The sequence below is a fragment of the Cervus elaphus genome, chromosome 1, assembly GCF_910594005.1.
Source record: "Cervus elaphus chromosome 1, mCerEla1.1, whole genome shotgun sequence".
Taxonomy (NCBI): domain Eukaryota; kingdom Metazoa; phylum Chordata; class Mammalia; order Artiodactyla; family Cervidae; genus Cervus; species Cervus elaphus.
In genome coordinates, this window is record NC_057815.1 from 91399425 (window position 1) to 91462456 (window position 63032).

The 63032-nt window shown below is 36.4% G+C and overlaps 3 protein-coding genes and 2 pseudogenes across 4 annotated transcripts; 1 reads left to right on the forward strand and 4 right to left on the reverse strand.

The window, feature by feature from the left end:
- Positions 1–3688: 3688 nt before the first annotated feature.
- LOC122673428 lies at positions 3689–4645 on the reverse strand (annotated as a pseudogene).
- A 3968-nt stretch (positions 4646–8613) lies between these two features.
- Positions 8614–25149, reverse strand: LOC122673554 (olfactory receptor 10AG1-like). Of its 2 annotated transcripts, none has more exons than XM_043871475.1 (2): positions 25096–25149; positions 8614–10459 (listed from the first exon to the last, which is right to left on the reverse strand). In XM_043871475.1, the coding sequence occupies exon 2, from the start codon at positions 10457–10459 to the stop codon at positions 9497–9499; it is 963 nt and encodes a 320-aa protein (XP_043727410.1). In that variant the 5' UTR covers positions 25096–25149; the 3' UTR covers positions 8614–9496. The 2 variants fall into 2 exon arrangements, with proteins under 2 accessions (XP_043727410.1, XP_043727478.1); XM_043871543.1 differs by lacking the exon at positions 25096–25149 and adding an exon at positions 14437–14550.
- A 3346-nt stretch (positions 25150–28495) lies between these two features.
- Positions 28496–29485, reverse strand: LOC122702710 (olfactory receptor 10AG1-like). Its single transcript, XM_043916462.1, has one exon. It carries the CDS (start codon positions 29483–29485, stop codon positions 28496–28498), a length of 990 nt encoding a protein of 329 aa, XP_043772397.1.
- Positions 29486–36553: 7068 nt separating this feature from the next.
- Positions 36554–37475, reverse strand: LOC122673709 (annotated as a pseudogene).
- A 12536-nt stretch (positions 37476–50011) lies between these two features.
- On the forward strand, positions 50012–53674 carry LOC122702717 (olfactory receptor 1102-like; the record flags this gene model as incomplete). The annotated part of the gene is made up of 2 exons (XM_043916474.1): positions 50012–51015; positions 53653–53674. Coding segments are annotated over 2 exons (1026 nt in total), but the record flags the coding sequence as incomplete, so codon positions are not given.
- Positions 53675–63032: the final 9358 nt, after the last annotated feature.

Genomic DNA, 63032 nt, shown 5'->3' on the forward strand with positions numbered 1-63032 from the left:
CAGCTCTTTGCGTAACGTGGCCAAAGTACTGAAGTTCAGCTTCAGCATCAGTCCTTCCGATGAACAGCTGTCAGGGAATGTTTGACGGGAGGATTCCTACATGCTGTCTCTCATGAGTCCTTCGTCCCTCTTCAAGAGGAACAGCACGCTGCTCCCAGGGACTGAGGTCATTGTGTGAGGCAGGCTTGGGTCTCCTTTGGTAAACATTCTCTTTAGGACAAAACTGCTTAGTCTCCTTCCCCTTTCTTGAGATATGGATTGTGTCCTGACCTTGTGACTAACATTACCCCTTGTTCCCTTGGTAATGGTTGCCGTACGTTTGGTTTTCTGATCTCTATCATTCCCGAAAGAAGTTTCTTGTACTGCAGCCTATATACACTCATAGAAAAATCATTAAAGCACCTTTGCTTCATCAGAGCTTAGGTCCCCGGGTCTTTTTCTCTCTCTCTCTCTCTCTCTTTTTCTGGCTGACTCTCTGGAGCGTGGAGACCCGTCGTGCTCACTTTCCCGCCCGGGCTTCTAAGACCCCCTCGAGAGGGCGCCTGGTGCCTTCGTGAGCAATGCAAGTCCTGTGTCAAGGACTTTATTGGTCCTCTGTGTAAACCAAGGGATATCAGCCTCTTTCTCTCTTTCACTTTCTTATCGTCGACTCTGTACCAGCAGGTTCCAGTCTATTAAAGGACCCCAACAAACAGCCAGGACTGATCTCCTTTAGGATGGACTGATTGGATCTCCTTGCAGTCCAAGGGACTCTCAAGAGTCTTCTCCAACACCACAGGTCAAAAGCATCAATTCTTTGGTGCTCAGCTTTCTTTAGAGTCCAACTTTCACATGTGTACATGACCACTGGAAAAAACGTAGCCTTGACTAGACGGACCTTTGTTGGCAAAGTAATGTCTCTGCTTTTTAATATGCATTTTAAATTTTCATAACTTTTCGTCCCAAGGAGTTAGCGTCTTTTAATTTCATGGCTGCAATCACCATCTGCAGTGATTTTGGAGCCCCCAAAAATAAAGTCAGCCACTGTTTCCACTGTTTCTCCATCTATTTACCATGAAGTGATGGGACTGGATGACATGATCTTAGTTTTCTGAATGTTGAGCTTTAAGCCAACTTTTTCACTCTCCTCTTTCACTTTCATCAAGAGGCTCTTTAGTTCTTCTTCACTTTCTACTATCAGGGTGGTGTCATCTGCATATCTGGGATTATTGATATTTCTCCTGGCCATCTTGATTCCAGCTTGTGCTTCCTCTAGCCTAGCGTTTCTCATGATGTACTCTGCATATAAGTTAAATAAGCAGGGTGACAATATACAGCCTTGACACACTCCTTTTCCTATTTGGAACCAGTCTGTTGTTCCATGGCCAGTTCTAACTGTTGCTTCTTACCTGTATACAGATTCTCAAGAGGCAGGTCAGGTGGTCTGATATTCCCATCTCTTTCAGAATTTTCTCCAGTTTATTATTCAGCTGTTAAAAATAGTAAGATGATTCCATTGCAACAACATGGATGGACCTAGAAACTGCCATACTGAGTGTGGTCAGACATAGAAAGAGAAATATCATATTATATCATTTAGTTGCAGAATCTAAAAAAAAAAAAAAAAAGTGACATGTACCCACTGCTGTATTTAAAATGGATGTCCAACAATGACCTGCCTATTGCACGGGGAGTGCTGCTCAATGTTATGTAACAATGTAAATGGGGAATTGTTTGAAGCAGAGAAGGTACATAATGTGAACTTAGGGGACAGCACTATCTCCATGGGGCTGTGATTCCTGCTTTCCTAAATTTTAGAAACAAAACTATTATTGTTTTCTCCATCTAGATCATCATCTTTGTCATCTTTATAATAATCATCATCCTAGATTACATTACAGACTATATATGAAAGTATATAAACATATGAAACAATTAGTTAGAAGGTTATATATACATATAGATGCTATGAATAAAATGCATAAGTAACTAAACCTAGTACACCATATTTACTACCTAGATGGTAAAGTAAGCAAATGGACTGAGAAGAGAAACATAACTAGCTTCAAAACAGGAGCTAACATTGCCTTATACACATGTGTACAATTATAACTAAAACAACAAAAGAGCATAATTGTCAAAAGAACTTCCAGCGGACGTATTCTCCAAATGAGTTGCTGATTGTGCTTATGTGTGTGTGCGCTCAGTCGTATCTGACTCTTTGTGTCCACCTAGATTGCAGCCCACCAGGCTCCTCTGTTCATGGAATTTTACAAGCAAGAAGACTGGAGTGAGTCGCTCTTTCCTATTCCAGGGGAACTTCCTAACCCAGGGATCGAACTCTTGTCTCTTGCATCTCCTGCATTGGCAGGCAGATTCTTTACCACCATGCCATCTGAATGTAATTGGGAGGATACCTGTTAATGATTCTATTGACAGATGCTCATTTTCCTGGTGAATACCAGTTCAAAGGTTTAAATATTATATCACTTAGAGAAGGTTAAAAATATAGAGGATTAGGCAAGGCACACTAATGTAAATGCAATTGTGGAAGCTTTGTGTAATTCTGAAAATAACTTCTAACATTTTCTTCACATTAAAAGCAGATATATTTTATTTTTAAAATATGAAATAGCATAGGGGTAGCTTGGAAGGCAGTGATGAAAAGATGAAATAATTCAAAGCAGATTATTTTTGGGCCAAAGTTGCTACATAGAATATAGAAATATGTACAAAGTAAAAGTGTTGAGACAAACAGGGAGATTCTTCTATAATGTGCAGTTAGGAAAAGTACTCAGTGCATGAAAAATTTTCTTTTGGTATGATGATTGAAGTAATTCCTCATGAGGGTATAGTGGGCTAAATAAACATACTCCTAGTGACTATTGATTCTTTGAAGTCTCTAGATTTTGCCAGGGCTCTGACATAGGGCATGGTAATATGCATTTGCTCATTCACTTGTTCAATTCCTCCTTCAAATAGTCATTATTTAACTGCTACTGGTCAGTTTCCATGCAATTGAATCAAAAAGTGCCAAAAATGAAAGTGGAAAAATATAAGGAATCTTGCATGTTTTAAGGTATATTTAAGCCAAAAGTCTTAACAACTTGAATCCTCTTTTGTTTTTTTCATAAAGTAACAAACATTACTCTTTATTCACAATAGAGGATTATTTCGGTATGAAATATTGAAGACCCTTTCACTAATTAGCCTTCCAGGCTCCTCCATCCATGGGGACTCTTCAGGCAAGAATACTGGAGTGGGTAGCCATTCCCTCCTCCCTGGATCTTCCCAATCCAGGGATCGAACCCAGGTCTCCTGCATTGCAGGCAGATTTTTTTACCGTCTGAGCCACCAGGGAAGCCCAAAAAATATTTAAGCACAATCAACAGTGGATTATTTTAAACTATCTAAAGTATCTTATGAGCTAGAAATGGTCAAGTTTTTAAGGGGAAAATATTTAAAACCATTCTCTGATAACTGTGTGGCAAACAGTTAAAACATTTATAAGTATACTCATTACACTATACTTTTATTGTTTTCAGTCATTCAGTGAAGTCCAACTCTTTGCAACCCCATGGACTGCAGCATGCCAGGCTTCCCTGTCCTTCACTGTCTCCTAGAGTTTGCTCAAGCTGTTGTCCATTGAGTCAGTGATGCCATTCCACTATCTTGTCCTCTGTGGTCCCCATCTCCTCCTGCCTTCAATCTATATTTTAAGTAACAATTGTCTCAATGCTGCAATCACATCCTTGCTCTGAAGGCTGTATATCATGGGATTTAACACGAGTCACTATGGTGTCGAACAAGGAGAGCAGTCACCTCCTGCAGAGTGAATGGATTTGGGCCTTAAGTAGGTAACGGCAGCAGATACAAAGAATAAAAGCACAGCCAACAGGCGAGAAGAACACGTGGAGAAGGCTTTGTCTCTTCTGGCTGTTGGCAGCCTCAGAATGGTGCGATGATTTTACTGCAAGAGGCAAGTATTAACGTAAAAGGCACTGCAGCAACCAGCAGAACTACTACATAGACCGACAGCTCACGTGCAAAAGTGTGTCCGCAGGCCAGCTTCAGAATGGGGGGCACGTCACAGAAGAAGTGGTTGATCTGGTTAGAATGACAGAAACGCAGAGTGAAGATCCAACATGTTTGCCCTATCTGCACGGGGATTCCACTGGCCCAGGAGCCCACAGCCAGCTGGAGGCACGTCTTTGGGGTCATGACCAGGGGATAGTGCAGGGGGTCACAGATGGCCACACAGCGGTCATAGGCCATCACCGCCAGGAGGAAGCACTCAGTGGTTCCGAGGATAAGGAAGAAGCACATTTGGGCAGCACAGGCCAGCACAGAAATGCTCCTGTCTTGAGTCCAAAGGTTCACCAGGATCCTAGGGAGAGTGATGGACACGTAACAGATTTCCAAGGAGGAAAAATTTGCCAGGGAAAAAATACATGGGTTTGTGCAGTGCAGGGTCAAGGCAAGTTATTATTATTAAGAGGCTATTTCCAGTTAAGATAATGATGTAAATGATGGAGAACACCCCAAATAGTAACCCTTGGAGGTGAAGAAGGTTAGAAAACCCCAGGAGAACAAATTGTATAACTGGGGATACGTTGTCTTCAGCTTCCATCTCTTCATATGTCATCTGTGGGAATGATTCAATCCGAAGTACCATTATTTCACTTTTTGACTTTTGTTTCTTTATGTATAAACAGGATTCTATGTCCTCTTATTTTTCCAATTCCCTCTAGAAACAAAACCTATTACTAATAAGACCTGTGAAAGTGTAGTGAAATATATTTTTCATTAACGTTAAATATATTTTTAAGAAAATATATCTCTAATTTTCTTGAAGAGATCTCTAGTCTTTCCCATTCTATTGTTTTCCTCTATTTCTTTGCATTGGTCTCTGAGGAAGGCTTTCTTATCTCTCCTTGCTATTCTTTGGAACTCTGCATTCAAATGCATAAATCTTTCCTTTTGTCTTTTGCTTTTGGCTTCTTTTCACAGCTATTTGTAGGGCCTCCTCAGAGAGCTATTTTGCTTTTTTGCATTTCTTTTTCTTGGGGATGGTCTTGATCCCTGTCTCCTATACAATGTCATGAACCTCCATCCATAGTTCATCAGGCACTCTGTCTATCAGATCTAGTCCCTTAAATCTATTTCTTACTTTCACTGTATAGTCATAAGGAATTTGATTTAGGTCATACCTGAACGGTCTAGTGGTTTTCTCTATTTTCTTTTATTTCAGTCTAAATTTGGCAATAAGGAGTTCATGATCTGAGCCACAGTCAGCTCCCAGTCTTGTTTTTGCTGACTGTATAGAGCTTCTCCATCTTTGGCTGCAAAGAATATAATCAATCTGATTTTGGTGTTGACCATTTGTTGATGTCCATGTGTAGAGTCTTCTCTTGTGTTGTTGGAAGAGGGTGTTTGCTATGACCAGTGTGTGCTCTTGGAAGAACTCTATTAGCCTTTGCCCTGCTCCATTCTGTACTCCAAGGTCAAATTTGCCTGTTTATTCAGGTGTTTCTTGACTTCCTGCTTTTGCATTCCAGTCCCTTATAATGAAAAGGACATCTTTTTTGGGATGTTAGTTCTAGAAGGTCTTGTAGTTCTTCATAGAACCATTCAACTTCAGCTTCTTCAGCATTACTGGTTGGGGCATAGACTTGGATTACCATGATATTGAATGGTTTGCCTTGGAAATGAACAGAGATAATTATGTTGTTTTTGAGATTGCATCCAAGTACTGCATTTCGGACTCTTTGGTTGACTATGATGGTTACTCCATTTCTTCTAGATATTCAGTGGTTTGCTAATGTTTACATATACTTTCAGTATGGAAATCCAATATATGAGGCAGTTATTAATTGATTCTCTGTTTTGTCAAGTATGTTAGCTGTCACAGAATAATGACCCTCAAAGACACATTTTATAAGGAAGGCTGAGTGCCAAAGAATTGATGCTTTTAAACTGTGGTGTTGGAGACGACTCTTGAGAGTACCTTGGACTGCAAGAAGATCAAACCAGTCCATCCTAAAGGAAATCAATCCTGAATATTCATTGGAGGGACTGATGCTGAAGCTAAAGCTCCAATAGTTTGGCCACCTGATGCGAAGAGCTGACTCTTTAGAAAAGACCCTGATGCTGGGAAAGACTGAAGGCAAGAGGACAAGGGGAAGACAGAGTTCAAGATGGTTGGATGCCATCACAAATTCTATGGACCTGAGTTTGAACAAGCCCCAGGAGATGGTGAAGGACAGAGAAGCCTGGCGTATTGTAGTCCGTGGGCTCACAAAGAGTCAGACACAACTGAGCAACGGAATAGCAACAACAACAACATGCCTAAATGTGACAACCTCGTGTGTGCATGCTGAGTCACTTCAGTGGTGTCTGCTTGTGCGACCCTATGGACTGTCGATAGCCAGGCTCCTCTATCCATGGGATTCTCCTGGCAAGAATACTGGAATGGGTTGCCATGCCCTTCTCCAAGGTATCGTCCCAATCCAGGGATCAAACCCACGTCTCCTGCAGCTCCTGAATTTCAGTCTGATTCTGTACCACTGCGACACTGGGGAAGGCCATATATGACAACCTTAATCATTCTAAATATAATTAGTTCAATGAATCCACCTAGAAAAGTTCACATCTGAGTTATTGCATGTACATACACAAACTCTTTTTATCTATGTATCTATCATCTATCCAAATGCTTTAAACACAAAATATAAATGTACATATATAAATATGTATATCTTTTGTGTGTAAAGCTTATTATGGAAAAGTTCAATCATCTTCCTTTTTGAAATTTCAACATCATCTCTCTAAAAGTTTGTTTCATAATTTATATATTTTCAACTCTTCCCTTAGACCATATGTTCACCTTCTCTTTATCTTCCAATTCTATTATTCTATTTCCATATATGTTCTCTGTACTAATTATATGATATGAAATAAGCTTACATGCTTTATTGTCACAGCTAAAGAAATAGTTTATCGATATAAAGGTTACATATAGCAAAACACTATTCCAAGAAACAATTATACATATGATACCTATATAAATATAAATATACAGATACCTTTAAAAAAAGGAAAGAAAGAGATGTCTACCATTATTCCCTGAACTTTCTTTTCCAGAAAAGAATCCATAGCCATTAATACAATCCAGATGCACAATGAAGACATATTCACTTTTCACTTTCCCTGAATCAGGCTGTTAATATTGGAAAGATTTTGCACATATTATTGACCTTCCCATCCTTTGTTGTCAGTTGACTTCAGTCCACAAAAGCAATATTATCCTAAAGTACACTCACACACACAGACAAGCATGAATACCTACATAAACGAATATCTGTCTTCGTGTTTCTAAATAATAAACTTGTGTTTGCTTAGTTTCTCAGGATTATAAGTGACTTGTTCTGGGAATAGTACAATGCAAAGTAGTAACAAAAGATTATGTTGCTAATAAAGATATTTGTAATTTACAAAGCATTGGTAGTATTTGCACACATTCATTCTGTTTTAAAAACAAGTGATACAGATACAGATTTTTGGCAAGCTATTACCACTGAATGTGGTAACTAGTTTAGATATGGTTTGTTAGTTGCCAAGCCAAAGTGAAAATAATTTCTGAAGCTGTCCACTGACATTTTTAGCTTGTGAAACTTCCGTATCTACCCAAAAAAGTCATAATGCTCCAAGATATCACTCTTATTTGCCATTCTCTATAAAAAGAGAGAGATCTAATCACATATGATCGATATATCAGTATTTTTAAATGTTGCCCTCCCATTAGTTATCTCTTTTCTCTAAAAAAGTTTTTTTTTTTTTTTAATTAGGCAGGAAGGAGAGAAAAAAGAGAGGATTTCTTAATTTCTGTCTCAATCTTTTCAACATATAATAGTTTCAGGATTTATCCAACTTCTGCCTAGAAATGTTCCTGGAATTCTGGTGTTGCTGTTATTACAGTTCTCTTTCTTTTACCCTCCCCTGAATTCAATCATTTCCATTAGATTTCAGTAGGTTATGATAGCCGTATCATCTGTGAATCGTGGTGATTTATTTTTTACTTGGTTCTCAATGAGAGTCAGTTTTTCCTTCTTCACTTTATTATCAGAATTGGTCACATGTCATCTGGCTGTTTTCTCCCAGGGAGAAAGTGTTACTGCACCTCCCTATCCATGTGGAAGTAGCCAGCGCCGCATAAATGTGAACAGAACTGGCTTTTCTGGGCGCCTGATGACCTCAGCTAGCGATCAGAAGTTGTTTTGTGAGGTTTGCTCTGCATTCAGTTATTCTTTTGATGAATTTGTAGGAGAGAAAGTGGTCTCCCCCGTCCTACTCCTCCGCCATCTTGGCTCCTCCCCCCAGAACTGGCATATATTCTTATGGGAACAAACTTTAAAAGCAACGGTTCAAGCTTCATCATACTTTTTAACTTTGAGTAATGGCAACAGGTCGTATTCCGCAATGATCTATTTCCTGTCTATATGAAGGATTATTATATATACATGGAATTTTGAAAAATATGTAACTACAGAATAGCACACACGACTAATAATTGCGATTTTCCTTGTCCAGAATGAATACAAATGTATTGTTTGTTATTTTGATTACCTGAATAGCACAAGTTTATTGTAATAAACTGCACAATTTCAATAAAACAAAGGGAAGCACAGAATGATTTACTCTGTGATTTCCATAATTAACAATGATGATTATTTTTGTATTGACCGTTTTTAATATGTGTATGTATGTAAGGTTTAAGGTGTACAATACTTGTGCTTTTATAGCAGATACTTATGTTTACAAAAATTTAAATCCTTTCCCTTTTACCCTAACTTTCCTATCACTACTATCATCTCTAGGAAAATATATTATATGACTTGTGAATATTCTTATCACTTTTTCCAAGCTCATCTTATTGTCTGTAAAGATTTCAATAATATCTTTTGTTTTATCAACTCAATAAATCATATTATGGATTTAACCTGATATACACATAAATGATACCTAATAATTACTAATATCATTGTACAGCATCGTTTATTAAACTACATTCCTAATGAGAGGTACTTTTCACTCTAAGAAATTATTTCTCTGTAGAACAATTGCTAGGCCAAACTATACATAACATTGTAATTAATGTCCATTACTGACTTAGTTTTAAAAATTTCCATGACAACTCTATGGAACTGAACAATATACTTTCCAATAAGTGATATAACTGAGTCTGTATTACAACTGGGCCTCTTATAGCAGTTCTTGTCTAAAGCTCTTACTACAAAAGAACATTTCACAATAAGGTTATAGAATTCCCAAGCAAATGATTTGCTATTTGTTGACCCATACACTACTGTATAACTGGAGACAGAAAGGTTTCTCAGTGTTACAGTAATTTTTATTTTGGTAATAACTACCACTTTATAGACAGATAAATTGAATTTAAGGTAAATATCTGTTGAAAATTTGTAACACACATATAAGAAATCAAGTTCTGAAACACAAGTCACTTTTTCCATGAACTAAGGTGTCTACCTGGCCACTTTCTCAGGGCCGTCATGACCTCCTTGTTCCTCAGACTGTGCATCATGGGGTTAAACACAGGCGTCACAATCGTGTAGAACAGGGAACGCACTGTGTCAGTTCCTGCTGAGCCCTGCGTCTTGGGTCTTAAATATGTGACAATGGCTGAGCCGAAGAACAAGGCCACAACCATAAGATGAGATGAGCAGGTGGAAAGGGCTTTGCCCCGACTCGTGGCTGATGGCAATTTAAGGATTGTGGAGATGATTTTGCCGTAGGAGACGAGTATCAACAGAAATGGAACCAAAACAAACAGCGCAGCAACTGTGAAGACCAACAGTTCAGTCAGGAAAGTGTCCCCACAGGCCAGCTTGAGTATGGGAGGGGTGTCACAGAAGAAGTGGTTTATGAGGTTAGAACCACAGAAGGGCAGAGAGAAAATCTGGCATGTCTGGCCTATTTGGATTGGGATTCCACTGATCCAGGAGCCAGCTGCTAGCTGGACACACACCTTGGGGTTCATAACTAGAGGATAGCGCAGAGGGCTACAGATGGCCGCGTAGTGATCACAGGCCATCACGGCCAGAAGGAAGCACTCGGTGGCTCCGAGTGTAATGATGAAGCACATTTGTGTGGCACAAGCAACCGGAGAAATCGTTCTTCTTTGTGTCCCAAGACTTGTGAGCATTCTGGGGAGTGTAACAGACACGTAACGGATTTCCAAAAGGGAAAGATTGCCAAGGAAAAAATACATGGGGGTCTGGAGAGCAGGGTCTAGTTTTGTTATCAGAACTATGATGCCATTGCCCATCAAGATAATTATATAGATGAGTAAGAACAGTCCAAATAAAAACTTCTGGAGATGAGGAACATCAGCAAAGTCCAGGAGAACAAATTCCATCAATTTAGTGAGATTGCCTTCTGGTGCTTTTTCTTGATGTTCCATCTGTGAAAAAGGGTAAATGTGTTATCTGCTTTTTATTTTTACCATCAGGGATCAGTGCCTGTTTTATAAATTGTATCAGGGTATCCAGGTTGATTTTCACGATCAATGCAACTGCTTCTAATTTAAGAATTTTATTATTTATGCATTTCCCCTTTCTCAGTTTATAATCCATGTGTTATCACCATACACTCTCCCTTGAAATATCTTTTACGGCATTCTTTCCGAATACAGTCCAAAGTCAAAAAAGTTAAGAGTGTTAGTCGTTCAGTCGTGTCTGACTCTCTGATCCCAAGGACTGTAGCCCGCCAGGCCCCTCTGTCCCTGGGATTTCCTAGGCCAGAATACTGGAGTGGGTTGTCATTCCCTTCTCCAGGGAATCTTACCGACCCAGGGATCAAACCCAAGTCTCCTGCTTGCAGGCGGATTCTTTATCGCCTGAACCACCAGGGAAGCCCCGAATGCCCCGCTCAGCACAGACATTGGACAAACTGATAGTTATTGAAGACAGACCCACGGTGTTGTTATGTAATCTCAGTTTTAAATACTGACATTATTTTGTGGCCATGTTTCAGTTTGTGGGATCTTAGTACCCCAACCAGAGATTGAACCTCAGGCTCATGGCAGTGAAAGTACAGAGTCCTAATCATTGGACTGCTAGGGAATTCCCTCAAATATCTACATTTTTTGATGATTTTATTGTATTTCTCTATGACTTTACATACTTCAGTAGTAACAGAAATTATCTCCCTTATATATTTTCAGCTACATATTTCAACACTTCATTTCCCTCCCATTGCTTGATGATTTGGATCATACATGTTCTTATATACAATTCATATTATTAGGCAGTTTATAAAAAATATGAGAGAATATTTTATTTTATTGTACATAGGGGAATAAAATACATATATTTCAGTAAGATGCTATGTGGGAGCTATCAGAGGGTTTTATTCTGGAAAAGTTGTGTGGGAATAGATAAAGAGAGAAACAATTCAGAGGGTCAGTGTGGGAAAAGAGGGGTCACCTGGAATGTGTTCACTAGCTGTGTGAGATACTTCCTGTCATGCTTTACCCCATGGTCTGTGTGCATCTCTGATGTCTTTGGTGTTCATCTAATAATAATAATAATAATAGTAATAATAATAATAATTCAGATAACAGTTTCTAAACTCACTTTTCTTGAGTTAGGATATTGAGATTTAACAATGATGGATACATTGCTCATTTGCACATTGGTTTTGTGATTGCAAATCAGTGCCTATTTTTTAAATCATGCTTAAGTTTGAATCCTAACTCCATTATTTATCATTTATTATATTAAGTAACTGTTTAAGCTTTCTGTTTGCTTTCTTATTTGAGATAATTAAAAATGATATTATTGATAAAATTACCTATCACTTTTAATATGTTTAAGTCATAGTCCTATAATTATAAGTATTAATATGGTATAATGTTCTTAAATCTTTAGTTGCCAGGGTTGTAACACACTCCCTGGAAAAATTGTTTTTGGTAGAATTATTGAGTTACTCATTGATGGTTACTTTTTTCCATTTTTTCCTTTAATCAGGGCCAGGAGTAGGATACGGTCTTACCTAAAGAAGGGATGAGACTCCTCCAGTACAGAATCTAAGAGCACACACTCAGTTTCAGGGCTGGTTCTGCATTGCACCATTGTTCAATTGTCTGCCTCCTTAAATATTACACTCCAGGCATCACTTGACTCAACATGAGTCCCAGCCCTGCTTCTCAGTTCCACACCCTTTATGTTTCAAGTTTTTCCACCAAGCACAGTCTAAACATAGTGTCATGGACAAGAAATACAGTCCTGACAAGATGGCCTGCAATTGAACCATGGCTTCACTTGCCAGCGGTGTGACAAGGCCAAGCGCTTAATCTCCCTGCCCGTGGTTCACGTGGCTGCAAAACTGACTTAACGGCTGTACCAGCAGTGAGCACTGCTACGTGAATTAGTTCATTTGATACAATAAAGCAACTCAAAGTTGTTTTGGCATTCATAGAAAGTCTATTTGAAAGCTAGCTATTAGTGTTTTTATTAAAAGCTAAATTTTATTCTAAATTTCACTCTCTGCTTTAACAGTATGAAAAACTGCTCTCTAATTTACCTTGGCTTGGTATCACATGGTTAATGTGGGAATGAAATAAGATATTAAAACAATCATCACAGTGTTACAAAAATCCCGGACTTTTAGATGTGAATTCTCCACTAAATTTCTGCCAATAATTTAATAATATTATCACCTCCACTCTAGAACTAATAGGGAGAGCGTACATCACTTTGTAGCACATAGTGTTGCAATTTGGCTAATTCCTTTCATATACCTTTTTTCTTTCCCACTGATATTACATGATCTAGGATCTAAGGACTGAGATCTAGGAAAATAGTTATTGCATGGTCTAGGAAAATAGTCCTAGTTTTCCTGCTTGGAAGCAATATAGGTCTTAGAAAATGCTTCTTTACTTAACATATTGTTCATTATTTGATACTGAAATTGAGTAAAGGAACAGATACTTTTATTTTAAAATTGTCAATCTTAAAAGAGAGGAAAAATTAATATACAAAAGAATAGAATTGCAATCTTTATCATTTTTATGAATAAAAGCATTTAGTATTTCACTCATTACCTGAATAAAATTATTTCCAGTACTATATAAAATAGAATTTTTAATTGTACAGATATGACATTTTGGTGATGAAATCTTGTATAACATGAAATAGGTAAGATTTGAGTTTGAATTTCTGAAGAGTAAAACAAGGTATACTTCAAATACGTTTGCATATTTGATAAAAATTGGTAACCCAATCCTTGAAAATAATTTAAAACATTGTTGAAACTAAAGCTATCTTTATTATTTTATAAAACCTGAATTCTATAATTTTTTCAAAATAATTATCCTTTGAATTCCAATGGTTAAAACTTTATGTATTACTTTCTTTTAAATCTCTTATTATAATATCAAACAGAATAGACATATGTAACCTTTTTTTGTTACAATATGTGGGCTCAAGTGAAGTTTTCTTTAATACTATCTATACCTAGACTTTAGCTATTACATACTTTATATGTGTAATATTACATGTAATACTATATGTAAAATATTACACATTTTACAAAGTGACTTAATACCATTATTTGTTATAATTATTTGATTGCATATTTTATTTAATAGAGTCAGAAATATATCGAAGTTGCTTTAATGAACAAAAATATTTGCTACCATGTGTAAAATTAATAATTTACACTTTAAAAATCTGTGTACATGATTAATTTTAATTTTAAAATAAGAATTAAGCCTTTCTATCACTTTCATATTTACCTTTCTTATTTGAAGTGTTGCTGATTTTTCTCACTAGAGAGGCTTTGAATATTTACTGTAAGTGGAATTACTTGTTTCATCAAAGTAATTCAACTGGCCTTTAAATATTCTATTCTTTCTAAACATAAAGTGCTCTTAAGTAAAAGTAGTTATCACTACTCAAGGGATCTCTGCAACTTGGCACATTTAAATTTCTAATTAAAATCATCACTCTTTGAATTCTCTGATTTGTTATATTTATTTTTTAATTTTTCCCAGAAAGCTCTCACTACTCAGAACATTTTTTTTCTTCAGCCTCTCTAGGGAATAGAGGACACAGTGCATTTTATTTCTCAGATGTGAACAGGGTGCTAAGTAATATTATTTGTGGGCTCCCCAGGTGGTACAGTTGGTAAACAACTGGCCTGCCAATTCAAGAGATCCAAGAGCCGTAGGTCTGATCCCTGGGTCATGAAATTCATGTGGAGTAAGAAATGACAACCCACTCCAGAATCCTTGCCTGGAGAATTCCATGGACAGAGGAGCCTCATGGGCTCCAGAGTTGGATACGTCTGAACACACACACACACACACACACACACACACACACACACACACACTACTATTTGGTTTGATCAAATAGACACGGATTCAATTCTTACCTTAACTGTTAATCGTAGTAGGAGAAAGGTTAATCGTAGTAGGAGAAAATTTTTCCTGTCTTTTGCAGCCTACCACCAATTTTTCCCAAACTTATTTTACATCTTCAAGATGTGAATACTTTCAGCCTCTAGTTACAATAAAATGAGAATCTGGAATAAATCCAGCTGAGATGATAGGAAAGATGCTAAGCAAACTTTGTGAGTTACATATTTCAACAATGGAGAAATTTCTCCAACATTAAGATTATTTAAATATCTTGGCTTAGAGCCAGTTTCTCATGACCCCAAAAATTGGATGTTGTTTCCTATTATTTAGTAAATAGTGATTTCTTAAGGTTTATGATTATGAAGAGAAAATATTTACAAGAGAGGGAACACATAGTAATGTGACAGTGGGAGTGATCTGGAAGGTTAACTAAAAAGTATCAGGAGCCTTGTGGCACAGATCATGAGTAGTGGGGGGTGGGACAGGCTTCTCACGGGGACCGGATGAGATAGACAGGAAGGGAGTGAGGCCAGCCAGGCTGGCCTGTGGGGGCTCCCCCAAGACACAGCTGGTGCTGGGAAGGAGTCACAAGGCCTGTGGATCAGCAGGTGGCTCAGTGGTCGGCCTCCCAGGGCAGCAGAGGCCAGCGGAGCCTGGGGGGCTGTCGTCCCCGGGGTCGCAGAGTCTGACCCAGCAGAACGACTGAGCGCAGCATCATGCATAAATAAAGACCTGCTGCTGGGATAGAACAGAAACTCCAGAAAAGGATCAAATACGCACGAAAATCTGTCATTGACTGAAAATAGCCTACCAAATTGGTAAAGCGTGGACATTTAAAATAACTGTCGGTAGTTATCGAGAAGTGTAAGCTGGAACGAGGAGCTATCTGAAACTGAGCCGAACCCACACTGACCGCAGCAGCTCCAGAGAAACTCCTAGATATATTTTTACTTTTTTTTTTCTAAGTAAGGAAAAAAAAAAAATTTTTTTTTCTTTTTATATTTTTTCTTTTTTATTTTTTCTCTTTTATTTTCCTTTAAAATTCCCTATTACTCCCCCATTACTCCTTAACTTTTATTTACATAGATTTTTATGATTTTTTTAATTAGGGGAAAAAAAAATTTTTTTTTTCTTTCTTTTTTTTTTTTTTGTTTTTTTTTTCTTTTTTTTTTCTTTTTTCTTCCTTTTTTTCCTTTCCGTTTTCTCTTTTACTTTCTATTTTTCTTCTTCTCTTATTTCTTTTAAAGTCCTCTAGTACTCCTCTACTACTCTTCATTTTCATTTTCACTACACTATAACCTTACCAAAAAAAAAAAAAAAAAGAAGCCCTATCTTTAAACCGAAGATTATTCTCTCCCAATCTTGACTCTCTGTTTTCTACCTCAGAACACCTCTATTTCCTCCTTTCCCCTTCTCTTCCCAATCCAATTCTGTGAATCCTTGTAGGTGTCTGAGATACGGAGAACACTCTGGGAACAGACAGCTGCGTAGATCTGTCTCTCTCCTCTTGAGTCCCCCTTTTTCTCCTCCTGCTCATCTCTATCTCCCTCCTCCCTTTTCTCCTGTTCATGTAACTCTGTGAACCTCTCTGGGTGTCCCTAACAGGGGAGAATCTTTTCGCCATTAACCTAGAAGTTTTATTATCAGTGCTGTATAGTTGGAGAAGTCCTGAGACTACAGGAAGAATAAAACTGAAATCCAGAGGCAGGAAACTTAAGCCCAAAACCTGAGAACACCAGAAAACTCCTGACTACATGGAACTTTAAGCAATAAGTGACCGTCCAAAAGCCTCCATACCTACACTGAAACCAACCACCACCCAAGAGCCAGTAAGTTTTAGAGCAAGACATACCACGCAAATTCTCCAGCAACACAGGAACATAGCCCCGAATGTCAACATACAGGCTGCCCAAGGTGACACCTAACACATAGACCCATCTCAAAACTCATTACTGGGCACTCCATTGCTCTCCAAAAAGAAGAAATCAAGTTCCACGCACCAGTACACTGACGCAAGCTTCCCTAACCGGGAAACCTTGACAAGCCAATCGTCTAACCCCACCCACTGGGTAAATCCTCCACAATAAAAAGGAACCACAGACCTCCAGAATACAGAAAGTCCACTCCAGACACAGCAATCTAAACAAGATGAAAAGGCAAAGAAATACCCAACAGGTAAAGGAACATGAAAAATGCCCACCAAGTCAAACAAAAGAGGAGGAGATAGGGAATCTACCTGAAAAAGAATTTAGAATAATGATAATAAAAATGATCCAAAATCTTGAAAACAAAATGGAGTTACAGATAAATAGCCTGGAGACAAAGATTGAAAAGATACAAGAATTGTTTAATAAAGACCTAGAAGAAATAAGAAAGAGTCAATTAAAAATGAACAATGCAATGAATGAGATCAAAAACACTTTGGAGGGAACCAAGAGTAGAATAATGGAGGCAGAAGATAGGATAAATGAGGTAGAAGATAAAATGGTGGAAATAAATGAAGCAGAGAGGAAAAAAGAAAAAAGGATCAAAAGAAATGAGGACAACCTCAGGGACCTCTGGGACACTGTGAAACGCCCCAACATTCGAATCATAGGAGTCCCAGAAGAAGAAGACAAAAAGAAAGGCCATGAGAAAATACTCGAGGAGATAATAGCTGAAAACTTCCCTAAAATGGGGAAGGAAATAGCCACTCAAGTCCAAGAAACCCAGAGAGTCCCAAACAGGATAAACCCAAGGCGAAACACCCCAAGACACATATTAATCAAACTAACAAAGATCAAACACAAAGAACAAATATTAAAAGCAGCAAGGGAAAAACAACAAATAACACACAAAGGGATTCCCATAAGGATAACAGCTGACCTATCAATAGAAACCCTCCAGGCCAGAAGGGAATGGCAGGACGTCCTGAAAGTAATGAAAGAGAATAACCTACAACCTAGATTACTGTATCCAGCAAGGATCTCATTCAGATATGAAGGAGAACTCAAAAGCTTTACAGATAAGCAAAAGCTGAGAGAATTCAGCACCACCAAACCAGCTCTTCAACAAATGCTAAAGGATCTTCTCTAGACAGGAAATGCAGAAAGGTTGTATAAACGTGAACCCAAAACAACAAAGTAAATGGCAACGGGACCACACCTATCAATAATTACCTTAAATATAAATGGGTTGAATGCCCCAACCAAAAGACAAAGATTGGCTGAATGGATACAAAAACAAGACCCCCATATATGCTGTCTACAAGAGACCCACCTCAAAACAAGAGACACATACAGACTAAAAGTGAAGGGCTGGAAAAAAATATTTCATGCAAATGGAGACCAAAAGAAAGCAGGAGTCGCAATACTCATATCAGATAAAATAGACTTTCAAATAAAAGCTGTGAAAAGAGACAAAGAAGGACACTACATAATGATCAAAGGATCAATCCAAGAAGAAGATATAACAATTATTAATATATATGCACCCAACATAGGAGCACCGCAATATGTACGGCAAACACTAATGAGTATGAAAGAGGAAATTAATAGTAACACAATAATAGTGGGAGACTTTAATACCCCACTCACAACTATGGATAGATCAACTAAACAGAAAATTAACAAGGAAACACAAACTTTAAATGACACAATGGACCAGCTAGACCTAATTGATATCTATAGGACATTTCACCCCAAAACAAGCAACTTCACCTTTTTCTCAAGTGCACACGGAACCTTCTCCAGAATAGATCACATCCTGGGCCATAAATCTAGTCTTGGAAAATTCAAAAAAATTGAAATCATTCCAGTCATCTTTTCTGACCACAGTGCAGTAAGATTAGATCTCAATTACAGGAAAAAAATTGTTAAAAATTCAAACACCTGGAGGCTAAATAACACGCTTCTGAATAACCAACAAATCATAGAAGAAATCAAAAAAGAAATCAAAATATGTATAGAAATGAATGAAAATGAAAACACAACAACCCAAAACCTATGGGACACTGTAAAAGCAGTGCTAAGGGGAAGGTTCATAGCATTACAGGCTTACATCAAGAAACAAGAAAAAAGCCAAATAAATAACCTAACTCTACACCTAAAGCAATTAGAGAAGGAAGAAATGAAGAACCCCAGGGTTAGCAGAAGGAAAGAAATCTTAAAAATTAAGGCAGAAATAAATGCAATAGAAACTAAAGAGACCATAGCAAAAATCAACAAAGCTAAAAGCTGGTTTTTTGAAAAAATAAACAAAATTGACAAACCATTAGCAAGACTCATTAAGAAACAAAGGGAGAAGAACCAAATTAACAAAATTAGAAATGAAAATGGAGAGATCACAACAGACAACACTGAAATACAAAGGATCATAAGAGACTACTACCAGCAGCTCTATGCCAATAAAATGGACAACTTGGATGAAATGGACAAATTCTTAGAAAAGTATAACTTTCCAAAACTGAACCAGGAAGAAATAGAAGATCTTAACAGACCCATCACAGGCAAGGAAATCGAAACTGTAATCAAAAATCTTCCAGCAAACAAAAGCCCAGGACCAGATGGCTTCACAGCTGAATTCTACCAAAAATTTAGAGAAGAGCTAACACCTACCTTACTCAAACTCTTCCAGAAAATTGCAGAAGAAGGTAAACTTCCAAACTCATTCTATGAGGCCACCATCACCCTAATTCCAAAACCTGACAAAGATGCCACAAAAAAAGAAAACTACAGGCCAATATCACTGATGAACATAGATGCAAAAATCCTTAACAAAATTCTAGCAAACAGAATCCAACAACATATTAAAAAAATCATACACCACGACCAAGTGGGCTTTATCCCAGGAATGCAAGGATTCTTCAATATCCGCAAATCAATCAATGTAATACACCACATTAACAAATTGAAAGATAAAAACCATATGATTATCTCAATAGATGCAGAGAAAGCCTTTGACAAAATTCAACACTCATTTATGATTAAAACTCTCCAAAAAGCAGGAATAGAAGGAACATACCTCAACATAATAAAAGCTATATATGACAAACCCACAGCAAGCATCACCCTCAATGGTGAAAAATTGAAAGCATTTCCCCTGAAATCAGGAACAAGACAAGGGTGCCCACTCTCACCACTACTGTTCAACATAGTGTTGGAAGTTTTGGCCACAGCAATCAGAGCAGAAAAAGAAGTAAAAGGAATCCAGATAGGAAAAGAAGAAGTGAAACTCTCACTGTTTGCAGATGACATGATCCTCTATATAGAAAACCCTAAAGACTCTACCAGAAAATTACTAGAACTAATCAATGAATATAGTAAAGTTGCAGGATATAAAATTAACACACAGAAATCCCTTGCATTCCTATATACTAACAATGAGAAAACAGAAAGAGAAATTAAGGAAACAATACCATTCACCATTGCAACAAAAAGAATAAAATACTTAGGAGTATATCTACCTAAAGAAACAAAGGACCTATACATAGAAAACTATAAAACACTGATGAAAGAAATCAAAGAGGACACAAACAGATGGAGAAACATACCGTGTTCATGGATTGGAAGAATCAATATTGTCAAAATGGCTATTCTACCCAAAGCAATCTATAGATTCAATGCAATCCCTATCAAGCTACCAACGGTATTTTTCACAGAACTAGACCAAAGAATTTCACAATTTGTATGGAAATACAAAAAACCTCGAATAGCCAAAGTAATCTTGAAAAAGAAGAATGGAACTGGAGGAATCAACCTGCCTGACTTCAGACTCTACTACAAAGCCACAGTCATCAAGACAGTGTGGTACTGGCACAAAGACAGAAATATAGACCAATGGAACAGAATAGAAAGCCCAGAGATAAATCCACGAACCTATGGACACCTTATCTTTGACAAAGGAGGCAAGGATATACAATGGAAAAAAGACAACCTCTTTAACAAGTGGTGCTGGGAAAACTGGTCAACCACTTGCAAAAGAATGAAACTAGAACACTTTCTAACACCATACACAAAAATAAACTCAAAATGGATTAAAGATCTAAATGTAAGACCAGAAACTATAAAACTCCTAGCGGAGAACATAGGCAAAACACTCTCCGACATAAATCACAGCAGGATCCTCTATGACCCACCTCCCAGAATATTGGAAATAAAAGCAAAACTAAACAAATGGGATCTAATGAAACTTAAAAGCTTTTGCACTACAAAAGAAACTATAAGTAAGGTGAAAAGACAGCCGTCAGATTGGGAGAAAATAATAGCAAATGAAGCAACAGACAAAGGATTAATCTCAAAAATATACAAGGAACTCCTGCAGCTCAATTCCAGAAAAATAAATGACCCAATCAAAAAATGGGCCAGAGAACTAAACAGACATTTCTCCAAAGAAGACATACAGATGGCTAACAAACACATGAAAAGGTGCTCAACATCATTCATTATTAGAGAAATGCAAATCAAAACCACAATGAGGTACCATTACACACCAGTCAGGATGGCTGCTATCCAAAAGTCTACAAGCAATAAATGCTGGAGAGGCTGTGGAGAAAAGGGAACCCTCTTACACTGTTGGTGGGAATGCAAACTAGTACAGCCACTATGGAAAACAGTGTGGAGATTCCTTAAAAAACTGGAAATAGAACTGCTATATGACCCAGCAATACCACTTCTGGGCATACACACTGAGGAAACCAGATCTGAAAGAGACACATGCACCCCAATGTTCATCGCAGCACTGTTTATAATAGCCAGGACATGGAAGCAACCTAGATGCCCATCAGCAGATGAATGGATAAGGAAGCTGTGGTACATATACACCATGGAATTTTACTCAGCCGTCAAAAAGAATTCATTTGAACCAGTCCTAATGAGATGGATGAAACTGGAACCCCTTATACAGAGTGAAGTAAGCCAGAAAGATAAAGAACATTACAGCATACTAACACATATATATGGAATTTAGAAAGATGGTAACGATAACCCTATATGCAAAACAGAAAAAGAGACACAGAAATACAGAACAGACTTTTGAACTCTGTGGGAGAAGGTGAGGGTGGGATGTTTCAAAAGAACAGCATGTATACTATCTATGGTGAAACAGATCACCAGCCCAGGTGGGATGCATGAGACAAGTGCTCCGGCCTGGTGCACTGGGAAGACCCAGAGGAATCGGGTGGAGAGGGAGATGGGAGGGGGGATCGGGATGGGGAATAAGTGTAAATCTATGGCTGATTCATATCAATGAAAAATAAAAAAAAAAAAAAAGAATAACTATATAATCCAAGAAGAAAGTATTTAGAGTAATACATTCTGGTGCTATTGTCAGATAATTGCTGATTGCTTTGTAGCCCTTTGGCTTTAAGGAAATACGATCTTACTAATAAAACTTGTTGCTTTATTATAACTTAAAGATGCACAAGCTCATTTTAATACATTGGATCTTCACATTTTAAAATACCAAAATCTATAGCCTAGTTTTATTACAACCCAATGCATTCTTGGTCTTCAGTCTATTTCTGTAAAAAGTAGATTGAATTAAGTGCATATGGAAATCAAGAGTTGGCCAATCATTTAATATTATGCAAATGACAGGAAAAAGAGAGTGTTGAGGTTCCCAAAGCAAAGAATAAAAAAAATAAAAAAATAAATAAATAAAATAACTGTCATTTGGACAACTTGGGCAGACTTGGAAAAAAAAAACAGTATATATATTCTTGATAACTATCCCACAGCAGAATAAACTCCAAGTGATACACAATTTTGTATATTTTAGAGTGAAATGATGAAAGTATTCTAAGAAATTATAAAAAGAGGTTTTATAATTTTGGAGTAAGGAACGTTTAACTCATTAAAATTTAAAATGCGGGACACACACACACAAAAATGTGTAAAAATAAATGATTCTAGATGCTAAAAAGTGGCAAGCCCCATAAGAATAGAATATAATTAATATAATAGGAAAAATTGTTACAACTGATTTGAAATAAAGGGATCTTGGCTCCTTCTTTAATACAGAGGAAAAGTCCAAAGTATAAATTTAAAAAATGGGTAAAACAGATGAATTAACAATTCACAGAAGAAAATTTTTCTTTCAATATACAGAAAACAGCTTCATTTGTTAAAAAAAAATAAGTAAATTGTAATCTGAACAATGATACAGTATTAAAAAATCTGAGACATTTTCCTATGCACTGTGTATGTGTGGAGAGGAATATCCAATCAACCAGTATCACAACTGTGCTCACCCTTTGAATTAATCAGTAAGCATGCGCACATACTAAGATATGCAATACCATGATTTTGCAACAAATTTGTGACTTGAAAAAGTATAAAAAAAAAAAAAAAAGAAAAAGTATGAATATTCTATGACTTAATGAGCCTTGATTTTGATATTGTCATCTATTCTTTTTGCTCCCACAGTTATATGATACCTTTAAAATACGTTCTATAATTTCTCCAAAATTTCTAGTGCTTGAAACTAGACTGGCTTGTTGTGACCCAGTGCCTCTTAACCACAAATGAAAGTTATTTTTTGTTGTTGTTTTAGAGGTTGGAAAATTAAACTTGGCTCTAAGTATGTCCTTTTATAAAGATGTTGATTTATTTTTCAAAGCGATTCAGTGGCATCACCAGTTTTGAATCATATTTTTGTTGCTTGATTACTACTTTTTTATAATAAAAGGTAATTCATTTTTCTGAATTAGTTTCAGAAAAAATAGAAGCATAGCCAAAAATAAGAAAGAGCATTATGCTTTTTTCCATGATAGAATTTGCTCATTAAATAAAATTTAAGAAATAGAGGAAATTATGTATATACATATGATAAATGGTGTTCTAAATACGGCTTTTTAGCTTAACAAAAAGGATATGTACAGTACGATTATGATTTGGTTTGCTTAAAAATATGCTTAATACATGTTGTACGTAATTGCATTTTATTCATTTCTATAACTCTTTGGTTTTCCTCTGTGTGAAATTGTCACAATTACGTTCAATTCTAGTTTGATAAAGATTTGACATTATGAATGATTCAAAATGAGCATCCTCGGATGCGTCCCTTGGCACACACGTGCGCACATTTCTTCTGGTGCGTGGCTGAGGGTAAGATTTTCTTGATGAAGGCAGGCTGTGTGCTAATACACTGTACAATTCACACCCCAGCATCAGGTGAGAGCTTTCATCACTCCACACCCTTTACGTACGTGATGGGGTGAGTCTTTTCGTTTATTTCATCCTTGTAATGAATGTGTCATAGATATCATTTGGTTTTAATCTGGTTTTAATTTGCATTTACTGGTTGCTATGAGTTATTTTCTTCTTTTTTTCTGGGCATTTAGATTAGTCTCTTTTGAAATGCATCTTTAAGTCTATTGTCAATTTTTCTCCTGAATTTTTGATGCTTTTGATTTAGAGCACTCCTTTAACAACAGTGTATTTAAACCTTTTATGTTGAAAAATTTCACTCTGAATATCAGTATTTCTTAGTCCAGGAAGTTCAACTGATTAATGTTTACATTATGACTCATAATTTTATCAAAAACACTTTTCTTGCACCAACATCATGAAGTTAATAAACATTATCTTGGAAAAGATTTGTTGTTATGCATTTTTACTCAAGTTTACAAATTATCTGAGATTACATTTTAAAATAAATTTTGTGAAGTGAGGGTCAAGCTCTCTTTTTTTGTACCATTATATATATTTAAATTAATAGTTTATTAAAAGACCATCTTTTTTTTCCCTGCAGTATGAACTTTTGCTTATTCAAGTATGCCCATATTCTATAGTCATTCAACAAGTATTCTCTAAAGCTTTCCATAAGCAGTAATCTTTGCTAGCTGAAATCTTTTGGTTTTAAGTAAATTACAACAATATAGAGGGAGACAAACTAGAATATACATTATGAATTTTGGATAAAAATATCAGGAGGCCAATTGCTAGATAAAATATACTATATTGTTGTAGCACTTTGGCCACCTGAGGCAGAGAGCCAACTCAATGTAAAAGACCCTGATGTCAGTAAAGATAAAGGCAGAGAGGAGAAGGAGACAGCAGAGGATGAGATGGCTGGATATTAATAGTGTCGCTGACTCAATAGACATGAATCTGAGCAAATTCCGAGATGTAGTGGAGGACTGAGGAGCCTGGCATGCTACGGTCCATGAAGACACAGAGTCGGACATGAATTACCAACTGAACAACAACGAACCAAATAAGCAGTGAATTTTTGCTGACAGAGACTAGTCCATTAAATATGAGATCAGCCAAAAAATTAATTTCTTATAAATAGAAACACTAGGGAGATAACCCTGATATCAGAAAGTCAAGCATAAAATGGCAAGATTATGAGGATAACCAATTTATATCAATGCAGGAAGCAAAATTCCAAATAACGTCTGATTAAAACAATAGCAAAACTAAGTGGGGAAGAAGATCACTAGCTAAAAGCAGTGGATAAGACGTTAAACATTAAAGCAGTCATTTTCTCAAGGCTATCATGACGGCCTTATTCATCAGAGTATATATCATGGGATTAAACATCGGGGTAACACCGTATAGAAAGCAGAGAGAAAAAAATCTTTCCTGTAAAAATGTTTGGAATCATGTCATAAGTATGTAATGTTTCTGGGTCCACAAAATAAAGGCACAACTATGGGGCTTCCCAGGTGGTGCTAATGGTAAAGAAGTTACCTGCCAATGCAGGAGATATAAGAGACGCAGGTTCGATCCCTGGGTGGGGAAGATCCCCTGGAGAGGGGCACAGTGACCCATTCCAGTGTTCTTGCCTGGAGAATCCCATGGACAGAGGAGCCTGGTGGGCTACGGTCTACAAAGCTGCAGAGTTGGACACAACCGAAGCAACTTAGTTCACACCCGTGATATGAACTGAGCGGGTGGAGAAAACTTTGGCTTATTCCGTTGCTGATGGCAAACATAGGAAGGAGAAGTGATTTTACTGTAGAAGCCAAGTATCAACTGAAAGGGGATCGTGACAGACAGCACACTAATGGCGCAACTGTAGAGATTGACGTCTCATCTCATCTCACTCTAAAAATCATCGCCACAGGCCAGCTTGTGGTTAGAGCCAAAAATGACAGAGAGAAAATCTGGCATGTTTGCCTTATCCTGACTGTGACACCACTGATTCAAGAGCCAAGAATCATCAGTTGAACACAGAGCTCCTGGTTTATAACTAGAAGAGGTTACAGAAAGTTACGATTGGCCACATGGCAGCCATGGGCCATAGCTGTCAAGACCAAGTATTCTACGTTCCCAAGAACAGAAATAAAGTAAATAAAATAAAATATATCTTTGTAGTGCAGGCAAATATATATATATATTTCTTTTTTTCTGATTGGGAAAATTTGTGAATATTCTAGAAAGAGTGATAGATACATAACAGATTTCCAGGAAGGAAAAGTTACTCAGGGAAAAAATACATGGGAATTTGAGAGCCTGGTCAGCTCATTATGAGAGTATTCATGTTGCTTCTCACCAGGATAATCACATATAAAAGAAAAATATTCCAGAAAGAAACACCTAGATTGGGAACACAGAAAAATCCCCAAATAACCAATGTCATCACTGAAGTGAGATGTGCTTCTGGGTTTGTGTGTGTGTGTGTGTGTGTGTGTGTGTGTGTGTGTGTGTGTGTGTGTGTGTGTGTGTGTGTGTTTGATGTTCTCTCTGTGAAAAGAATGAAATCAGTCATTTTAATTTTTGTATAGATATATATAAATATATATTTGCTGTTGTTGTTCAGTCTTCCAGGCATGTCCAACTCTTCATGACCCCATGGACTGCAGCACTCCAGGCCACCCTGTAGCTCACCATCTTCCGGAGTTTGCCCAAGTTCATGTCCATTGCATCCGTGATGCCATTCAGCCATCTCATCTTCTGATGACCTCTTCTTCTATCTTCAATCTTTCCCAGCATCAGGGTCTTTTCTAATGAGTCAGCTGTTTACATCAGGTGGCCAAAGTATGGGAGCTTCAGCTTCAGCATCAGTCCTTCCAATGAATATTGAAATACATATGTTTGTATTATATAAAATATATATTATACATATGGAAGAGTGCCTATGTACATATATATCCATTTCATAATCTTAAATTTATCTCTATTTGTAACTATTATTAAAGCTATCTTAGTCCTTTTTTTAAAAGAAATGATCAAATATTATATATTTTGATTTTGTTTAGTTCACAAAAAGTGTTATTTATTTCAAATATCAAAGATTATTTGGCTGATATTAAAATTACCCTGTTAGCTACTAAATATTCTGTAAAATGTTGGGAGGCAATAAGAAAAGAAGATATGCAGTAATTTTCTTCCACATGTATTTTATTGTCTGAATAAAATTTATGATTTTTGTGATGTGCACATTATTCTCTTCATAATAAATCAATACTCCAAAAAGTATAAATAAATAAGTCAGACATTATCTGAACTCCCTTCACTGTAAAGAAGCTCATTCTCTCTTTTAATACACATCCAGATACCGTTGACATATATACACACCAACTACAAAGATGCACATGCGAAATGTTATATGAATATATGGATGCTATCTCCCTTTGTTTTACAAAAATAGAGTTATATTTTACACATACATTTATGTACTTATTACATGTCTCAAAAGCTTGGGATTTCTTCACTGGAGTGTCTCTCAAGCACTGTTTTGAGAGACTATGCGGCATCACATTGTAAACGGACGCCCGTGTCTAATATGTTCCAACTGAAAGCAGCTTCCCTTTGCTTTGCTAGTGTTGTCTTTTGCAGTATTAAAAAAGCTTTTAACAAACATCTTGGACAAGCACAGGTAGCCGTCATTCTTGGGCAAATATTTTTATGAGGTTTCATTGATATAGTTTCTAAGGTTAAAAAAAATCCTACATTTTTTTTAAATCACTGTTCCTAAAAGATACAGAATTTATTCAAGATGATTAGCATAAAAACACCTTAATAAAAAGACTGCTTACATAGTGTATTTGTACACTAGATCTTTTGTAGCTCTATTGTAACAAATTATCACAAATTGGGTGGTTTAAGCAACAGAAGTTGACTTTCTCACATCTTTAAAAGCCAGTGTCCCAATCACAGTCCTGGCAAGGTTTCCCTCCACAGGCTCTGAAGGGAGAGTCACTCCTCGCCTCTTTCAGCTTCCGGTGGTCCTTGACCTCCTTTGCGTCACGGCTGTGTCACTTCCGGTTGCCGCCTCCATCTTCACGTGATATTCTTCTATGTGTCGCTGCATCTCTAGGCTTCACTTAATCTCTCTCCCCCCTTATAAGAACTAAGAACACTGATCACAGGATATAGTGCCCTTCCCTTAAATTAAGACAATCTTGCTTGAAAGTCCTTAACTGAATTATATCTGCAAAGGCTTTTATTTTCCTAATAAGTTCAGGTTTGCAGGCTATAACCTGACATATATTTAGAGGGATCAACATTCAACCCAATGCCCTTTATACTTTAAATTCCCAATATTCCTAATACTAAGGAGACACTGCCAAAGCAAAACATGAAGCTACAAGCCAGAGGAAATGGTGTCACTAGAGAAGAGTCAGCATTGAGGTAACAAAGGATCCTTCAGGGTTTGTACTCTTGAAAAACAGAGAAAGAAGGAAAAAATGCTAGAAAATTCTAAGATTCCGCTACTCCCACCAACTTGGATGTGGTTGTTCTTTTCTTATCATCTAAATCCAATCCTCAGTACAGAAAAGGACAGTGAATATGTCTGAAGGAATGGGAAATTTCAAGCAAATTTCTTATAAGACATGACCCTGATCATTACTTTTATAGCAGTTAACTATCATTTTATTGCTCAGGAAATCTCTTAACTCACTCTTTCCCAGTGAGAGGAAAGATAGGTCTTCAGAATAGATCATTGCCATGGAGATAATGTGTGCTTTGATAACCCAGAAACCTTAACTCTTTGGAACCAGGGTCCTCTTATATAATGTGAGATGGCAGTTATGAACTTAACTATCATTTCATAGGAACATAGAAATAATACTAGATGATATTTTCTGATGTATTTCATGAGAAACATAGAAACAAATTGCTTCTGCAATTTCAAGCCTTCGCGTCAAGTTGACAATTTTCTTAGTAGTTTTCTCAGTGCCACGGTGATATCTTTGTTCCTCAGCGTATATATAATGGGATTCAACGTTGGGATCAAAACTGTGTAGAAAAGAGAGATCAGCTTCCCAGTTTCTTCAGATTGATTCGGTTTGGGTTGTAAATAGGTGGTGGAGGCTGTGCCGTAGAATAAGACCACCACCGTGAGGTGAGACGAGCAAGTGGAGAAGGCTTTAGCCCTCCCTCTGGCGGATCGCAATTTCAGAATGTTGGAGATGATTTTGCCATAGGAGACAACAATCAACAGAAATGGAACCATGATGAAGACCACTGCAACTACATAGACTGCTATCTCGTTCACAAATGTGTCCCCACAAGCAAGCTTGAACACTGGGGGGAGGTCACAGAAAAAATGATTAATTGTGGTAGACCCACAAAAGGGCAGAGAGAAAACCTGCCATGTTTGCCCAATTACAACAGGAACTCCACTGACCCAGGAGGCAGTGACCAGCTGGACGCAGACCCGGGGGCTCATGATCAGACCATAGTGAAGAGGGTTACAGACGGCCACGTAGCGGTCGTAGGCCATCACGGCCAGGAGGAGACACTCTAAACCTCCAAACAGAAGGACCAAACACATTTGTGTAGCACAGGCAGTGAAAGAAATGCGCCCTTTCTGGCTCAGGAGGTCTGTGAGCATTCTTGGGATAGTGACAGTTACATAACAGATTTCTAAAATGGAAAAGTGGTTGAGGAAAAAGTACATGGGGGTCTGGAGAGTGGGGTCAATTCTTGTTATCAGTACAATGACACTATTGCACATCAGGATGGTCAGATAGAGGACTAAAAATATCCCAGAAAGAACCCATTGGAAATTGGGAATATCAGAAAACCCCAAGAGGATAAATTCTTTCATTGCAGTGATGTTTGATTTTTCTGTTCTTAATTTGTACTCCATCTGTAGATATGGTAAATTCAAGATGGTTAATTCATTCATGCTTTTGAGCAACATTTCCCTTCTGTTAACTGAATTAGATGCATGAACTTATTTACATAATCCGTGCAAGTATTGTTGCCTTTGCCTTACTCAGCTTCTAAGAAATGAGATTTGAAACCTCAACAATAAACTGACGTGCAGTTAAAATCAATTAGAGAAATAAAATCTTCATTTTTTACACTTGGATGTAGTGATACCAGAGGCTTCCCTGGTATGTCAGCAGTAAAAGAATTTGCCTGAAATGCAGGGGATACAGGAGATGTAGGTTTGATCCACGGGTAAGGAAGATTCCTTGGAGCAGGGGACGGCAACCCACTCCAGTATTCCTGCCTAGAGAATTCCATGGACACAGGAGCCTGGCGGACTATGGTCCATGGGATCACAAGGAGTCAGACACGATGGAAGTGACTGAGCAGCAGCAGTAATATACCAGAAACAGTAAGATGCATGCCTTTTTATTTAGAGCTTACTGTGCAGCAATAATATTAAATTATTTCACCCCCTTTAAGGGTGAAATTATATATGACACAGGCTTCCTATTGTTTTTCTTTGAGTTCATCAATTTCATTTTCTGTACCTATTGACTTATTCCATCTCCTTTCAATTCAAAGATTTTCACTTAAAAATTTTGCCTAATTCTTATTCAAAACATTTTAAGCCCTCCCATTTCTACTTCAATGAGAACTGACTTTCTTAAACTTACTCCTTGTTACTGGGGGAACAGATACATGTAATCATATTGTTCTTCTCTGTGTACCTCACCCATCAGTTATGCTACACATGGAAAGCATTAGTTACATCATGGGGTCCAATAAACGTTCCCTATTAATACCCATTGTACATTGCATTACAAATACCAATTAATCTTTAACTCAGTCCATAAATATGACCCATTCTTCATGATATTTGGGGTTCCCTGGTAACTCAGTCGGTAAAGAATCTACCTGCAATGCAGGAGACCCCGGTTTGATTCCCAGGTCAGGAAGATCTACTGGAGAAGGGAAAGGCTACCCACCCCAGTATTCCCAGGCTTCTTTTGTGACTCAGCTGGTAAAGAACCTGCCTGCAAGGTGGGAGACCTGGGTTTGATCCTTGGGTTGGAAAGATCACCTGGAGAAGTGAAAGGCTACCCACTCCAGTATTCTGGCCTGGAGAAGTCTATGGTCTGTATAGTCCATGGGGTCACAAAGAGTCGGACACAACTGAGTGACTTTCAGTTTCATGATATTTTAATCTAGTTTTTCTTAACATATGTGATTCTCTGATCCATTGTCATCTACTTCTCTTACAACCAAATAAAATATGTCCTATATAATTCTGTTATAATTTTATCTAATAAAGGTAACTTTATTTAAACCCTTTGATTATTTATTTTAGAAATGCAAATGGCAAAAGCATATGAGTGGGACTAACACACACACAAAGGCCCGTTATCTTGCTTCACTTCAAGTTCATGTAATCAGATATCAGACAGTCAACACTTTGACAATTCTCATAACAGTTCATTAATGTTTGTTCTTCTAACTGTGTTTTCATATTTCATTAAATCTACTATATCTGTTCCCATCTTCCAGCCTCACAAACTATTGTTTTTGCATTAATACTTTGATAAATAAAATTGAGTCAGCAAATATTCTCTCATATTTCTCTAGTTCCACTAGAATTAAGTTTCAAAATTACCCTAAGTGTAAGTTTTATTATAAATACTATTATTATTATTATTGTAATTTCACTTATATCTAATTTTATTTTATCATTAAAAAAGTTAAGAAACACATTGGTTAATATAAGTTATTAACTAATTTTCAGATAAAGATCTCAGAATTTCATATTTTTCTGTTTTGTCCTTTGTATCTTAAACCTCAAATTCAGAACTATTTTTAAATAAAACCATCTAACATCTTACCTTCATGGATTTACATGAAGCTATCTATGAGAATATAGATGTTTTGACCCTGTAAAATTTTATAATTCTTTTGAGTCAGGAAGTCACTGTCATTCTGGAGTATTCTTCAAAAATCAGTTGCTCTTAAATAGGAAGTAGTCACGCTCACCCTGGGGGACATTTTCTCTTGAGTATCAGTTTAATTTCTAGAAGATTGCTTCTGTTTGCTGATTATCTGGGTTTAAGTTTTAAAACTACTTTTTCTGTAGATGACTTGTCCTCTGCAGCTCTGTCTTGGCGCAAAGGTTCCCCTCTGTGGGGGTACAAACTTAGTAGAGAAATGGCACTCTAGTATCAACAGTACTTTCTGGAAAAAAAAATTAAAACTTTCAATTTATTGCATTTCAGGCCATTAGTAATTGCTGTAAATTTGTCTTCCTTAATTTTAATCCGATAATTCATCCAGATCTCATCTTTCACATCTTTAGAAAAATGTGCCCCTTACTAATACACACACATGGTATGTTTGTTCTTTTTTTTTTTTCCAGTGGGTTTTGTCATACATTGATATGAATCAGCCATGGATTTACATGTATTCCCAATCCCGATCCCCCCTCCCACCTCCCTCTCCACCCGATTCCTCTTGGGTATGTTTGTTCTTTCCAACCCATTTTAGGTAGGGTTAGATCCTTTTTCAGAAGTGGAACACTCTGTTCCGAGACTAACTTTTGTGGAAATTAAGGTATGTTTTATCTGCTGACAAAAATCTGGATATGCTTATTCATGTTAGGATATCTAGTCGGTCATCAGCGTAGGTATCTAACAGATTCAAAATGAAATGCACCTTAAAAATAGCCTAGAGCCTGTTACGCAGAGTGAAGTAAGTCAGAAAGAGAAAGACAGATATCATATGTTAACACACACACATGTATATATATATGCTCGAGAAAAATGACACTGAAAAACCTACTTGCAAGGTAGGAATATAGACACAGACATAGTGAACAGACTTGTGGACCCAGCAAGGAAGTAGAGGGTGGGGTAAATTGAGAGACTAACGCTGAGACATACACACCACCACATGTAAAACAGAGAGCTAGTGGGAAGTTGCCATGTGCATAACACACAGGGAGCTCACCCCGATGCTCTCTGACAAACTAGAGGTGGGAATGGGGTGAGGTGTGGAAGACAGGTTAAAGACAGAGGGGACATGTACACTCATGACTGATTTACTTTGTTTTATGACAGAACCAATACAACATTGTAAAGCAACTATCCTCCAATTAATTTTTTTTAAAAGAATAAACATTTAAACCCAATTATTTAAGACAGAAAAAAAGAAAAAGCAAAAAACAAAACAAAAAAAACTCTCCTACAAAATGCTTTTTCTATTTTAGCTACTTCCAGGCAGGTATGTAGGTAAAATTGTCAGGACTGAAGTTACAAGACCAATATCAACTTCTTCTCATAAGCACATTTTTTTTTTCTTTCTGTTTAGAGATTCTTTGACAATTTAAAACACTATGAGTGTTTCAAAAATTGCATTTCTTTTTTGTTTTTTTAAATTTGCTTCTCTTTACGACAGCATGGTCCTAGTAAATTGGACCTATGTATTCTTTTTTAGGATTGATGAGGTATCCACGTCATTTAGTGTCATGCTTATTTACAAATGAGAATTGCACTCATTATTTGTTTCAACTAAGTTTTACTTACAAGATGGAACAAACTGAATGTCCATCACCCATGTGAGTAAACTGATCTAATTCCTAATTCTATTGTTAGGATAGTGAATTGAATATTTTTCTGTTCAATTCAGTATCACCATCACTCGAAAACAAATCTACAATCTGAGACAATACCTCAAATATATCAGTGTAACAAAATAAAGAAACATCTTACAATCATATTACAGCACAAGTTTGCAGTCAGTGATGAGGAATCTCTGGTTGCTTTCATCCAAGGGTCCCACTATTCCTACTTCTTCTTTGTAGTTTCCTACTGGCTCTTCAGCTTGCAGAAACCTGAGATGCCAGACAGACAAGACATAAGGAAACAAATGCACTATTCAGAGACTCTATACATAATAAACACATCACTTCTACCCATATGTCATTGTAGAAACTAATCTCCTGGTCCAATGTAGTTCTGAGAAGGTTTAGGGAGTGATATTCATTGTATGTCAATAAAACAGATGTATTTGAAAAGCATAAAGCCAGACTCTGCTGCAGTCCTCACTTTTGGTCACTAAAAAAAAGGGTGTTATAGCATGCTGCAACATGTATACCTTTAGACTGAAGACTTAGCGTGACACATAACGGAATAAGTATTTATGGTACACATTTATGCATATTAATTTGTTTTGTAGATATATTTGAACCTAACAATACAATGTCATTATTATTTTCACTAGGTTTTGATGTTTAAATTAGCAATAGTATTGAGGCATAATTTGCATAACATAAAGCATGACCTTTAAAATTCAATCAGTGATTAGTTGAGATATACTTGACTTATAGCATTATATTAAACTCTGCTGTACAACATAAATATACTTTAAATGATCATCACAATGTCTAGTTAATATCCATCACCACCCAAAGTTATAGATTTTTTTCCTGTGATGTGAATTTTTTAAAATTTCTATTCAGTTCAGTTCAGTTCAGTCACTCAGTTGTGTCCGACTCTGCGACCCCATGAACCACAGCATGCTAGGCTTCCCTATCCATCAATAACTCTCCATTTAGTTCCTTATCTTAAGTTTCTCTCAAATTATTTTCTAGTTTACTAAATAAACTTCCTGCAGGGTTTTCATTTCCATTGCTTTTTAAATGTTCATATCTTTGTTCCTATTTAAATAGTATTTTCGATGTCTACTTATTTTGCTTTTCGATGTGGAAATAACGGCTTCACAGGTGGCGCTAGTGGTAATGAGCCTGCCTGCCAATGTAGGAGACATAAGAGATGCGGGTTCCATTCCTAGATCAGGAGGGTCCCCTGGAGGAGGGCATGGCAACCCACTCCAGTGTTCTTGCCTGTAGAATTCCATGGAAGGGGGGCCAATGTGGGAGAACCAGGCTTGATCCCTGGGTCGGGAAGATCCCCTGGAGAAGGGAATGTCAGCCCACTCCAGTATTCTTGCCTGGAAAATTCCATGGACAGAGAAGCCTGTCAGGATACAGTCCACTGGGTTGCAAAGAGTCAGACATGACTGAGTGACTAACACTTTACAGTGTTCACATATACATTTTATTTTCTCTCTCTCTCTTTTTTCCCCACCCCTCCACTGTATAGGCTAGTATCTCTGGTAAAATGTTGAGGGGAAAAAAAAAAACTGTAGGAGAAAAATCCCTTTCCTTGGTTCAAATTACAGAAAGACATGTTTCAACATTTTTAAATTTAATTGTTTTGTTAACCCTATTGCTGAGATTAAAAAAAAACAAAAAACAAAAGATTACTTTAGTGTCATCCTTTACTGAAAGAATTCTTTAACTTCTTATTTCCCAAACTTAAGTTAAACACCATTCTATTATTATAAGTTCAATGTGGATCATTTTACTGTATGATTTATTTTATGCTTTTATGCTAAATTATTATTTATTTAGTAACAGTTTGTTCCCCTAGAATATGAAATTTAAGTGAAAACTGGATTTTTCTTCTCAGTAATGCATCATTGTAACTACACGATATAGTTATGTGAAGCTTTTTTAGACATGAAAACCAAATCAGTCACCATATGAATTCTCTTTAGTGATGACAGTCAATGCTTATGCAAGAAAACCACTATGCAGCTGACCCCTGCCTCAGTACTGGACAATGTATGTGATACAATCAAATGATATTATTCCAAACCATAAATTTTGGATATAATTTGCCATGCAGCAACAGAATATTGAAACAAAGGACTTCAAAATGGCTTTGAAACCAAGTTTAATATTTTACTTCCCTCAGTCCTTTCAATGGGTAATTTGTAATAGCCACGGTTGTCATCTGTTACTGTCATCTGCACATTATCTCTTCTGAAATGATCGCTATAATTTTTGTGTGCTTTTTAGATGTCTTTTTTGATGACATGATAGCTGCTCAAAGAAAACTAGCTGATAGATGAGTTATGGTCTTATGAAAAATAATTTAAGCACATAGTATAATAAGAGAAAGACAGATTTAAAAAGAAAATATAAAAGAAAAAACCTTCCTCTGATTGCATCATTTCTCAATCAGTTTGACTGAAAATGATCCAGTGTACTGTCCATAGTTCAACTCTTTCCATCTGAAGAAATACAAGATGTTCTTAATAGTAATTTTATTTTAGTTAATATAGTGATTCTGTCTTATCAAGTATCATCCTTTACAACCAGGAAAACTTGGGAAAATAATGTACTAAATATCCCAAGTATTTTTATTTTAATTTCAACTATATACTTCACCAAAAGGAAAAAAAAAAAAAAAGCAAAAGATCTTAGAGAATGGATAACACTATATGGGTGAGAAATGATTAAATCCCATACATCCTATATCTCTGAACAGCAAACATGCGTTCATATTTTTTGCATTAGTAAAAATTAAGGTAACAAATTATCAAGATGCTAGTAGCATGATTTGGCTACATAAACAAAGCATATCTACAAAGAAGAATTCAGACAGAAGCAGAGAGTAAAAATATATTGCCACACTACAAAATTTTAAGGGTCATTATGCAGAATTTTATTTTTAATCTTTACAAATGGATCAAATTGAAGTTACTGAAAGGTAAAATGTCTAAAGTCAAAAGCACATAGATATTTAATGATTGTTCTCCAAACTTTTACCACCTGTATTATCTAAAAACATCATGAAAAGGAAAAAAAAAGTGCATGATAGTTATATGAACAGCAAAGTACAAAAATATCTATGGTTTTAGGCGAAAAGGTAGGTAAGTAATGGTATATTTTCTCATAAAATTGCAAATCACCAGTAAATTTGTGGACTGAATATAAGATTGCCTAAATACATAGTTTCTTATCAGCAAGGCACCATAATATAATCCTGATATTAGAAAATTCAGCATAAAACAATAAGGCCAGGAATGAATAAATATAATAAATATATTAATCATATGGAAAAAGCAAACTATTTCTGATTATACAATGACAAAATTAAATAGAAAAACAGAAAATGAATTTAAATCAAGCAGCTAATGCTTTACATTAAGGGAGCAGTTTTCTCAAGGCTGTCAAGACATCCTTGTTTCTCAGCGTGTATATCAGGGGTTAAACATTGGGGCGATGACGGCAGAGAAAAGTGAGAGAAATTTGTCTGTTCTGGAAGAATTTTTGGATTTAGGTCGTAAATATGTAACAATCGCAGATCCAAAGAATAAAGTCACCACCAGGACATGAGATGAGCAGGTGGAGAACGCCTTTGCTCTTCCTGTTGCTGATGGCAACTTCAGGATGCTGGAGGTGATTCTAACGTAGGAGCCAAGAATCAGCAGAAAAGGGGCCACGGCAAAAAGCATAGCAACTGTAAAGACCTGCATCTCACTCAGAAACGTGTCCCCGCAGGCCAGCTTCAGGACTGGGAGGATGTCACAGAAGTGGTGATTGATTTGGTTGGATCTACACGAGGACAGAGAGAAAACCTGGCACATCTGCCCTATCTCAGCTGGAACTCGGGTGACCCAGCAGGCAGCCACCAGCTGGACACAGACCTTGTGGCTCATGACCAGAGGATAGTGCAGGGGGCCACAGATGGCCACGCAGCGGTCAGAGGCCATCACTCTATGTTTGCAAATATAAGGAAAAAACTCATCTGTGTTGCACAAGCAAGCAAAGAAATATGTCTTTTCTGAGTCCAAAGGTTTATGAGCATTCTAGGAAGAGTGGCAGACACATAACAGATTTTCAAGAAGGAAAAATTACCGAGGAAAAAGTACATGGGAGTCTGGAGAGTCTGGTCTGTCCTGGTTATGAGAATAATGATGCCATTTCCCATCAGAGCTATCACATAGATAAACAGAAACATCACAAAAAGAAACATTTGGAGATTGGGAATGTCAGAAAATCCCAAAAGAACAAATTCCATCATTGAAGTGAGATTCACATTCACTAGATATTTTTGAGGTTCCATCTGTGAAAATAGTACAATTAGACATTTATCTTTTTTGCTTTGTAATTCTATAAATTAAAGGGATTTAGGGGAATCATTAATATTACATAAGATTTCTATTTTCTATTAATGTCTAGTATTTTATATCCTGGACTAAACATAACTGAAGCTTAATGGAGAATATGTATGCTAAATTCTAAATATAAAAGCATAAGTTGCAATTCAAGGTTTAACTTTAAATAAAAGTGATATGTTTAAAAATTATACACTTTCATTTTGAATCTGTTTGTGTGCAGAGCAAAATCTATCCACTTTACTTTTATTAAGGAAGCAAAATTCTGAAGCAGAAATATTTGCATCCCGCTTTCTCAGTGGTAGGGCACCACCAAATTCTGTAATGCATTTTTCAGGAATTTCCCAACTCTTCCATTAGAACTTTTTCAAGAATAAAGCATGCCTTTCCTTTCATATTCTTCAATGATAGCTCTTACTTCTTGTATGTGCACTTTATTTAAGGCCATTCTGACTGCTTTTATCTACTTAAATAAACAACATAGCCATCAGGAATTATAAAGCAGGAACATTTATTTATCTTTTACAGGGATGCAGCTTATGTTTGACAGTGTTCTTGACTTATCGGTTATTTAATTAATAATGACAAACTTGAAGGAATTACATTAATGATATAATTTCTGAAACTCTGCCTGGTAAATCTATTCTAAAATCTCTTACGATCTGCCAGAGGCCACTTTCATTTAAAAAGTATCATGCTAATAATATATATATATAAGATGCAGCACATGAAAATTAAAACTGAAAACTAGAAATTGTTTAAAATATGGCTAGTACACAGTTGTCAACAATATCAAAAGCAGAGAATATATATTTTAGCTAGTAGGTGGGTGAGCAAATATAGTTTAGTGAGTAACTAGTGAGACCTACAGACACTCAAAGTTCTCCTGTGTTGAGATATACTTAGAAAATATAAGAATTTTATAAGAAAGGTGATTAGTAAACTGTAGCTTTAAATAATATATAGGAAATTGGAAAACACAAATTCCGTTGTGCTACTCTTGTGTTAGTAAGCTACTTGCAATAGCAGATTATTGAATTGTGTTAACGTCAGGTTATATTGATATTATAGATGAAGAAATTAGGGCTCAAAGGTTTACATGATTAAACTAAGGAAAAAAAAAAAAAAAAAAAGGTGTTCTCTTTGACTTCCAGGATTCATGAGCTTTGTGAGAAGGGTAACAGATCCATAGCTATTTCCTAAAGGAAAGAATTGCCAGAGAAAGAATACATAGAAATGTAGGGGTCAAGACCTACTTTTGTTATTAGAATTATGGTTCTATTGCCCATCAAGATAATGATATATCTAACTAAAAGCAACCCGAACAGAAGCCACTGGAGATGATGAACATCGGCAAAGAAGAAGAGAAGAAATTCCTTCAATTGAGTTAGACTTTACTCTGGTATATTTCTTCTTGTTTTTATTTTTTCATTGCTGTTCTTTTTTTGTTTTTTTCTCTTTTTTGTGTTTTCTCTATAGAAAAAGAAGATTTAGCAATTGCTTTTATTCCTTCATCCCCAACATTTCTTGTTCTTCAGTGCTAAACAAATTATAATTTCTAATTGCACAAGTCCAGCATTGTGATAGTTAAATTTTCAGCATATGCCATGAACAAGATTCACGGTAAGATGAAATTTTTGCATGTTATTCTCAACAGTGAGCAATTTAGAAAAAACAACTACTGTGTGCTATCTCTAAATTATCTATACTATACCTCTTTCTTGTAAATGTTTAAGTGTTTATTATTAAGGGAAATGAATATTAATGCTTTACTACTGCCGTCTTTGAACTCAAGTCTCCATTACTTCAAAAAATTCAAATTATTAAGAAAATGTATGATAATATTCCATATCAGTTTGTCATTGGTCGTATCACCATCTCTACCCTATCTACTTCAGTTAGGTCTGTATGTGTAATATTAATTAGCAAGCTAAATCATGTAAGTAATTTAAAATCAGTATTGAACTCAAAATCACTTCATTATTTAAACTTAAAAGCATTTATTTTTTTCTTAAAATAGATGCTCCTTGAATTCCCCAGAACTTGCAATTGTATGAACTAGGTTGTTTTATATTTGCTTCAGTTCAGTCGCTCAGTCGTGTCCGACTCTTTGGAACTCCATGGACTGCAGCACACCAGGCTTCTCTGTCCATCACCAACTCCCAGAGTTAACTCAAGCTCATGTCCGTTGAGTCGGTGATGCCATCCAACCATCTCATCCTCTGTGCTCCCCTTCTCCTCCTGCCTTCAGTCTTTCCCAGCATCAGGGTCTTTTCTAATAAGTCGATTCTTCTCATCGGTGACCAAAGTATCGGAGCTTAGGCTTCAGCATCAATCTTTGTTTTATATTAAATCTCTTCTTAAAATATCATCAGGAATCTAATTAACTTAAAAATCCCCATTAAAATATACTGGCTCAAAACCAAGTTTATCTCCCCATATTATATAAAATATATCAGTTATTCAAGTCTTTAGCATTTCAAATAATTTAATATTATTATTAAATATTTTAACTGTAAACTATATTTGACCTAGTCATAAATACATGGAAGTTCCTTTAACATATCACTCTTGCTACTATATATTAGTATTAGATTTTAAAATAAAAGTTATAAACTAAAGCTTACAAGAATATAAAATAGTTCATATTTACCATTCTTATATAAGATGATGCAGATTTTATCTCACTGCGGAAGATGTGAATAATTATATTAGTTTACGTGAAATCACAATTTAATCAGACATTCAACTTAGCTTTAAAATATTCCATTCTTTCCAAAATAAAGGGCTCTTTAATAAAGTTTCTCTACCCCATGAGATCTCTTCGACCAGTCATGTTACATTTCCAATTAAAAGCACCATCTGGCACTCTATGATTTCTTTTACTTTTCCCAGCTAGTTCTCACTCCATCCAGAATACTTTCTCTTCAGCCTCTCCGTGGACTAGAGCGCACAGCACGCTTTTTATTCCTTAAAATTGAATACGGTGCTGAGCACCATACCTGGAGACCATCTAAAACTGACACACACCCAGTTCAAACGCTGCCAAGATCACTCAGCTGTGAGGCTCTTTCTTTAACACTGAGCTCGCAGCACAGTTTCCTGAACATGTTTTTCTTATATCCTCCTATATTATATTCTTAATTGATATTTAGGGTCCTGCACATGTAATTGCCCAGATGATAAATACTATTTTAATCTTATATGTTATTGATTCTTCCCCAGGCACCAGGGAGACCTAAGAGATAGATGCTGTATTATTTTTCCTAAAAAAAAAAAAAATTAGAACCACTGATAATAGAGGTTTTATGTTCTCAGTTTAAAATTTCTAGTGTGAATGCAGTTGTAAGAGAAAATAATACCAAAACTTTGTATCGGATAAAATAACTTGAATTCTCCAACTGAGATAGTGTGGAAAGACACAGCCTGTGTCTTCTGGGCTTCAATCCTGGGGAAAAAAAAATTATTCCCACCACCTAGATTGTTTCAAAAATGTTGATTTGTACCCAGTCATGTTACTTATTAGTAAACAGTGGCTTCTAAGGGTTTATGATTACAAACAGAAAATATTTCCCTGAGAGGGAGCTCTGATGATAGTGTCAAAACAGAGAGTGACTAGGAAGGTGATCCCAGAGTATCAGGGATCATGTGGAAGACACCATGGAAGGTGAATGAGGAGTGGGTGATGTGAGAAGCCAGCCGGAACTGAGCTACTGCAGGCGCATAACAAAAAAGCAACAGTGCTAGAAGGAGTTCTAAAGTCTCATAATTAGCACAGTGTAGAATTATGCATGGAGAGAGAAAATTTCTGATGCCATAGAAAATAAAATTCAGAAAAAAGACACAAATTTATCATTCAATACCAAAATACCATAACACATTTGCAAATATAGACTTTTAAATTAATGTTATTGGAACAGCACGGTAGCTTTAAAATAGGAAAGCTTTTTTTTTTTAATCTTATATGATACATAATTTAATTTAATTTATTTATTTTTCATTTATTTTTATTAGTTGGAGGCTAATTACTTTACAATATTGTAGTGGGTTTTGTGGGAGAAGGCAAGGGTAGGATGTTTTGAAAGAATAGGAAAGCTTTAAATGATGTGTAGGTTTAAATAGTGTAGAAAGTAAGTGAAACAAAGAAAGCATTCTAAATTAAAATTTGTATAATCTTGAAGCAAGAAAACTTTAACTTTGGCTCAAAATTAAAATTCAGGACACAAAACCTGAAAAAAATTAACTACATAAAAGTAGGTAATTCTACTTGATGGAAATGAGCATGCACCAAAAGTAAAGTTAAACTAGTTTGGGTAAAGTTTTGGAAAAAATATGTCATATCTCAGATAGATTTTTATTTTCCATTACAAAAAAAGATTTTTTTTTTAGTTATCAAGGAAAAGTCTAAAATGAAATTAGAAAATGATGCAAATAGTTTAAGGAACACTTCACAGAAAACAGAGGGAAACAATTGTTTAAAAATGGGAAGGTGCTCAACTTGTTAATGAACAAGGAATAAAATTTAACTCTACAGAGATTTAGTTGTGAAAAATAATCTGATATTATTCTATGTAGTTTTCTGGGAAAGCACATTAATGCACTAATAATGTTGAGAAAAACTCTGATAGAAATTAAAATTTATCCTATAATAAAAATAGCATACCAAATTGGCAAAATATGAGCATTAAAAAAAAACACCTGCTATATGACTAGGTTTTAACACATTTACATATTTTGAAAGTTAAATAGCGAAAGAGTTGTAAGTACATGTTTCTATACTGTTAAAGCGAAGAAAGTTTTTCTCGACTGACTCAGAACGCAGAACACAAAAACCAAAAAATCTACACAAAAATAAATGATTCTACTTGTTACAACCTTACACTAAAAGTAAAACTGAAATGTTTTGATAAAGATGACAAAATATAATTTTCCTCACCTAAAGTGCTATTTGCTTTTATTAATAACCTCCACTTGCCCAAAAGTGGGATTGCTGGGTCATATGGCAGTTCTATTTCCAGTTTTTTAAGGAATCTCCACACTGTTTTCCATAGTGGCTGTACTAGTTTGCATTCCCACCAACAGTGTAAGAGGGTTCCCTTTTCTCCACACCCTCTCCAGCATTTATTGCTTGTAGTCTTTTGGATAGCAGCCATCCTGACTGGCGTGTAATGGTACCTCATTGTGGTTTTGATTTGCATTTCTCTAATAATGAGTGATGTTGAGCACCTTTTCATGTGTTTGTTAGCCATCTGTATGTCTTCTTTGGAGAAATGTCTGTTTAGTTCTTTGGCCCATTTTTTGATTGGCTCATTTATTTTTCTGGAATTGAGCTTCAGGAGTTGCTTGTATATTTTTGAGATTAATCCTTTGTCTGTTTCTTCATTTGCTATTATTTTCTCCCAATCTGACGGCTGTCTTTTCACCTTACTTATAGTTTCCTTTGTAGTGCAAAAGCTTTTAAGTTTCATTAGATCCCATTTGTTTAGTTTTGCTTTTATTTCCAATATTCTGGGAGGTGGGTCATAGAGGATCTTGCTGTGATTTATGTCAGAGAGTGTTTTGCCTATGTTCTCCTCTAGGAGTTTTATAGTTTCTGGTCTTACATTTAGATCTTTAATCCATTTTGAGTTTATTTTTGTGTATGGTGTTAGAAAGTGTTCTAGTTTCATTCTTTTACAAGTGGTTGACCAGTTTTCCCAGCACCACTTGTTAAAGAGGTTGCATACACACTGAGGAAACCAGATCTGAAAGAGACACGTGCACCCCAATGTTCATTGCAGCACTGTTTATAATAGCCAGGACATGGAAGCAACCTAGATGCCCATCAGCAGATGAATGGATAAGGAAGCTGTGGTACATATACACCATGGAATATTACTCAGCTGTCAAAAAGAATTCATTTGAATCAGTCCTAATGAGATGGATGAAACTGGAGCCCATTATACAGAGTGAAGTAAGCCAGAAAGATAAAGAACATTACAGCATACTAACACATATATATGGAATTTAGAAAGATGGTAATGATAACCCTATATGCAAAACAGAAAAAGAGACACAGAAATACAGAACAGACTTTTGAACTCTGTGGGAGAATGTGAGGGTGGGATGTTTCAAAAGAACAGCATGTATACTATCTATGGTGAAACAGATCACCAGCCCAGGTGGGATGCATGAGACAAGTGCTCGGGCCTGGTGCACTGGGAAGACCCAGAGGAGTCGGGTGAAGAGGGAGGTGGGAGGGGGGATCGGGATGGGGAATAAGTGTAAATCTATGGCTGATTCATATCAATGTATGACAAAACCCACTGAAATGTTGTGAAGTAATTAGCCTCCAACTAATAAAAAAATTAAAAAAAAAAAAAAAAAAAAAAAATAACCTCCACTTAAATATCAGGAAGTCAAAATAAAACAAAAGTAGAAAAATGAACCAAGTAGTTGAAGTAACAGTTCACAGAAAAGGGAGGAAAATCATCATTTAAAAATAGGGACAAAATCTCAATGGCATTCAAGAAAAAGGAATGAAAAATGTATATTGTGTAGATTTAGTACATAAAGCAGTCTAAGATATTTCCCCAACCAATCTCTTGGGAAAATATACTTTTTACACTCCTGAGAATGCAAATGCCTAAACCTGTGGAGGAGAACTGGGTACCTTCAATTATTCTTTGAATCAATAAACATGCGTTAAGTACGATTTTATGCCATTTTGCATTTTTCAGCATTGTTTGTAAAAGATGATCAGTTACCCAATTGTGAATGATCAGGTGGACTGTCTCTCTGACGTAATGAGCCTTCATTTTGATGTTGTCATTGACTTTTTACTTTTTCCATAGCTATCTGTTTCCTTCAAAATAGGAGTTTGGTAATTTTTTATCCAAATTTGTTTAGTGTTTTCAGTAGGAAGAATGTCTTGCTGTGACCCTCTATGTCACAATCAGAAATGAAAGTTACTTCTTCATTGTTTAAATGTTCCTAATCATGCAAGGAGATCCAACCAGTCCATCCTAAAGGAGATCAGTCCTGGGTGTTCATTGGAAGGACTGATGCTGAAGCTGAAACTCCAGTACTTTGGCCACCTCATGCGAAGAGTTGACTCATTGGAAAAGACACTCATGCTGGGAGGGATTAGGGGCAGGAGGAGAAGGGGGCGACAGAGGATGAGATGGCTGAATGGCATCACTGACTCGATGGGCATGAGTTTGAGTAGACTCCGGGAGCTGGTGATGGACAGGGAGGTCTGGCGTGCTGGGATTCATGGGGTCGCAAAGAGTCGGATACACCTGAGCTACTGAACTGAACTGAGCTGAATTATATTCAACTTGATTTTACTACATAAAATATTGTTTTTGTGTACTTTATAATCCCTCCTTCAATAATCTTATTCATTTACTAATATATCTCCTCTATATACTGCCAGTGAACTTCATCTCTTTACCCCTTTATCCCTTCATAGTGTAGCACTTTAAAATTTAAATATCTACAGTAATCTTTATTTAATGAGAATGAAGTCTATTATAGGTACTTTCATATTATTTTGTTATCTAATTATTTACAAAATTTTGAGAGTAGTAGCAAGTTATATTCCCAAGTAGAGGAAATTGGATTTCAGAGTAATTAAATCATCAACCTAATGGCATAGCTATTGAACATCAGAGCTTGTTCCGTGTCCTATATCATTAGATGTCATTCCAATTCTGCACATATTTTTCTTCCATTGAGAGATCATTTTACACCAGAGGCCAGAGTGCATTCACATAATCATTTAACTTTGTTGTTCATTGCTCCTGAAATCGAGCTTTTTTTTTTTTGTTTTCATCATTAAGAAGAGGAAAAAAAAAAAAATCTTGTTACTTTTCTATCCCAGAAGAGAATTAGTGTTTTTTGTCCCGAGATATCCCTAAAGATTTCAAGAGTCAGAGATTCTGGTATAAGAGTTCAAATGCTTAATACTCATAGCATATTTTAACTGGGCACGCAATTCATTTTCACAGGTAATATGAAAGGATTTTCATTGATTACAAGATATTTTAGAAGCGATAACCTTAAACCTCATACTAGATTCTATGCCTTAATATTTAAGCCTTAGATAAATTTTTCTAGTTAATTCAGAACTGAATTAAGGATTGAGTGAGGAAATTTATTAGAACATAGTAGGGGAAACAGAAAAGACTCCCTGAATTTTTAGCCCAATGTGGATATAAATTAGAAAAAATTTTAATTTCCTAGATGGAAGACAGCAGTCAGAATAAGGTATAAATAAATGGCTATATTTAAACTTTAGGAAAATTATTAAATGAAAAGAAAATTATTTATTAAACAGCCATTGGGTATATGTCTTTTGAAGATCATTATTTTTTCTCATGGGGGGATATAAATTAATTTTAAATTTATTTCACTAGTTAGATGATTAATCTAGAAGCTACAGTAAGATTTTTGTTTCATTTTATTTTCATAGTCTACTTAAGCTTGATTTTAAAAAGATTCAGGCACATAAGAATGTTAATTTGTACTTCTAGGAGCATAGCAATTCCAGAATTGTGGCATGTTACAATTAGCTTGTGATATGTTGATGGTAATAGCATGGGGTCTGGCAACAGAGAAATTTGTACTTCAGCCTTGGCGCCTCTAGTAATTCACTGTGGGCGCTTACTCAGTTCATAGGGCTAGCTGGTCCTTCAGTTGTCTAATCTATAAAAGAATTCCCATTTATTTTGTTGCAGGTTGCTATGTAGACTCTTTCTCTCAAAGTGAAGTCAGCTAGATGCAAAAACAATTAGTTCTAATTTCCTTAATTAGTGGACAGAATCGCCTGCTTGATGAACATCCTGGATGAAGTAAATGACCCCATACCTTTTGTCTGTGTGTCCTAAGTCATGTCTGACTCTTTGCCACCCCATGGTCTGGCCCACTAGGCTCCTCTGTCCATGGACTTTTCCAGGCAAGAGTACTGGATTAGATTGCCATTTCCCTCTCCAGGGAATCTCCATGATCCAGGGATCAAACCCACATCTCCTGCATTGGCAGGTGGATTCTTTACCACTAGCACCACCTGGGAAACACTTTTTGTTTATCATTCCTCATTTTTCTACAATGAAATAGGTAATTGGTCTAATGAAGTATGATTAAGCATAATATATGCCTTCATTCATAATCCACCTTTTGTACCTATGGCTGACTCATGTTGAAGCTTGATAGAAAACAACAAAATCTGCAAAGCAATTATCCTTCAATTAAAGAATAAATAAATTTTAAAAAAATGGAGTCCAAAAAAAAATAGATCAGAGATATAAAGGTTTATGAGAAAGTTGTAAAGTACAAAATTATCAGGATATTTAAGTAAACATACTATTATTTTATTGATATGCCCCACATCAGAATGTAATGAAAGAGAATTTTTAAGATGATTGATAGGATTAAATACTGGAATTCAGTTACTTTAATTTCATGGGAATGATATTTTTAATTTATATTAAGTGTCATGTAACACATAAGCTTAACTAAAAGAAGAGCTACTTAGATTTTGCTTTGGAGTCCATTTATTATCTAATGCTTTGACAAAAATTTGATTTCCTAGCTCCCTATTTATTTATAACTGTCCCGTGAAGTTAAGAAAAAAATTTGATAACCCTATATGCAGGACAGAAAAAGAGACACAGATGTATAGAACAGACTTTGGGACTCTGTGGGAGAAGGCGAGGGTGGGATGTCCTGAGAGAACAGCATTGAAACAAGTACACTATCAAGGGTGAAACAGATCACCAGCCCAGGCTGGATGCATGAGACAAGTGCTCAGGGCTGGTGCACTGGGAAGACCCAGAGGGATAGGATGGGGAGGGAGGCGGGAGGGGGGATCGGGATGGGGAACACATGTAAATCCATGGCTGATTCATGTCAATGTATGGCAAAAAACACTACAATATTGTAATTAGCCTCCAACTAATTAAATGAAAAAAAAAAAAAGGAAAAATTTGAAACATATTATAGTCATATTTAACATGTATGCATCCTTACATATAATTGATACTTTAATAAAACATTTTAATGCATCTCATAAATAAGAAATCTGTTGTCAGACCATGTTCATGTAGTTGAACAAAATATGCACCAAAATTTTGATCAATTTTATTCTTTCATTTGAAGGCTCGAGTTACTTTGGCTAAATCACATTAGGGGCTAAATCTGCGATCAATATTAAGGTTCTAGAGTTAGATTCAATATTTTTTGTCTTCCACAACTGTGCTGTCTCAAACACACCAGTTAAATAAAAATTAGAATAAAATAAAGCTAAAGTTTCCCTTGTGAAGGTTAGTGAACATGTATTAAGAATTCTTTATTAGACAATCTCAATGTAGTCTTCAAAATTTGCCTCGTATCTTTATTATCTTTACTGTATTTCTTATCTGTCTAATTCCTATTTTGAAACTGATTCTTGTCGGTCAATATTTTTGTGTGTAATATATGGATTCTTGAAGGAGAAAGATTGATAATAACGAATTAAAAATGACGATATTGTCAATACTCAAATAATACATTTAGTATGCTTAATACCTTTAATGTTAAAATAAACTTGATGGTTTTATAAGATACCTTATTAATATATCCATTCAAACTAAATTGGAATTTTTATAATACATTTGTGTGTGTATATGTGCTTTCAAGAGTAATATGTGAGTTCTTTGAATTAAAAAAGAGATAAATATTTGATTTAATTATATATTTGTACCATATATATTTCTCTAAGGATTAAGTAATATTTTCCTTTTTGATTTGACAACTCCATAGTTGAAAAATTATTTAAGAAAAATTTTCAAGTGAATGGTGGAACTATCTGGGAAAATGAAGATATGAGACTTTGTTTTCCTTCTAAAAGTGATTTTAAGCTGATTTGCTCATTCTCTATTTGATGTACGCATGTCTCATTATAACAAAGATATAGTTTCATGTTAGTAATTTCGTGTTAGTAATATAAGCTATTAGTAGGTCACTGAATTCAGCTCATTTCCACCCACAGCAGATTTTTCATTCTTTCAAATAAATGTCGATCTATATAGCACACTGAAGAAAAACAAGAGTCATGATACTGAAATCTTGGTCCTATACACGGTAAAAGAAATATCTAATTGCTTCAATGCTGGAGACTTTAGGTACAGATACTGATGACCTTTTAACATTTTGCTTGTTTGTTATGCACTTTGCTTTCTTCAAAATCCACTGAATAAGCAACAGTCTGACATCATAGGGAAATACGAGCCATAATAAAATACTATGTTGTGATTTATACAGTCATGTGCTCCTTTTAGCAATACGTTTTCTAAAGAGTTTTATTATTTGTCATCAGGAGATATTTACAGTTAGTGCTATTTATATCCAAGGGTTCTACTTCCCTGGATTCAATCAACTGCAGATCCAAAGTATTGTGAAAATAAAAATTTGCGGAGTTCAAAAAGTAAAACAAATTTCAGCACATCAACAACTATTTTAAAAGCATTTAAATTGTAATTGCAACCTTTTAGACAACATGCACATTATATTAGGTTTTATAAGTAATCTATAGATGGGTTCAAGTATGTGAGAAGAGGTGTGTTGCTTATATTGTAAATATCTCCCCATTTTATATAAAGAACTTTTGCCTCTTTAATTTGGGTATGGGTGAGGGGAAATATGGAACTACATGCCCAACTCCGAGGGATGACTGTATTTTATAGTAATTGTAGAAAATTCAGGTACCAGAATGTCCAAGTGGTTAAGGCATTGGACTTAAGATCCAATGGATTTATATCCTTGTGGTTTCGAACCTCACTTCTGGTACAAGTGGATCTGCTTGGGCTTCCCTGGTGACTCAGATTATGAAGAATCCGCCTGCAATGCAGGAAATCCAGGTTCGACCACGGGGCCAGGAAGATTCCCTGACGGGAATGGCCACCACGCACTGCAGTCTTCTGCCTAGACAGAGGAGCCTGGCGAGCTGCAGTCCATGGGGCTGCAAAGAGTTGGACATGACTAAGTGATATCACAATAATAATAATGATCCCATTTCCTAGTAACCTGGGGACATGATAAAGTTAAGTAATTTTCACATTGGTTTTTAACATTTAAATTTAATACTATCTTCTGATGTCAATATATTTGCTCACATTTTACAAACTGTAAACTTCATGCATGCTGTAGAAAATCTGGGGTTAGCACTCAGATGTGTGTTTTCTACTATAATAATTTGGGGATTAAAAACTCCTATATTCATTTGTCTTTGTGAATTTTTAGATGACATAATATGAAAGTGAGTAGTCATAAATTTAACAGAAAATAGATTGGAAGTTAAAACATATAAACTGGCATTATTTTAACATGAAAAATTATTAATTTTTAAAAATTATTTATTTTTAATTTATTTTTACAGAGTAAGCATCCACTTGGATTCAACTTTTAATCACTGGACTATTCCCTCACTGAAAAGGATTTCTAAGAAACAGACGTGAGAATATAATTGGTGGACTCTATTTTTGCCATATATTGCTTTTGGAACTTAAAAATGAAAACTGAGATATCAGGGTCACCATCAGATTTAGATTTATACAGGACTCAGATAAAAAATAGGACTGAGGTCACCATGTTCATACTGATGGGCTTTATAGATGATTTTAAGATGCAAATCTTTCTATTTTTACTATTTCTAGCAATATATCTTTTTACAATGATAGGGAATTTGGGGTTGGTTTTCTTGGTCATTATGGATTCCCGGCTCCACAACCCCATGTACTATTTTCTGACAGCATTATCATTCTTGGATGCCTGCTATTCTTCTGTTATCACCCCCAAAATGCTGATCAATTTCCTATCAGAGAATAAAACCATTTCCTTTCTTGGATGTGCCACACAGATGTTTCTCTTTCTTACTTGTGGGACCACAGAATGCTTCATCTTGGCCGCAATGGCCTATGATCGCTACGTAGCCATCTACAACCCTCTCCTGTATTTAGTTAAAATGTCACCCCGAGTCTATGTGCCACTCATAATTTCCTGCTATGCTGTTGGTATCTTGCATGCTACTTTACACACAGTGGCTACTTTTACCCTCTCCTTCTGTGCATCGAATGAAATCAGACATGTCTTCTGTGACATCCCTCCCCTCCTCGCTATTTCTTGCTCTGATACTCGAATGAACCAGCTTCTAGTTTTCTATTTTGCAGGCTCTATTGAGATATCCACCATATTGATTGTTCTGATCTCCTATGGTTTCATCCTGTTGGCCATTCTGAGGATGCGTTCTGCTGAAGGGAGAAGGAAAGTCTTTTCTACATGTGGCTCTCACCTAACTGGAGTGTCCATTTTTCATGGCACGGTTCTCTTTATGTACGTAAGACCCACTTCCAGCTATGCCTTGGATCATGACATGATCGTGTCTGTATTTTACACCATCATAATTCCCATGTTGAATCCCATCATCTATAGTTTGAGGAACAAAGATGTCAAAGAAACAATGAAGAAAGTGTCTGGGAAAAATTGGTTTATCAACAAAGTATATTTTTCACACTAAACATTAAATTGAAATAAATTAAGACTGATGTTTATTGTTTTCAAATCAAAAATTATAATTAAAATATTTTCTATTAGTTTATTTATGTCTACCTGCTATTCTTAGATGTTTAAAATAAAGATTATAGTCAACCCACCACACATGCAGTTTTTGCACATACAGGAAACTGTGACATCTATATACATCTATCTCCACATAACATGGGTATGTAATATGTATTTTATTATTATATTCATATGAAGACTTTATATATATATATACATATATGTATCTACAGATAAACACATACACATGTATACACACATACACACATATGCATATATAGATACTGGTTGTTAATTTCTGGAACTCTCTTGCTTTTTTGATGATCCATTGGATGTTGGCAATTTGATCTCTGGGTCCTCTGCCTTTTCTAAAACCAGCTTGAACATCTGGAAGTTCATGGTTCACGTATTGCCTAAGCCTGGCTTGGATAATTTTAAGCATTACTTTACTAGTGTGTGAGATGAGTGCAATTGTGCGGTAGTTTGAGCATTCTTTGGCATTGCCTTTCTTTGGGATTGGGATGAAAACTGACCTTTTCCAGTCCTGTGGCCACTGCTGAGTTTTCCACATTTGCTGGCATATTGAGTGCAGCACTTTCACAGCATCGTCTTTCAGGATTTGAAACAACTCAACTGGAATTCCATCACATCCACTAGATTTGTTCCTAATGATGCTTCCTAAGGCCCATTTGACTTAACATTCTAGGATGTCTGACTCTAGGTGAGTGATCACACTATTGTGATTATCTGGGTTGTGAAGATCTTTTGTGTACAGTTCCCCTGTGTATTCTTGCCACTTCTTAATATCTTTTGCTTCTGTTGGGTTCCTACCATTTCTGTCCTTTATTGAGCCCATCTTTGCATGAAATGTTCCCTTGGTATCTCTAATTTTCTTGAAGAGATCTCTAGTTTTTCTCATTCTGTTGTTTTCCTCTATTTCTTTGCATTGATCGCTGAGGAAGGCTTTCTTATCTCTCCTTGCTATTTGTTGGAAGTCTGCATTCAAATGGGTATATTTTTCTTTTTCTGTTTTGCTTTTTGCTTCCCTTCTTTTCACAATAGAACATCTATTTCTGCTTCATTGACTATGCTAAAGCCTTTGACTGTGTGGATCACAATAAACTGTGGAAAATTCTGAAAGAAATGGGAATATCAGACCACTTGACCTGCCTCTTGAGAAACCTCTATGCAGGTCAGGAAGCAACAGTTAGAACTGGACATGGAACAACAGACTGGTTCCAAATAGGAAAAAGAGTACGTCAAAGCTGTATATTGTCACCCTGCTTATTTAACTTATATGCAGAGTACCTCACGAGAAACGCTGGGCTGGAGGAAGCACAGGCTGGAATCAAGATTGCCTGGAGAAATATCAATAACCTCAGATATGCAGATGGCATCACCCTTATGGCCGAAAGTGAAGAAGATCTAAAGAGCCTCTTGATGAAGGTGAAAGAGGAGAGTGAAAAAGTTGGCTTAAAGCTCAATATTCAGAAAACTAAGATCATGGCATCCAGTCCCATAACTTCATGGCAAATAGATGGGGAAACATTGGAAACAGTGGCTGACTTTATTTTTCTGGGCTCCAAAATCACTGCAGATGGTGATTGCAGCCATGAAATTAAAAAGACTCTTACTCCTTGGAAGGAATGTTATGACAACCTAGACAGCATATTGAAAAGCAGAGACATTACTTTGTCAACAAAGGTACATCTAATCAAGTCTATGGTTTTTCCAGTGGTCATGTATGCATGTGAGAGTTGGACTATAAAGAAAGCTGAGCACCAAAGAATTGATGCTTTTGAACTGTGGTGTTGGAGAAGACTCTTGAGAGTCCCTTGGACTGCAAGGAGATCCAACCAGTCAATCCTAGAGTATATCAGTCCTGGGTGTTCATTGGTAGGACTGATGTTGAAGTTGAAACTCCAATACTTTGGCCACCTGAGGCGAACAGCTGACTCATTTGAAAAGACCCTGATGCTAGGAAAGATTGAGGACAGGAGGAGAAGGGGACGGCAGAGGATGAGATGGCTGGATGGCATCACCGACTCAATGGACATGGGTTTGGTTAGACTCCGGGAGTTGGTGATGGACAGGGAGGCCTGGCATGCTGTGATTCATGGAGTGTCAAGGAGTGGGACACGACTGAGCGACTGAACTGAACTGAACTGATCATAGATTCACTTTGCTCTATAGCTGAAACTAACAGAACATTGTAAATCAACTATACTGCAATAAATATTTTTAAAAAAATATTTTCTCACTATCTGGAGTCTAGATGTCTGAAATCAATGTAACAGCAGGGTTGATTATTTTCTGATGCCTCTCTTCTTCATTTGTAGTTGGCAGCCTTTACCCTCTGTCTTCAAGTTATCTGTTTCTCTGAATTTCAGTGCCCTAATCTCTTCTTGCTTGCTCAGTCTCTGGGTTGTCTCCAACACTTTATGATCACATGGACTGTAGCCCAACAGGCTTCTCTACCCACGGGATTCTCCAGGCAAGAATACTGGAGTGGGTTTCCATTCCCTTGTCCATAAACTCTTCTTAAAGGGTCAACAATTATATAGGATAAGATGTGCCATAAAGGCATCATTTTCAGCTAATTGCCTCCTCAAAGACTGTCTGCAAAACAGTTACATTCTGATATCCTAGGACCTAGGACTTCAACATGGAAATATTGGATTTATTTGCATACACACACACATACACATGCAATGTTCACATTAAACGTATATTGTCAGCTTCTGTCTCCATATAACTCAAAATGGATAGATTCCTATTATAATTACAAGTGATCTGACTAGCTTGAGCAAATACCAACTCATGTAGAGCAAAACCACACCTCACATATTCCAATCCACTTTCCATGGAGTCAATGGCAACGAACTTCAAATTAAAGAACTCTGCTTCATCTACACATATGCAGCAAACTAAACCCAGGAAACTAAACCCAGCCTTTAATTCTGAGAGCGCAGGTGATGGAGCAAATTCCTGATGTCACTACATGCTGTTTAAGAGGGTACATTTCTTTTGCTTTTCTTTTTTTTCTTTTCATCCAAAGCATGGACACTAAACCCACACTTTATTTCTTCACATTATACAGAGACTGCGTGCATGCTTGCTAACTCTCTTCAGGCGTGTCCTACTGTTTGCGACCCTATGGACTCTAGCCCACCAGGCTCCTCTGTCCATGGAATTATCCAGGCAAAAATACTGGAGTGGGTGGCCAAGCCCTCCTCCAGGGGATCTTCCTGACCCAGGGATCGAACCCGTGTCTCTTATGTCTCCTGCATTGGCAGGCAGGTTCTTTACTACTAGTGCCACCTGTGAAGCCCATACTTTGACATTAGCATTTATCAGGATTATACTTAAACTCAAGAATGATAGAAGATAAGCACAATTCAGAGTTAATGGCCACCTGACTGGCATGCGGCTCTCTCCAGCCGGTCGATAAGGGTTTCCCTGCTGACCTGGTCCTGACCCGGCTTTGGGTCCCTTTTTCAGTGACCTTTCCCACCCTGTGATGCTTTGGCATGAGTGTGTGCTTAGCCGCTCAGTCGTGTCAGACTCTCTGAGACCCCATGACTGCAGACCGCCAAGCTCCTCGGTCCAGCAATTCTCCAGGCAATGATACTGGAGTGGGGTGCCATGCCCCCCTCCAGGATGCTTTGGCAGAGGCCCCATTTTCGCCCCTAGACCCAAGAACCAAGGTACAGAAGAGAGTCTCTTTGTGTTTAGGACTGTTTTGACAGATCTCATTTGCACTGAAAAGATAGAGTCCTTCAAAGTCGATTGAAAGTGGAAGTGCATTTCCTGTTTCTCTCTCTTCCTTTCTTCCTTCCCTCCATCATCATAATTACTGTGTATGTTTTTGTGTTATGCATGTGCATGCATGGGTGTGAAACCTCTACTTCCAACAGTGCAATCTCAGCACAACAGAGTACAACCCAAGGATATTTCCCTAAAGTGGAATTAAGGAATTTAAATACTACCTCAACAGTAAAAGTATAGAGCATCTCTTACCACAATATATTCTCCACACATTTTTTCTGTATTTCTTTCCCCCTGTTTGGAAGGCTCTCCACAAAGCTATTCACATGATTCCTTCCTTTAAATGTCACTTCTTAGGAAGGATCTCTTTGACTTTGACTGGGCTCATGCTCAGCAGCTCAGTCATGTTTGACTTATTGCAACCCTACGGACTGTAGCCTGCCAGGCTCCTCTGTCCATGAAATTTCCCAGGCAAGAATATGGGTTGCCATTGTCTCCTGCAAGGGATTTTCCTGACCAAGGGATCAAACCCAGACCTTCCACATCTCCTCCATTGCGGGCAGATTGATTTTTTACTTCTGAGCCACCAGGGAAGCCCTTGACAACTTTATGATAATACAACTTACCTCCATGTAGTCCTCCTATTCCATCTCTCTTAAAATGCATCTTTACATTTTTCACTATTTTATATAATATGTCCTTTAAATTCAATTTATTGTTGAATCTACTTTTACAGTCCACAATAATTTTCAATACATATTGTTGCTTAATAAATATTCCTTCATGAGTGGATATATTAGGGAGGCAACTGTCAAAAATAGTTTATTTAATTCAATTTAAAAACATATAAAATAGAGTAACACTGTTATTTATTTCATATTCATTATCTTTAAAAAGGGCTTCCCAGGTAGCACTAATGGTCAAGAACCCGCCTGCCAATGCAGGAGACAAAGAGATGAGGTTTCGATCCCTGGGTCGGGAGAGTCCCTGGAGGAGGGCATGGCAATCCACTCCAGTATTCTTGTCTGGAGAATCCCACGGACAGAGGAGTCTGGAGGGCTACAGTCCATAGGGTCGCAGGAGTTGGATGGGACTGAAGTGACTTAGCACTCAAGCACACACATCTTTAAAAAATTCTAGTTTATGTTTTTTTTTTTTTTTTCGTTTATTTTTATTAGTTGCAGGCTAATTAATTTACAATATTGTAGTAGTTTTTGCCATACATAGACATGAATCAGCCATGGATTTACATGTGTTCCCCATCCCGATCCCCCCTCCCACCTCCTTCCCCATCCCATCCCTCTGGGTCTTCCCAGTGCACCAGGCCCGAGCACTTGTCTCATGCATCCCACCTGGGCTGGTGATCTGTTTCACCCTTGATAGTATACATGTTTCAATGCTGTTCTCTCAGAACATCCCACCCTCACCTTCTCCCACAGAGTCCAAAAGTCTGTTCTGTATATCTGTGCTCTTTTTCTGTTTTGCATATAGGGTTATCATTACCATCTTTCTAAATTCCATATATATGTGTTAGTATACTGTATTGGTCTTTATCTTTCTGGCTTACTTCAGTCTGTATAATAGGCTCCAATTTCATCCATCTCATTAGAACTGATTCAAATGAACTCTTTTTAATGGCTGAGTAATATTCCATGGTGTATATGTACCACAGCTTCCTTATCCATTCATCTGCTGATGGGCATCTCAGTTGCTTCCATGTCCTGGCTATTATAAACAATGCTGTGATGAACACTGGGGTGCACATGTCTCTTTCAGATCTGGTTTCCTCGGTGTGTATGCCCAGAAGTGGGATTGCTGGGTCATATGGCAGTTCTATTTCCAGTTTTTTAAGAAATCTCCACACTGTTCTCCACAGTGGCTGTACTAGTTTGCATTCCCACCAACAGTGTAAGAGGGTTCCCTTTTCTCCACACCCTCTCCAGCATTTATTGCTTGTAGACTTTTGGATAGCAGCCATCCTGACTGGCGTGTAATGGTACCTCATTGTGGTTTTGATTTGCATTTCTCTGATAATGAGTGACGTTGAGCATCTTTTCATGTGTTTGTTAACCATCTGTATGTCTTCTTTGGAGAAATGTCTGTTTAGTTCTTTGGCCCATTTTTTGATTGGGTCATTTATTTTTCTGGAATTGAACTGCAGGAGTTGCTTGTATATTTTTGAGATTAATCCTTTGTCTGTGCTTCGTTTGCTATTATTTTCTCCCAATCTGAGGGCTGTCTTTTCACCTTACTTATAGTTTCCTTTGTTGTGCAAAAGCTTTTAAGTTTCATTATGTCCCATTTGTTTATTTTTGCTTTTATTTCCAATATACTGGGAAGTGGGTCATAGAGGATCTTGCTGTGATTCATGTCGGAGAGTGTTTTGCCTATGTTCTCCTCTAGGAGTTTTATAGTTTCTGGTCTTACATTTAGATCTTTAATCCATTTTGAGTTTATTTTTGTGTATGGTGTTAGAAAGTGTTCTAGTTTCATTCTTTCACAAGTGGTTGACCAGTTTTCCCAGCACCACTTGTTAAAGAGGTTGTCTTTTTTCCATTGTATATCCTTGCCTCCTTTGTCGAAGATAAGGTGTCCATAGGTTCGTGGATTTATCTCTGGGCTTTCTATTCTGTTCCATTGATCTATGTTTCTGTCTTTGTGCCAGTACCATACTGTCTTGATATTTGTGGCTTTGTAGTAGAGCCTGAATGTTTTGCTTTTAACTTTTATAATTCTATCAGTTTATTTTGCTGTTAATTTCTAATTTCTTAATTTGAATATGGATTTTTCAATGAATACCATGTCAGTGCATCCCACATGATTTAGTAAAGCAGATCTTTCTATCAATACTAATATTTTTGTATTTGTTTTTTCTTTCTTTGTCTTTGGATTAGAGTTTGCTTTTTAATTTATTTTTCAATGCTTAAATAGAATAGCTTCAGGAGCTGTTTTTTAAAAATTGTCATTTATTTCAGAACAAAATGCGGTATGCTCCTGTGTTGATTGCCATGCATGTGAAGTCACTTCAGTCATGTCCAGCTCGTTGCAACTCTATGGACCGTGGTCCACCAGGCCCTCCCCCCTCTCCCGCCTGTAGGGTTTCCTAAGATGATTGCTGGGTCATACAGTAAGTGTATGTTTCATTTCATAAGATACTGTCTGATTATTATTTGAAGTGACTGCTCCACTTTGCTTCCTGTCATTAATGGATGAGATCTCCAGTTACATAGCGTCCTTGGGAGCACTTTGCATTGCCATTTGCTATTATATTCTAGTCATTCTAATACGTATATGGGATAATGTATACAGTGGGATATGTATACAGTGATTTTATTTTACTTTCAACATGGTGATTTTAAATTATATTTCCCTAATTGCAAATGGTGTTGAACATTTGTTTATTTTAATTTAAGCTTCCATCTGTGTATCTTCTGTGATAAAGTATCTGAACTTTATAACCGTGCTGTACTGTTAATCACTTTACTTTCATATTATTCAGATTTAGTACTCGTTTAAGCTGTTACCCATGTTCAGCGTCGTTGTTTTGAAGAAGGGCTCTTCCTCTTCTATGCGTTTCCCTTATCAGCTCTGTCAGGAGTCAGCTGACTGCCCGTATAGACGCATCTCTGAGAAGCCTGTCTCGCGCGGACTCACCTGTCTGTCCTCTCACGAGTGCCACGGTACCTCGGTGACTTTAGGTTTGTGTTAAGTCTCGGAATTACGTGAGGCCTCCAACACTTTCAGAAATGCTTTGACTACCTTAGCTCCTTCACATTTTCATAAAAATTATATTTTATTACCTCGTCTTTTCTGTAGAAATGCTTGTTTAATTTTAAGTAGGGTTCCACTGAATATAGCGATCTTTTGGGATTGCATTTAACTAATAGAGCCTGTGTTCACAGTTGGACTGTTTAGAAAATTCCTCCCTTCTTTCTTCCTTCCTTTTCTCCTTTCTTCCCTCCTTTTTTTTTCTTCCTGTTTCTTTTCATTCTTTTCTTTGCTTTTCTCTTCCTTTTTCTCTCTTTGGTTTAGTACTCAGACTGTATCACCAGCACTTCTTAGTTACTGATTTAGAATCTCTGGATGTAGACAGGAAGCATGTATGTCTTGTTTCACAATAGTTTGAAAACAATTTAAATGCATTGCTAGGTACTAATTTATGGAATGGTATATGGCACACTCCAAAACACAAGTCTCCATTCAACTCAAAAAGCTTGGAATTTTTCTGCCAAATCTCTAATTTAAAAGGTTCCACTACACAGAATATTAAAGTTATCTGTATACAGTACCATGTCTCCTGTCAAACTACCTATTCATATATTTATATCTTACCTCTTCCATTAAACTGCTCACTAAAATTTAGTATATCTAAACTGTTTATTTAAACAATTTGTCTCTCATAATACTCAGAAATGTAGCACTTTTAAGTTTAAGTAACTATAATAATCATCACTAAATGATTATGAATTCTGTCATAGCTTATGCTTTCACAAAAATTCGTTATGTGTATGTATAAAGAATTTTGAGAGAAGTAACGCCATATACTTCTGGGAGATAAAAGTTATATTTCCTGGTACATAGGTATTTAGTGTCAGAATGAGGACTATGTCCTATATCATTAGATTTAATTTCCAATTCTATGAATATCTTTTTTCCACTGAGGGATCATTTTATTCAGAGGCCTACTGCACTTATTTAATTTTATCTATAATAAGAGTTCATTGCTACAGAACCAGTCACTCATTTACTATGGGGGGAAATAACGAAATCAGGTTGTTACTTTCTGTCCCAGAAGAGAATTAGTGTATTTACTCCTTCGAGTTTCCCTGTGGATTTCAAGAAGAGCTTGGCAATCTGATGTAAGACTCCTAATGCCTAGTATTCATATATACCTTAACTGAGCAATTAATTTCCACAGGTAAGAGGAAAGGTTTTTCATCTCTTATAAAACATTTTAGAAGCTTTAAGAACTCCAGGGAACATTGTAGAGAAGTAGAACCCACTCTTACTATACTTAGGTATATAGAACTATAGATTAGAACATTAATTTCCTCAATGGAAGATAACAGAAGGAGGATGGTAGAAATAAAAGGTTGATCTAAACAAGACAAAATATTAAATGGAGAGATAGTTAGCTATCGACCAGCAACTTGGTAAGTGCCATTTGGAGATTAAGATGTTTTTCTCATGGAGGGATAGAAATAAATTTGAAATCTATTTTGCTAGTCAGTTAATTGCTCTAAAAGCTACTTCTAGTTTTTGTTTTGTTTTGCTTTAATGTCCTGATCCCTAAACTAAGGGCTGTATAAGTGAATTCAAATACGTGACGATATTATTTGGCATTATTTCTGGGGTATGTCATTTCCAGAACTATGGCATATCGCAAAGAGTATGCAATATGGTCAAGTGGAAATAGCTTAACATGCGCAACAGAAACTCCTGAATTGGAATCCTGACTCTGCTAGTAGCTTATTATGTAAACTTGGGTAACCCATGGGTCTAGCTGGTCCTTGGGTTTCTCATGTATAAGATGCTGGATTATTTAACTGCAGGTTGCTATACAGATCACATAAGATGAAGTACACAAAATTTCTAACACCTAGTAGCCACTTAATAACGTGTGGTAACTGCTATCGCATCTTTCCTTCAAGACTGGTGTTTGTAGTATTTTTTCACAGATGTTAAGTGCTGCATGTTTTCTCAGTGTATGAGAGCTGAGGAGATTATTTGATTTTAGTTTTCCAGAATGTGGCTATTTTGTTAAAAATTTGGAATCTATATTTTTGGTTTTCAGGTTCTATCTCTTAAAGTAGTATTTGCTGGATATAATCAGTTCTAATTTCCTTAAATATTAGTTGATAGAAGTGCCTGTGCTGGAGCACCTTGGATGCAGGAGATAAACTCCATACATTTTATGGAATATGATATTACTGTCTTATTCATAATAAAGTTACTGGAAACATCATTACCTTAAAAAAAACACCTACAATGATAGGCCAATACACAGGTTTCTCCATTTAAATGAGAGAAGCATTCTGTAAGGTCAAGTAATTCCTCTAAAGTAAAATTGTAAAACAGTGAGTAAACTAACAGATTATTAATTTTATATTAATGCCTATGTAAAGATAGACTGGTATTTATATGTGTTTTATGCATTCATGACATACTTAAAGAATCTTTAATTTTTTTCAATATTTTTAGGCTACATAGTTCTACAAATTTCTTAAAATTGTTACAAATCTCCAAATTTGGATCTACACAGTTCAACTCCTGTTGGTCAAGGGTTGGTAGAGAACTATTGGTGCATTTTTCATATTCTGCTTGCATAATTTTTTTTTCTTTTCACTGTGGTTTTTTTTTTTTTTTTATTTGCCTAATTCCTGTTTTGTATCTGCACTCTCTAGTAAATACTTTTGTACAACTATACTTCCTTTCTTGAAAAAGAGAAAAGAGAGATGAGAGAGAGAGACAGAGAGAAATATATGAGGGTAAAAGAGAGAAAACGAGAAAATTTTAAAATATAAATATATTTTTGTGATACTCAAGCTATACATTAATCTATTTCATATTATTATTATGGTTTTATAAGTTATTCTATTAATGTATCTTTCAAACTAAACTAGTTCATTCTAATACTTTCATGCATTGTGCTATTATTGGGGCTTCCCGGGTGGCACAAGTGGTAAAAACCCCACCTACCAGTACTGCAGACATAAGAGTGTGGGTTCCTGCAGTGGTCAGGATAGAACAGCCTGGGTCAGGAAGATTCCCTGAAGGAGGGCTTGGAGATACACGCTAGTATTCTTGCCTGGATAATCCACAGACAGAGGAGCCTGGTGGGCTAAGGTCCATAGGGTTGCAAAGATGGACAAGACTGAAATAACTTAGCACACGCATTATGCTATTATTATTATTATTACTACTACTACGTGTTATGTGTGTTAGAAAAGTTATCCATGTGAATCTAGAAGGAAGTTTCTGGGAAAATGAAGACATATAACTTTTTTTTTTTCTGATAATCATTTGCTTCTCCTCTTGGTATACGAAAGTCTTAACAAAACAAAAATATAATGTTTCATGTTAAGAATATAAATATTTGTAAATTATTGAATTCAATGCAGTCCTCTGCGTTACAGATTTTGCACACCCTAAATGCATATTGGTCTATGGAACACTGAGGAAGAACAAAAGTCAACAGGCTGAAATCTTGCTCCTACATCACAGATGCAATACTTAATTATGTTTCAAAGATAGAAGCTGTAGGTCCAGATCCTGGTGACTCATTAACATTTTGATTATGTATTATAGATTTTCCTTGTTTTCATATTCCTTTGAATGAGCAACACTGCCAGCATAGGGAAATACAGCAGTGATAAAACTCTACATTGTGATTTCGCCAGGATATTATGCTTTTATCAACACATTATAGAAAGAATTTATTATATGTCACCAGGTGACATTTGTTTTATGGTATTTATAGAAACTCCATATGCAACTAAGTATATGGAATGATCGTCCCATAGTTTATTTTTGCCAAGAATATGTCTCAAACACACATGCAAGGACTTTGCAGAGATAGAGTACATGTATAGAAAAATTTTAGTTGGTAGCCAAGGATACATTAGCAGTATAATAGGTTGTGGGGGAGAAAATGAACAAACTGAATGTTATGTCTTTCAAAGAACGAAAGCTGAAATGCAAAACCACGAAACAACAGCTTGCTGTTTCCGTTGGCGTGCTGCGTTCACCCGCAGAAGGACGTGTTCTGGTCCGTTCACCACTGCCCCAGCAGTGCTGGTTAAACAGGGCCGTAGTCAGAGAAGAGGACGTGAGGTGGCTCGGCTGGGAAAGCTGCCTCGTGCGCGAGTTGTCAAGTACGTCTAGCTTATCCCGTTTAGTCATCTGGGCATTCTCTGAAGCTTAATGATTTTCACATTGATTTTTTTCATTTAAATTCAACACAGTCTTATGATGTGTGTTTGCTCCCATTTTATAAGTTGCAACATTAAGGAAAGGTATAATCACTGATGAAAATCTAAGATTAGCACTCAGATGTGTACTTTCCAATATTTGCTAATTTAAAAATTCCTATATTTATTTGCATTTGTGATTTTTAAAATGATGTAATGTTAAAATAGTAAGCAATAAATTTAACAAAA

Excerpts from the sequence above, each read along its gene's own strand:
- LOC122673554 (XM_043871475.1), bottom strand. The coding sequence starts at position 10,459 with ATGGAACATCAAGAAAAAGCACCAGAAGGCAATCTCACTAAATTGATG.
- LOC122702710 (XM_043916462.1), bottom strand. The coding sequence starts at position 29,485 with ATGAATGAATTAACCATCTTGAATTTACCATATCTACAGATGGAGTAC.